At 40.2% G+C, this 72089-nt stretch overlaps 1 protein-coding gene across 2 annotated transcripts; it reads left to right on the forward strand.

The window, feature by feature from the left end:
• The first annotated feature begins 14331 nt into the window (after positions 1 to 14331).
• LOC148848808 (SUN domain-containing protein 2-like) lies at positions 14332 to 54683 on the forward strand. 2 transcript variants are annotated; one of them, XM_088948199.1, is made up of 3 exons: positions 14332 to 14546; positions 14646 to 15753; positions 54125 to 54683. In XM_088948199.1, exons 2-3 carry the CDS (start codon positions 14689 to 14691, stop codon positions 54425 to 54427), a joined length of 1368 nt encoding a protein of 455 aa, XP_088804325.1. In that variant the 5' UTR covers positions 14332 to 14546; positions 14646 to 14688; the 3' UTR covers positions 54428 to 54683. The 2 variants fall into 2 exon arrangements, with proteins under 2 accessions (XP_088804325.1, XP_088804327.1); XM_088948201.1 differs by having other exon boundaries at positions 54142 to 54683.
• The last annotated feature ends 17406 nt before the right edge of the window (positions 54684 to 72089 follow it).

A 72089-nucleotide genomic window follows, 5' to 3' on the forward strand; every position in this document is an offset into this window, starting at 1 on the left:
GGGGTTGTTAGGGCATATAGCATCGCTCTTGGGGTTTCCAGGGTATAAGATGATCTCCTGGGGTTGTTAGGGTATAAGATGAGCTCATGGGGTTGCCAAGGCTTTATTACAACCAGGGTGCCAACCCGAAGGCGGTGCCCAGGTCTAGTAGACCAGGCCTGTGACAAATAAGTTGCATTGGTGATTAGCACTTGTTGTTCGAGACTTCTATGTGATGCTGCAAGAAGCACGTTAGGGAACTATAGGGAATATGATGAATGGATAAATGCTTGTTTAAAATTCATTTAAAAATTCATAAGTTGATTCAAAGCCATATCTCCATTGTGGAGTAAAAAGATTATATTTAAAAGCATGTTCTTGATAAATAGAGATGAAACCTAATTTCTAAACCAATTAATAATATACTTTAGGAAGAGATATTGAAAGTATGTTTTTGAGAATAACTATTTGATTGGAAGTTCCATGCCACATTTCGTTCAATATAAGAACTTCAATTGTGCTTGGGCAATCTGCAACAATGAATACAAGATATTTCCTCCAATAAAGTATAAATCTAGAGGAGCTGTTTTTTTTTTTAATTAGTTTGGTCTACTTTGTATGCCATAATAGCTAAATTGTCCTCAATAACAATAAATTTATATTAATTCGGAACAACCCTATATATAGAATCTTTAATTCAAGGGACTGTACAAGAAGCATTAAGTTGACAATTCAATGAATCTATTAGTATTAACTCAGATTTACATTAGTGACGAGAGTCGTTACGTATTAAAATCAGTCTTAAGCCAAAACATCAGATATCGAGGTAGCCGATCAAGGTGTCAATCTCAACAAATAGCTCAGATTGGATCAAGGGCTTCTTTGATAAGCTTTTGAAGAATCCAGGGACCTGGATTCTTGTCCTCTAGCCAGATTAAAACCACCTTACGGTCCCCTTATTCATCAGATTGGATTGTCCTAGTGATTAGGCTAACTTAACAACCATGTTAAATATAAGTCAATACAAATCTATAAAAAGCTTGAAATAGTGATGACCTACCTGAAAATCTGGTGAATAAGAGTCTATAGAATCGCACAAGGCTCATAATAACAATTTAATTAGATATCTGTATAGTCATAAAAGCACTCCTCTCTAATATCACTATCTGTATAGCCCCTTCTGCATCCTACATAATCTACAACAGACCCACTATACCCTAGTGAATGAGTTCAGGGGTAGACCAAAGATACAATTAGAGGGCACGAACAAAGAGATACTCGGATAATATCCAATCTTACCACCAAATTTACTATATATATATATATATATATATATATATATATATATATATATATATATATATAAGTGATTGTTATTGCTTGGAATTAAATTGGAAAGAAAAAACTCCAAAACCTCTAACCATCCTAAAAAAAAAAAAAAAAAAACCTAGTCCACCTTATGAATTAGGCATATAGCTGTAATTTGTCCATCTAAAACCAGCAAATTCATCCAAAAATAGTGTAAATAACAAGCAAGCCATCTCAAAAATCCAACTCTAATGTTAAGATTGCTCAATCCAAGTAAATATCAAAACAGCTTGCAGATGCTTAGTCCAAGTGATTCAGAATCGATTGTATTGGTGGGGTAAGGGGGTATACAAGGGAGCTATGGGTGGGCAGCAAGTGCTTCCTTAAATCAAAGGGATGCTAGGCACATTTTCATTGTATTTATTCAAACTAATAAGAAGTGTACACGCGTTGTACGTGGCAATATCAAATGATGATGATCATGATGATGAAAATAGTCAGCAATTAAATGACCTTACTAATTGAACCATTAACCTATTTAATCAGGAAAATGGACTATCATTAAGACATTAATTCATTTTTTCTTTATATTTTAGCCATTTGTATCTTTACTAACAATAATTCTTATTTTTTAAACATATTTTTGTTTAACATGAAAAATATATAATATAAATGCATGTTCAAATTTTTTATAAAATTTATAAAAAAAATTATATATTTTTATTATTTATTATTTAATTTATAAGATAATAAAAATTACTTATTTACCAAGAGGAAATGCAATTCCAATATATTGTTTGAATATTGGTTTTTAATACTGTGGTCAAATCAATTATTTATATATAATATATATGTTATTTATTATTTATTTATAAATATGTTATTTATATTGCATTTTTTGTAAATTTCTTATTTAATGAAAATAGTTGAAAAAATACTTATATTTTTTATTTTTCTTTATTTCAACTATTATATTTTCTTTTCCTTTTAATAATTTATTTTTTTTTTAAATTAAATTGGATTGTATCAGATTCGAGTATCCAACATCTTGACCAGATTCATATTTGAAGCAATATTTATGAGATCTAATCAGATCTTTGGATCGAATCGAATTCGAATATACCCTAATTCAAACCCAACCCGGTCTATTTGTGTAGGTACATAGTGATCGTTCAAACCATCAAAATACAGAGGATACCAAACCGATACCACATGGATGCTTGCGATGAGTTCACAACTCATCATTGTTTGCAATGAGCTTATAACTCATCGAATGTCTACAATGAATATACGACTGATCGCACGATCGTGACAAACTCGTACTGGAGAAGAGTCGTGATAAACTTCGACTAACGTGAACCCATGATGAACTTTAGATGCATGCGATTTTGCATTGAACTTCGGATGCGCGCAATTTTGCGATGAACTTCGGACGTACAAGGAGTTACAATGAATTCAAGACCATTACAGAACTGCGAGACCACTGTAGACCGGGAATAAATATTGGTTACACGTGCGTCTTTAAGTTATGCACATGATAAGGCGCCATGTGGGTCTAATAAAAGTGTGCCCACTAAATGATGATGTCACCAGTGCCACATCGGTTAAATGGGTCATGATAAGAACTAGCACACACGGATTATGAGAATCCTCAGACGAAAGAAAAGCACATCCTTGAGAGATCTCATAAGTCATGTGGCGAAACCCTAGTAGTGATCCTTAATAACTGACAGTGAATCTAATATTCCCTTTCCTAATGGGAATCAAACACTTTTGACTCCTTCCTTTCATGACCTTGGGATCACTCCTTGTAAATGAGAGACCATCTCATAACAAAATCATTCATTCAATCATTCGATCATCCCACCTTATCACCTTATCATTCTCATTTGCCCTAGCCTTCAACATACATCCTACCTCCAGTCTTCCTTTGTCTTTCAAGGAGACCACTCCTACGTAGCCTAACCACAACACTTACATTAGAATTTTTGGTTACATCCTTGATCACAAAGGATGGCCGCTCGTAGAATCAATCTCTCACCCATTCCCGAGGAGCACGACAACATCCTAGAGAATACCAACCTAGAGATGGGGAACTAGTATGAGATAGAGACAGCTGACCAGGTTGACATTAAAATTCTATCGACTAAAGTTTACAAGTTCGAAGCTCAGTTTGAAGCTCAATTTGATTGAATTGAACAGATGCAAGTCGAGACAAGGGCCGCCCTACAAATCCTTCTCCAGCAGTCCATCCGGACTGAACAATCCCCTTTCACCTCGGCCGCTACTCCTACATCTATCCCTACCAGCCATCATGCCTCCAATCCAAATCCCACCATGTTGGAGCAGCCTACCAGGGTTAATCTAGTACCCATGCAGGCCAGCCAACCCACCGTAGGGTAGTCCCGAGTCCTCCCTCAAGCAGACTTGGTGACAGAAGCCCCACTCAGCCGGGATGAACTAAAAGAGTATGTTCAGGGGCTGGTAGTGGAAAGCCAGAACCAGGCCCAAGCTTTGGTTGTCTTGCAAAAGCCTTACTCTGACTGAATCTTATATAAGCCTTACCCTACCGGCTATACCCCTCCCCAACAATGGCCATAGTACGATGGTTAAAAGGGGAGCCCCCAAGAGCACATGAGTAAGTTTGAGGATGTCTTGGGGTCTTTCACCCTTAATGGAGATCTAAAGGTTAGAAAATTCTCCAAATCTCTGATTGGGCTAGCGTACACTAGGTTTGTCAACCTTACCACCGGTAGCATCAACTCATGGGTGGAATTAGCTAAGAAATTTCTGTCCAAATGGTTCACCCTGGAAAGAAGACTGATGATGGCCGATTTGTGCAATACAGAGCAGTGTGCAGGGGAAGACCTCCTGACCTACGTCATGAGGTTTTAGAAGTTAACCCATTCCGTTTTCAATGAGCATGCCATGGAGAAGAGCTTCGTCAAATAGTGCATATAGGGGATGCAATCTGCCTATAGACTAGGCATCGAAAATGTGGAGATTGACACTTCAGCCAGTTGTGGAGGTGCGTAGAGAGGCCGATGCACACTGTTAAGAGTACTCCGCCCAGTCTCGTGCCATCCTTGGGGCAGTATGGGAGAAGCAAAGCCTATGTCGTTGATAGAAAGCCTCACAACAACGAAGGGCCTAGGCAGGGGCCCTATTACCGCAACAATCCCCAAGGTAAAAGAAACAACCTACCGATACCTCCTCCTTTCCCCTACACCAAGGAGGAGGTAGTTATGATCATGAACAAGATGATCGAGGATAGAGTAATTAACTTACCACCACCACCGCTGGGAGTTGACCCAAAAAAGGAAAGGCATGGAGGAAGATGGTGCAATTTCCACCAATCACCGCACCATGATTTGATGGACTATTTTTCTTTAAGGAGATTATTTGTACAGAAAGTGAAACTTGATGATTTTGTTAAAAGGAATCCCGCGCAAGTAGAGACAAACCCCCTCCCAGCTCACACTCAGGGAGGGAGTATTAACATAGTCAAAGCACTGGGCCAGTATCATCCGGATATGTTGATAGAAAGGTTTGAACAAAGCCTAGAGCTCCAACAATTTTTCAGCAAATAGGGAGCTAGTGCCTCAACGAGGAGGTTGACCATCAGAGCATTTGCAGAAACGTTCAGAAGGCCATTGGAACCACACCAGTCCGACCGGACCAGCGTGGAATTTACACAGAATGACATGTTGGCCACTGACCCCCACCAAAACCAGCCTCTGTACATTACAACAAAAGGTGGGAAGTTTCGAGATGAAAAGGTCCATGGTTGACCCAGGGAGCTCTATAAACCTGATATCCATCCACATGCTAAAGTTGATGAATATTTAGAAGGAGATGATTAAAGGTTTACCCATGGAAGTGATAGACTTCAATGGCAAAGCGCCTCTCACAGAAGCATCCACCGAGCCGCAAGTCGCGATAGTACCGTTTTCCATCATGTAGGAATTTCAAGTTATCTCAGGGGGGGACCGCTTATCACACTTTGCTAGGGCGGCCACTAATACATGGTCTGGCTCTAGTTCCATCAAAGTACCACCAATGTATAAAATCCAAGCACAAGGGGCGTCTGAGGCCCACCTGCAAGATGTGATTTACTATACCGAGCTAGCTAATGAAGGAGAGACAAGGATAGCCATGGTGGAGAGAGTGAAGTTGGCGAACCTTACGAATGAACCCTTGACCATGCTAGAGAGGAAGAAAAGGACTAGGTGTGTGCGGGTGATTGACGACAATGGAAAAAGCTACTACACCATCGTCACGAATTACGAAGATGGCGAATTGTCGGCAACCAAAAAGGCCATACCTGAGGTATGACTTTATGTTTAATTGCAAGTTATAATTCATCCTCTGACATTTGTGCTGTGTTTCCTAGAATAAAAATTATTATCACCAAAAGGCTTAGTCTATATATATATATATATATATATATATATATATTGCCATATGAGTGTATCTAAGATCATCTTCAAATCATGTACTTTGAATAGAACATTTGCAACTTTCTCTTAATGAAACTATGTCTACAAAACAATATTTCAACCAAAACTATTTCACCGGACCATCTCCACAAAGGGACATTGCGATGATCTCATCGTAGAAGGACACTTTACAACCTCAACAAGTACCACAAATACCAAAGGTACGATACTAAAAATATACTAAGCACATAAATAAGGATCAAAATTAGGAACGCTAAAATTCACTTGCGATAACAAGAGAAGAAAGAAGAAACCATAAAGTATTGCATGAGGTTCAAGCACCTCCTAGGCATATGCGAGATTCCATCGATGCAGTGGAAGAACCATTAGAGGAAATCAACATGGTCGCAGAAGGGACAAAAAAAGGCCATGGTATATATCAACCAAAATAGGACTGGAAGACATAGAGAAGTTGATCGCATTACTGAAAGGTAAAAACCTTTCCTTATCGCAATAACATTAGGACTTGTTTAAAGGAAAATAGACTAATCTATGTGCCATCTCACAGAATTCCAAGATGTCTTCACTTGGTCGTATGACCAAATGCCAGGCTTAGACATGGCCCTTGTCAGATACTCCCTGTGCATAGATCCAAAGTTTAGACCTATGAAGCAACCTAAAAATCAAGGAAGAGGTAAAATGACTTCTAAAAGTGGGGTTCATCAAACCCATAGCGCACCCGCAATGGCTGGCCAATATAGTCCCAATCAAGAAGAAGAATGGGCAACTTAGGTTAGTATCTAAAGTCTAGCTACCTAGTTAAGTTCTAAGAATAATATTGTGAACTAACTCCTTTCACCCCTGCCATAGGTGTTGCATTGACTTTAGGGACTTACATAGAGCCTACCCCATGGACGAGTTTCCCCTACCAAACATGGATATCCTGATAGACTCAATAGTAGGGAACCACCTCTTCTCCTTCTTAGATGCCTACAGTGGATATAACCAAATCATTATGGACCTTACAAATGCACCTCATACAGCCTTTAGGACAGCTATTGGGAACTTCTACTACAAGATGATGCCTTTTGGCCTGAAGAATGTTGGGGCCACATATCAGAGAGCGATGACAAGCATCTTCCATGACATGATGCATAAGGAAATTGAATGTTATGTGGATGACATATTAGTCAAGGTGAAGAAACAGGAAGATCACCCTGAGGTATTGAGGAAAGTGTTTAACCGGTGCAGAACTTTCAACCTGAGGCGTAACCCCTTAAAGTGTGCATTCGGAGTGCAATTTGGAAAGTTTCTAAGGTACAGAGTGGACCAAACCGGAATTCACCAGGATGAAGACAAGGTAAAAGTAGTCTTAGGATTACCACCTCCAAGCAATGAGTCCCAATTGAAGACCTTCCTAGAAAAAGTTTCATACCTTGGGAGGTTCATCTCTAGTCTTGTGTATGCGGCAACACCTCTGATGAAGTTAACCAAGAAGTCTACAGAGTTTAAATGGACAACAGAGCACTAGAAGGTGTTCAAATAGTTGAAAGACACCCTAGCTAAGGCCCCAACCATATCACCACCCAAAAATGGCCAAGAGTTTAAGGTGTACATCACATCAAACTCTAAAGCTGTAGGATGTTCGTTGGCCCAAGATAACGATGAAGGTGGTGAATGCCCAATTTACTATTCCAGTAGGACCCTGAAGCCAACTGAAAGGAACTATTCCCATATGGAGTAGTAGTGTTTGGCACTGGTATTTGCTGTGCAAAAGTTTAGGCACTACATCCTAGGTCAGAAGGTGAAGTTAATCGCACCTCATAAATAGGCCTCCTCTTTCTGGGAGACTGGTTAAGTGGATGATGCAACTTAGTGAGTACACAACTGAGTATACCCAATCACGAGCCATAAAGTGGTAAGAAGTAGCGGATCTCTTAGCCGCCTTCCCCACCGACAATAGTTTCCCTATTTCCAAAGAAGTGCCCGGAGAACTGCCTATTATCATAGTAGTCGAAGATGGGGAGTGGACATTGACCTCTTATGGAAGTAGCACTAACACCTCTGTTGGGGCTGGAATCACATTGACCTCGCTCATCTACGACACCTCAGCCTATTTGTTCAAATTACAGTTCCCTTGCTTCCACAATATAGCAAAATATGAAGCCTTGGTACTAGGATTGCGGAATAAGGGGTGAATTTCAAAAAAAATTCTTCTCCCTTCAACTGGGAATCACATTCCCTATTAAGAAAATCATATTTTCAAGGATAAATCTTGAACCTTAAATTGAACTAGATATGAACCAAAAGGAATGGAAGAGAATAATACCTGATACGGAGAAGTAATATCTCCCAACGAAGGTGTTCACGCCCAAGGAAGGATCCAAAGACTGCTCCCACTGAAGATGGCACAGTGTAGGATGGAGCAGAATCAGCAGTGTTCTTCCCCAAGAACTCTGTCCTTCGCAAGAAACAGTAGAATGGAACATGAGCACAGCTTCCTTTTCAATCCTTTCTCAAAGAACTGATGTCAAGATCCAATCTTGACTTCTCCCACAGCTGGAGATCGAACTAGCAAACAGGGCGACAAGAGCAGGGAGGCGGCAAGAGAGTATTCGCAGGCTGCAGAATTCTCTCTTCTTAATTTCAGCACTAAAGAGGATCTGATGTGTTTCTTGTTGGTCTCTCTCAAGGCTGCTACACCCTCCTTCTTTTTGTTAACTTAAAAGATCAGCTCCTAATCCCATTAGGAGGTGCTTATCCAAATCATATTTGGATCAACCTTCTCTTCTAGTGATAAGGATAAACCCTTATCTTATCTACAGATTAGATTAGCTTTATCCTAATCTCATTAGGAGGTTTCTAGATCTGAATCACATTCAGATCTGGACTCTCAGAGTGGATAGGATTAAGACCCTATCCTATTTGCTAATCCATCTCAGAATTCGCCCCTTTAATTAACTAAATAAATAGCCCAGTTCGAAATGGGCTTTAGGCCCATTAAGCTTATGTGCTCACTTAACCTTCCTATCTGCTGCCTAGTTGGGCTTCCTTGTATGGCGTGGGACCCAAGCATTGATCTACACATCAGCCACATGGGTTCGGCCCAGCCTTTGTTACAAGGCCTGGTCGAATACACTGTTAAAGACAGTGCACCCCCTAAAACCCATCAAATGGGCTCTATGGGCCTAACACTTACCCTAAGTGGTCCCTGGGCCAAGCCACCTTGTAACACCCAGGGACTATGGGCAGATGCAAGATTAGCCCATCAGGTATTATCCTCAATGGTCTTACACTTAACCTCTCAGCCCTTAATGATCATACACTGCCCGACAAGAAAGGACCTCTCCCTCGGCTGCAAGGAACAGTGTTGCACTCTCCACTTATATGGATCCCGGGAATTAAAACCTTTTGCAAACATTTTAGAAACCATAATATATATACTTTTATATCTCATATAAAATATATTTTGCAAAACAAATTTCAACGGTTTAAATCGGCTGCCGGCAGTCTTGGTTTCCAACAGTGAGAGCGCATCCCCGATCATTACCTTTGTCCGACAAAGGGGCTGATCCTGTCACTATGATCACCCACTCAGATGAATTCTCGGATTGTCCCAACATACCCAGGTTTTGACCCTCGCTAAGGATCTCACTGATTGGTACATCAAAGACACCCCGATCCGACACCTAGTGCAGTATCATAATCGAGTCTAGGGGTCGGGTGTAACTTTCCAGTTTTGCCCATCAATCTCCAAGGTCCAGGGCAATACTAGAAATCTGGTCCAGTTCAAAGATTCAATTAATCCCACACTGTATGTGCCTGGGGTCTCACCCCGGTAGTTAAGACAAGCCACCTCAACCGACTTGATGGCACCACAGTGTCAGCCTTGTCAGGATAGATCTCCCTAGACCGACCCACTGACTGTGAACTTTCTAAACTAACACGAGTCTCAATAAGTGTCCAATTTAAGGGTATTACACAGAAACATACCAAGGGAACATGAATCAAATATGCACTTTTATTCATTTACAATAAACTCATAAAGTACATCAATTTTGATTGAAGCTAAGGGCATACAAAACTGTCTAACACTGCCTATTATCATAGTAGTCAAAGATGGGGAGTGGACGCTGACCTCTTATGGAAGTAGCACTAACACCTCTGTTGGGGCTGGAATCACATTGACCTCGCTCATCTACGACACCTCGGCCTATTTGTTCAACTTACAGTTCCCTTGCTTCCACAATATAGCAAAATATGAAGCCTTGGTACTAGGATTGACCGAGGCGAGAGACTCTAGGGATTAGAAGGTTAAATTGGTAGGAGACTCGAAGCTGGTGATCGGATAGATGGATGGTAGTACTATAGTCAAGGAATTGGCAATCTTGTCGTATAGGACCTTAATCCAAAGGCTAACAAGAGACATAGAGGTAACATATGAACACCAGAATAGGGCCAAGAACAAATATGCTGACGCACTAGCCACCTTGGGGTCGAAAATCCAACTCAGTGAGAACCCTATTAGTATTACCATTCAAACACATTGTGAACCCTCAACCAATAAACTGGGATACTAGGTAGAGAAGAAGGACGAAATCGCAACAGATGATTAGAGACATGCCATAATACAGAAGCTGAACAACACAACAATGGCAATGTAGGATAGCAAGATAGTTTTAATGTTTCAATTGGTGAATGGGGTACTATACCATAGGCTAGTAGACGGGGTTAGGACAAGGTGTTTAGGGCCTAAGGAAGCAGAAGTGGTCCTGGACAAAGCTCACAAGGCTTATTGTGGAGATACAACAAGCACACTGTATAGGAGATTGCAGAGGTTGGTGTATTCCAGAAGCATATATGGGAGAGTGCCTTGTGATAGGTGAAGTAGACTAAGAAACATGCATGCTGATTACTTGGAGAGTAAAACCATACCAGTCGACCCAACAATGAGGAGAAAACTCCTAGCAAGTGCCAAGAGATTCTACCTTCAGGACGGAGTGTTATACAGGAAGTCTCATATTGGGACACCTTTGCGATGCCTAGTCAGTAGAGAGATAGAGGAGATCTTAGAGGCTACCCACAACTCTGAACCAGCCCCACACCAAGGACAAATGGCCTTGTACAACCACATCCTACACCTAGGTTTCTATTGGCCTACCATGGTAGAGGACACCTAGAAGCATGTGCGAAGGTGCCATAAGTGCCGAGTGCATACTGAGAAGATATGTGCTAATGACTTCTACCCTATCATCACACCTTGGCCTTTCCACACTTGGGGAGTAAACTTAATAGGCAAAATTCATTCACCGTCCCCGGGATATTGCTTTATCATAGTGGCCACAAATTATTTCACTAAGTGGGCGGAGGCCATACCCTTATGAAGGATATGTGCAGAAAACATTGCAAACTTTCTCAAGCAACACATAGTCCATCGGTTTGGGGTCCCAATGAGATTTTTGATAGACAATGGCCTATCCATAAAGAATCAAGAGGTCTGAGACTTGTTGGGACAACGCTGGGTGAGACTGGGCATGTCTATGACTTATTACCCACAGGGGAACGAGTAGGCAGAGGCAACAATCAAAATGTTGTTAAGAATGTTGAGCAAGATGGTGGTAGACAACCAAAAGGACTGGTTAGAAAAATTGTTAGAGACTCTTTGGACTTATTGCACGATGATTAGAAAAAGTACACAAGCAACACCTTGCTCCCTGGTATATGGTCAAGAAGTAGTGCTACTGGCAGAAATACAGATAATCTCCGCCTGGTAGCCTTTGCAATGGGAAAATGGTTCCAAATAGAGGACATGGATCAGTTGCTCAACGATAGGCTAGAATATATCGATGAAGAAAGAGAAAAGGCATTACAGAGACAAATCAAGTACAAACAAGCCTTGGCCGCAATAACAAATTAGTGAAGCCCAGAAAATTTAGAGAGGGAGACATAAAACAATGTTCCATGTTAGACAAGGAAAATCTACCGAAAAATTTGCTTCTAATTGGTCGAACCATATGTAACCCAGGAAGCTCACTCATCGGGCTATTATGTATTGAAAACCGTAGACACTAGGGAAGAAGATGAAACCGTGAATGGCCACTAGTTGAAACCGTACTTTGAGTAGCACTGTAAAAAGATATGTAATGTTGCTTTGTGTAAATAAACATGTTACATATTTTGGAAAGACAATTGTCGTATAAAAGATGTGTTGTATTTAGAACACAATGTATCTTATATTCGTTGTATGCATATTTAACCCTGAAAATCTTATGTGATGAGTTTCAACTGTGACTTTAGAGTCTTTGTAATAGTTGATATCTTGTAAAGTATTTGGAGTCTTGTGATGAAGTTATGATATATTGATATATTTTGAATAGTATGATGTAACAGTGATCTATTATTAATGGATATATTTTGATTAAAATTTGTGCAATGAATCTTGACCATGCTTACTATATATTTATATATAGTACTATTGAGCTATAGCTCAAGCTTAAGCCAAGCTTTATTTAGAAAAGCACGAGCCTCGCTTGAAAACTAATCAGACATGATGTTTAGAGCTCAAGTGCGAACTCGTGGACTTGAAACTTTGTCCAAACTTGATGTAGAACGGGCTATGCTGGGGCAGCCCATGAACAAGTCTGATACATCCCTAGAATTTAAGCCATTTTCATGCTCTTCTACATCTATATATTAAAATGGAATGTGCCAAGCTAGCACTTCCCTGCTTTGTGGTTTTTAACACTTATTAATACACCATTAACTCTCTCTTTCTCTCCCCTCTTTGTCACTCTTTTAATAATCTCTCCTTATTAATTATGCCATTAACTCTCTCCTTCAATAACTCATTCCACTAATTCTTTCTCATCTCTATTACTCCATTAAATTGTATATAAATACATTAACTTTATTTATATATATCCATTTCAATTTAACCCTAATTATATTAGATATATTTGCATTAAACTATAATTATTAGTAAACATTAATTATATTGAAATTAAGATATTCAATGATAGATACATTATTGCGCTAAATAATCTACTTCCATTTAAAATTATATCCATTTATATTCCATTTAAAAATAATAAAAATTAATTAACCGTAATAAAAATAATTTAGTAAGTTACTTAAATTAAAAAGTAATTATTAATTATTGTTATTGATAAAAATATTTTATTAATATAATAAAAAGAACAAGATAAAGTAAAAATTAATATCAACTTAAAATTAATATAAAACTAATACAAAATTATCAAACAAGTATTAGTTTTATAATTGAATTTTATTAATTTAAAACCATCTTAAGTTCCACTAAAAAATAAAAATTTATATAGTTAATTAAATTTCATAAGAAATTTAAATTTAATAAAAACATAATATACTTAAATAAATTCAACTTTTACTAATTTAAAAGATTAATAAAAAACATTAATGTTAAATATAGTTTAATTATTTTAAAATCAATTTAAATTCCATTTAAAAATAAGATAAATTATAAAAACCTCGTTGGGTTTTCTAAGAATCCTATGAATCTCCCCAATGTTTCGACTTTAACAAAAACCTCCCTTATTGTTTTGAAAAAATGTGCAAATAAATTAAAAAATGTTAATGTAATGCATTAATTTTACTTCACTTTAGCCTTTTTACCTTACTTTGTCCAAGAAGAGTATGGAGAATTATTCTTTGAAAGTTGTTTGGCAAAATAAATCACTGAGAGTAAACTTGAAACTTTAAATTATGTATGATAGTGCATTAATAATGATAAGGGTATTTTGGTAATTTCAATGTCTTTGTTACTGAAAGGCCAAGTGAAAAGGAGGTATTTACACTTTTTTTTTTCTCATAACTATAGGGGAGGCCTTTGCTATAGTCAAAACTTAAAGGTGGTTTATAGAATTGTCATAATAGGATGCTTTTTTATAGTCTTACTTAAAAATAATATAAACCAAAAAAATTAATAAAAATTCCTTTCAAAAAAATTAATAAAAATTAACATTAAGATACAAAAAAATAATACAAATTTATCTAGAGAATTAGAGATTGGCCACTCTCAATAAAGCACAACTTAGATTGTGATTGATTAAACTAGACATAACCCCAAAAAATAATTCTTGAATTGAACTTAGATGGATACCATTTAATTGAAAATGTTATAGAGCTATATCTTCAATTTTGCTTATAAATAAAACCCGTGCATCACATGGTTCTTGACTAGTATATATATGTCCGGTTGAGAGTGGACCCTTAGCAAATTTTAAAATCTATTATCTATATATTAAAGGAAGGTAGTGAGGCTGAAGCCTCTTCCATTCTGACACGTGCAGCTCTAATTTTTCAGAAAACAATATTTTAAAATTAGTTAGTTACATTTTCGAATAAAATTCAAAATTCGAAACATTTTTTCAAAATATTTAAATTAATACATCCATGCCCAACGGAATAAGAATATTTTAAAACTATCACAAATATGGTTCGAAATTTTTAGTATAAAATATATTTAAAAAAAATGAAATAATTCAGATCATTAGTACGGGGTCATGCCTATAGTTGAAATAAAAAAGGGGTTTGCAATTTAAGTGACATGTTGTCCGAGTTCACATCTGTCCCCGGCCGGCCGGCCCCCCGACGGGGTGCGCCCCATATGCACATCTCCCGCATTTGTTACACGGTTGGGATGTAACGTAGGGCTGTTTTTGGGGCGCGCTATGCGAATTCATGTTCTCCGTTCTTCTTCTTCGTTGCTAAATCCAAATAGCCAAACATATACGAAAATTTACAAGCTTTGCCATCGTACCAGAATCTCAGATATTCTCTCTGGTACTTCTCCCTTTATTCTCTACACCATTCTTTAGATCGCTTTATTGAGTTCTCTTATTTTCTTGATTTTCATTTTTGGGTTTTCAATTTTCTGCTTAGGATTTTCAAATCTGGTCTTGTAAGGCAAGATTAAGGTTGAAGAATGTCTGCTTCGACTGTTGCGATTGCTGCAAATCCAGCGGTCAGCAACAGCCCTTCTCTGGCTTTGGCTTCTAAGCCAAATGCAAGGAGGAGAGCAGTTGTTGTCACCGAGAAGAAATCCGGCATTGAAATGGTCGCAGAAGGGGCAGTTTCTGAAACGGGTGATGAGAAGGGTGGGAATGGAAAGGATTTGAGTCATTCCATTAGGGGAGAGACGGTTCTTGAGAAGCCGAAGGATCTGTTGCAGTCGAAGAGGAATTTGGTGAATTCAACGGTTTCACCAAGGCGTACTAGGAAGGTTGTTTTGAAACCTGAGAAGCCCAGATGGATGACTGTAGTTAGTATTTTCACGAAGAATTTCGTGCTTCTGCTTGTTCTATTGGGGTTGGTTCAGATGATTAGGAAATTGGCTCTTAAAAATGAAAATAGTGGTATACCTCAGGCGGGAGCATTGGATTTTGAAGGGCGGGTAGCAGAAGTTGAAGAATTTGTGAAGACAACGACAAATATGATGCAGGTTCAGGTGGATGTGTTGGATAAGAAGATAAGTAAGGTTGAAGAGAAGGGCAGTTTGCTTGAAGGGGAGGTGAAGAAATTGGAGGATAGAACTGATAGATTGGATTCATCTTTGCAAGAGTTGAGGGGTACTGATTTCTTTCCAAAGGAGGATTTCCATAAATTTGCTGATGAGTTGAAGAAGAGTAATAGCCTTAAGGAAAGTGATAGGCAATGGAGCTTGGATGAGATTAAGGCTATTGCAAGGGAGATAGTCAGGAAAGAGGTTGAAAAGCATGCAGCGGATGGACTTGCCAGAGTGGATTATGCATTGGCTTCTGGTGGGGGAATGGTGGTCAGGCATTCGGAGCCTTACATCCCTGGCAGTGGTAGAAGTTGGTTTTTGGCTACAGGACGAAATAGGGTTCATAGTGATGCACAAAAAATGTTGCAACCCAGTTTCGGAGAGCCTGGTCATTGTTTTCCTTTGGCAGGAAGCAAGGGTTTTGTTGAGATCAAGCTGAGGACAGTGATTGTACCAGAGGCAGTTACTTTGGAGCATGTTACTAAGGTGATACTTATGTTCTCACTAGGTTTATGTACTGTTTATTTCTTTTGCATACATTTCACAATTTCTGGATTACATGTATACTCAACAAAATTGTGTATGAAGCATTTTCAACATTGGTCATGATGTGGGAAGTAAAATAATCTATTGGTCATGATTATTGATATTTTAGATGACCCTTTGCCTCCCACTCTTCTGTCTTTCTGTTATAACATAGATGTTCCCTAATTGTAGTAGTTCCTATTAAGAGTAGTCAACAATTGTTTTGAAGTGAAATAACATGAATTCCCAATGGACAATCAAGTTTCATGCATCCAGTAACTGATGTTATTACTAAACAATGAAACTCAATATGTGGTTGCTTCCTAAGAATGGTAGTCATCCCACCAGATTGATTGCTTGTCATAAGCATAGTTATCAAGGCGACAAGGTCTGACTACGTGATGGGATACCACCTTGTTACCTGAGTGCTTAAATCTACACCTTGGTGCTGGTTAGGGTGTGGTTCTTTTAGAAATATGAAGTATAATTTATTGGGTATGGTCCATGTTGTCTTGTGCCATATTTTCAATTTCTTATTATTTTGTAATGGCAAGTACTAGACGGAAGTCAATATAATAAGTTTTGCATATAAAGACACACTGAATCATTAATTTCATAAGGCAATATCAGTATACACTTTTAATCAGAAGTCTCAATATTCCATTTAATATAATCAAATAATCAATTCCATCTTTAAAGTAGGATAACATTTAAATTGTGCATTTTCATGTAGCAAGAATCTGAACAAATAAGCAAAGCAACAAGTCAATGGCATGGTACATCCAAGAAATCCAGTATTACGGCACATTGAATCTATGCAAATAAGACAGACTAACTGTACATTGAATCTAAGCAAGGGGCCATTGCAGCAAGAATCCAAGAAAATAAATAATTAACACCATACTATTACATATTCCATATGATATTATATATCCTAAAGGACAAATAAAAATAACATGCCATACAACATATGGTTGTTTTTCCCTTTTCCTTAAGAAGGTGCTGAACATATATGCAAAAAATAAGGTGTGATGTAAAGGTGTCCTCTTGAAAACAACTTGTCACCTAGGCATCACATAGTTGCCCATCTAGGCGTTGCCTTGAGTTATTGACACCCATAGCCTGGCTAATGGTTGGGGTAAGAGAACATTGCAAAACCATCTGTTTTCTCTTATACCTATAATGCTCTGGGAAAGGGTTCTGATGATTCTTCAAGGAATGCTTCTATGCTCCAGAGAAGGCAAATGGTTTGAAGTTTGAACCAAGCTTTAGGAAATGTGTTTTGATGGTGGCAATAGAGTATGGCTTCATGTGGAGAAGAGATTGAAAGAGGCTTTTGGGTTTCCTCGAACTAACCCTGTCTACTTCTTTTCCCTTTCTCTATGCAAGATAGGTAAAAAAGGGCATCAACAGATTAGTTTTCCTTGTTGAATCATTCTCTCACAAGCTTTTCCTTAAAAGATCATTCTATTCCTTTCTTTCCATAGTTCCAAATAAACAGCAAAAGGAATACAATTCCAGAAGATTTTAGCTTTGTTACTTCCTTGCAAAGTAGGCCAGCACGTGTAGATTTCTCTAGGTGATCTTGGAGACCAGATGGATTTATCAAAGAGACGAAGAGGAAACCCCAAACAGAGTCTGAGAATTTACATCCATAACAAAGATGAAGAGCATCCTCTTCCTTTGACTCACAAAGCACACATTTGCTGGCTAGTTGGAGGCCTTTTCTCTTGATGTGATTTTGTGTTAGGATGTTATCTAGAGAAATCAGCCAAGGCCTCTACTCTTGGAGGGACTGGGTTTCCCCAAACACCTTTAATCTCTGACCTTTCAACATGATTTCTCGATGATGTCTTGTAAAATGATTTCACTGTAAATCTTCCATTCCTACACTCTTTACACCATCTCTCATCTGAACTGTTAACATTAATCTCTGCGTCTTGTAACCTGGACAGCAGTTGAATGCATTCTTGCACCTTTCTATCTAGCAATGGTCTTCTAAACTTTGGAGCCCAAACCACAATACACTGTCTTAATTCATAACATTGTGTATTGCAATATTCCTTTCACTTAGATTATAAAGTCTTGGACATATCACATAGTTTTCCAATTCCCAACCAATCATCCTTCCAAAATTGAATGGTGTTGCTGAACCCTACTCTTCATTCTGTTATGTTAGCCACTAAAAAGTGAAACTTCTTCATAATGCTCTTCCAAATCCACATGCCATGCAGACTTTCCCCAAGTCTTTATGTTATTCTCTTTTTTCTTGGTTTCCTCAGTTGACTTAGCCTCTTTTGTAGTAACTTCTCTGCCTTGTGACCCACATAAACAAGCCTGTTCTGTCCCTTTGTCTTCCTCCCTTCGCCTCTCCTTCCATAGCTGGGCTTCAATGAAAGTAGCAGGCCAAACAGGGTATACTATCTGAAACAACCTCTATCTTCCTTGGAATGTCACTGGGTTTAACTCTGCCTAGCTTCAATGCAACTGAATGGAGATCAAAATCAAATACACCATCTAATCTTGCATCATAGATTATAGCTATTGACTGTAATACTTCCTCCTTCCAGAGATTGAAAGGTAACCCAAGCAATCTGACTATTACGATGTCCTCTACCTCAAAAACTTTTGGTGTTAGAGAGAGGACTCCATTTCAAGACTGTGGCAGCACCAGCCTATAAATGAATATTTAAAGCTGAGATCTCTACTTCAGCTTCACCAGATCTATCAGATCTTTACAAGATTCATAAGCTGTAATCACCATCGGCTTTGGCAGGTTTAATTCTCTGAGTATTGCCTGCGCAATACCCCTCCAATCCTTTGGTGGGCTTGAAGTTCCCACCACAAATTTCTTCCCCCAATCCTCCTTTCCTGCTGTTTCTACCAGTTTACAGTTTCTTTTTCCTTTTTCTGCAATCATCCATTTCCTATCAATGGATTCTTCCTCTCTTTTGTTTACCCACTTTCTTTTCCTTTGCCATAGTCTCTATTTGTTCTGTTTTCAGCTGTTGAGTAAAATCACTCAGTACCTCTGCCACTACCTTCCATCCATTACCCCTTCTACCTTCTGGGAAGCAAACTAACTGCTTCTTTCTTCCTCCAAAGAATTCCTGCAGAGTTATGTAGCATCCTTTTGCATTCTTTCTACATTCCAGCTCATATCTCTTTCTTCCATCTAAGTTGAATTCCTTAAAGTTCACTTGTTTACCTTTAGGCTATGTTTGGCTTGAAGGAAAAGATAGGGAAAGGTAGGGAAACCTATACAAGGTTTGTAAAGGTTTCCCTACCTTTCCCTTCCTTTCCCTACTTTTTCCTTCAAACCAAACGCAACCTTAGAACTTGCTTCTGAAACAAACTTTTGCATCCACTCGATCACTTCAATACCTTCTTTCTTTGCCTCCCTAATCTTCAAGCTCTGCAGGCCTCTGATCCTTATCTCTTCAAAGATGAAATCTTTTCCTTCAATCTTCATCGCTTTCCTCCATCGTGCAAGGTTATTTTTGTTTATTCTCTTAACAATTGCCAGTAGTTAAGCAACTGTAAGATACATGTGTTATTGCCATGATGGATAAAACGATGCAGCTGCTCCAAACCTTCATATGAAACAATGGCTCATGACCCTCTTTACAGGTATTTGATATGTCCCGGAGATTTCACACACAATTCTCAGTCACACGGCAAAAAATTACACAACTCAAATGAAAGAAACTGGTATTCATTCAGAGGAAAGCATTAACAGTTGGTCGGTTCTTCGAGAGACCGCCGACTCTCCCAAACACTCAAGATATTCTTCACTCAAAAAAACCTGCCCTCTCCCCATCCCCCAAAGACCCTTCTTATACCCTTTTGACAGCATAATTGACTCCCTCTATAAATGCCCAGCTGGCCTAGTTATAAATGCCCAAAACTCTTCTTATTCATAATTGACATAGCTATAAATGTCCCAAGACTCTTCTTATTCCCTTCTGACTTCCTCTATAAATGCCCAGCTGGCGAGCCCCATGTGTTTAATCATTTCCCCCCTTAACCGATTGTTGACCTGGCTTACGCTGCCCTTTCTTTCTCCTAGCATATGTAAGGTTAATTGGGGGCCTATCATTACCCGCCACCCAAAGTCTAACCTCGTCCTCAAGGTTAAAATGAGGAAATCGGTCTCGAAGCAAGTCAAAAGGCTCCCAAGAATCTTCAAAATCAGGCATGTCTTGCCAAGAATAAGCACTTCCAAACCAGTCGCTCTAGGCATAATGGATGGACGCACACCGCACACGATAGCAGGTTCCACTAGCATCTCCATATCAACAGACAGAGTGGAAGGAATCACAGGAGAAGAGGTATGGTTTCCAATCGCCTTTTTGAGTTGCGAGACATGAAAAACTGGGTGAATTCGTGCATCTGGAGGAAGTTGAAGTTTATAAGCGACAACGCCAATTCTTTCCACAATAACAAATGGTCCATAAAAACGAGGGGCAAGTTTTTCATTGACTTGGCGAGCTAGAGACTGCTGGCGATAAGGTCACACTCTCATAGACACCAATTCCCCGACATCAAAATTCACATCACGTCGGTTTGCATCAGCCAAGTCTTTCATCTTTTGTTGTGCACGATGTAGATGAGCACGTAGCTCTCTAAGTATAGCGTCACGCTGAAGGAGAACAACTTTAACATTAGCATTAGCCGTAGAGCCAAGCTCATAGCGGATTAATGGAGGAGGATCGCGCCCATAAACCACCTTGAAAGGTGTCATGCCAGCAGCAGTGTGAAAAGAGGTATTATAGCTGTATTCTGCCCAAGATAACCAAGAAGACCAGCAGGAGGGAGAATCAGCCGCAAAGCAGTGCAAATAAGTTTCTAAACAGCGATTAACCACCTCCGATTGACCATCCGTCTGAGGATGGTAAGCTGAACTACGACGCAATTCTGAACCTTGCAAAGTGAAAAGCTCGCCCCAAAAGAAACTCATAAAAACTTTATCACGAACTATGTTGTGTAAGAAAGCCTGAGCAACCGTGAGAGCTGAGAAATGATGACTAAGAGGGATGAAATGGGCATACTTGGAGGGACGATCGACCACCACCATAATTGTATCAAATCCCTTCGACTTAGGAAGAGCCTCAATAAAGTCCATAGCAATATCCACCCAGATCTATTCAGGAACGGGTAAAGGTTGCAAAAGGCCAACAGGAGACATGGCTTCATATTTACTGCATTGACACACATCACAGGTCTGCACAAACTCCTGAACAGAACGTTTTATCCCCTGCCAATAAAATTCAGCTGCTATACGTTGATATGTCCGACGAATACCGGCGTGACCCCCCACAACACCAGAATGAAACTCTTTAAGTAAGAGGGGAATAAATGGAGAAGAAGTAGGCAGAACCAATTTACCATGATAACGAAGGTGATCCCCAACTAAAGAGTAGGCAGGATAGGCAGCCAGATCATGCTGTATGACATTTTTAATGTTTGCCAGAAAAGAATCAACATCAACTTGCTCCTTAAGGTCATCAAAGTCGAGCAAAATGGGGACTGTAAGAGAATTTAAGTGCATTTCAGCCGGAACTTTGGAGAGAGTGTCAGCCACGACATTTTCAATACCAGGTTTGTACTGAATCTCAAAATCATAATTCATAAGTTTAAGGAGCCACTTATGATGCTCACCTTCGACAACCCGTTGCTCCAATAGATACTTAAGACTACGCTGGTCGGTACGAACGATAAAGCGTCTACCAAGAAGATAGGGGCGCCACTTTTTAATGGCAAAGACAATAGCCATTAATTCACGCTCGTAAACAGATTTAGACTGTGCAGACGGATTAAGCTTGTGGCTGTAAAAAGCTATAGGACGATTATTCTGCATTAATTCCGCACCGAGACCACACCAGATGCATCTGTCTCGATCAAGAAGGGCTGGGAAAAATCCGGAAGGGCCAACACAGGTACGGTCGTCATAGTCCGTTTCAAGTTCTGAAAGGCATTCTTAGTTTCCACATTCCATGAGAAGGCATCCTTTTTAAGCTGTTGTGTCAATGGCCATGCTATTTTACTGTAGTTACGCACAAAACGACGATAATAGCCCATAAGTCCCAGAAAAATCGCGAAAGTGAAGATGGTTGGGGCCAATTAACCATGGCCTGGATTTTAGAAGGATTGGCAGAAACACCAGTCGCACTGATAATATGACCTAGGTATTCAATGCTAGGCTAAGCAAAGATACATTTCTTTGAGTTAGCAAAGAGACGATGGGCACGCAACACAGAAAAGATCTGTTGAGTTAGCAAAGAGACCACACCAAATGCATCTGTCTCGATCAAGAAGGGCTGGGAAAAATCCGGAAGGGCCAACATAGGTACGGTTGTCATAGCCCGTTTCAAGTTCTGAAAGGCATTCTTAGTTTCCACATTCCATGAGAAGGCATCCTTTTTAAGCTGTTGTGTCAATGGCCATGCTATTTTACTGTAGTTACGCACAAAGCGACGATAATAGCCCATAAGTCCCAGAAAACCGCGAAAGTGAAGATGGTTGGGGCCAATTAACCATGGCCTGGATTTTAGAAGGATCGGCAGAAACACCAGTCGCACTGATAATATGACCTAGGTATTCAATGCTAGGCTAAGCAAAGATACATTTCTTTGAGTTAGCAAAGAGACGATGGGCACGCAACACAGAAAAGACCTGTTGAAGGTGATCCAAATGGGCAGCTTTAGAAGCACTATAAACTAGAATATCATCAAAAAACACCAGCATAAAGCGACAGAGGAAATCATGGAAAACAATATTCATTAACGACTGAAAAGTCGATGGCGCATTGGTAAGACCGAAGGGCATGGCAAGGAACTCATAATGGCCCTTGTGGGTGTGAAATGCGGTCTTGGGAATATCCTCCCTGCGGACACGAATTTGATGGTAGCCCGATTTAAGATCAATTTTGCTGAAAATAGAAGCACCATGAAGCTCATCGAGAAGTTCTTTAATAACCGGAATGGGAAACTTATCCGGAACCGTGGCACAGTTAAGAGATCGGTAATCAACACAGAAATGCCAGCTTCCGTCTTTTTTCTTGACTAAAAGGACCAGGCTCGAGTAGGGGCTTGTACTTGGCTGAATAATACCCCGCGCAGTCAACATCTCAGAGACAAGGCGTTCAATTTCATCTTTCTAGAACCGAGGGTATCTGTAAGGACGAACAGAGATGGGAGAAGTGCCCTCATGCAAGACAATAGCATGCTCTGTAACCCGAGTAGGGGGTAAACCCGTAGGCATATCAAAAACATCTTTAAACTTATTCAGTAAAGCGGAAATTGGCAGAGACAGGGGTGTAGGCAAGGCAGAGTTCAACGAAGAATTCACCACCTACAACTGTTTTAGTTCCAACAAAACCCCTTGTCCCTCATGTTGTAAGTTACACATCATAGCATGCAAAGACACCTAAGAAGAACAGAGAGAAGGGTCGCCCTGCAATTTCACACGGACACCCCCCAAATTGAGCTTCATAGACATGTTACCCCAATTCATCACTGAGACCCCGAGGGATGCTAACCAATGAAAACCAAGAATGACATCCGTAGAGACCAATTTTAAAGGGAAGAAATCAGCAATGACATCCAATTCAGGTAAGTTGAGGCAAACCTGACGGCAGACTCCAGAAGTTCTCACCTCATCGCCATTACCCATCTGAACTGCAAACTTGTGTGTAGGAGTGCGGGGTAATTTCAATTCCTCCACTAAAGTTTCGGAGATAAAATTGTGGGATGCACCCGAGTCTATCAATACGACCACCTCACGCAACAAAATGCGTCCACGCACCTTAAGGGAATTAGCCGCACACAAGCCCACAAGAGACGAAACACAAAGCACAACTAAATCTGGAGCCGGAGCAATTTCAGTGTCCACTGAAGTGCTGTCCAAATTAGACACATCAGAAGCAACTTCCTCCACATCATCTTGAACCCATAAAACCTGAAGTGATTTCTGAGCACAACGATGACCAGGACTATATTTCTCGTCGCAACGGAAACATAGACCCTTTGCACGCTTCTGCTGCATCTCTTTATCTGTCGTTTTTTTGAAAGCAGGTGGCGGGGGATTAATAATAGGGACCGATGAAGAAGAAGGAATCGCGGCACGTGTAGGTCGGGTGATAGCAGAAGTAGTCACCTGCGAAACCCGTGAATTAAAATGAGCTCCAGAGGGGGATGTTGTGGGCCAACGAGGAAATAAACCTGATTGATAAGCCCAAAGGGCCTGATTCTTATCCTCAATCTTCTGGGCCGCAACTATTTTCTTGATAAACCCAACGGGTTCCATCTGTCGGAGTTCGGCCTGGATATCTGGGCGCAACCCATTAACAAATGCTGCCTCAAGGACTAATTCCGGCAGATTACGTAAGGGAGCGGAGAGCACCTCGAATTGGCGACGATATTCCTTAACAGTAGAAGACTGATGTAACGAGAAGAGCCGCTCCTATAAATTACCCTCCTAAGTCGATCGAAAACGTTCAAGGAGGAGCTCTTTGAATTTTGCCCAACCTCAAAAAGGTCGCCGACCATCTTCCCAGTAATACCACGCCAATGCGTCGCCTTCTAAACAGACAATGGTAGCTCGCAGACGCTCCGCCGGAAGCAATCCATTAATCTCAAAATAGCGCTCCGCACGAAAAAGCCAGCCGTCTGGTTTTTCCCCATCAAAAATAGGTAACTCCAACTTCTGAGGAAGTGGATCAGAAGTATGTTCCGACACCGGCGTCGAAGAAGACGTCGAAAATGCTGCACTCTTCCCTTTGTCAGAAGCACGACTCGATGCGATAAATGGAGGAGCGATGTCAGTAGTAGACGAAGGAGCAGAAGAGACTTGTTGATGAAGCAACAAATCAAAACGTCTCACCAGATCCTGAACGCCTCCTTCCAGAGATTGTATCGAGCTCTCCGGAGACGAGATCTTCGAAAGTCCAGCTGCTACCTTATCTGGATTGAGAGGCTGAAAATCATTACATAAGCCATCAATCTCCAAACGAAAATCAGAATGCAGAGAAGACAAGCGTTCTTCAAACCCCTCCACCTGCGATGCCACTTCCTTAACTGTCACCATGGCCGAGGAAAGACGGGCTCTGATACCACTAATATGTCCTGGAGATTTCACACACAATTCTCAGTCACACAGCAAAAAATTACACAACTCAAATGAAAGAAACTGGTATTCATTCAGAGGAAAGCATTAACAGTTGGTCGGTTCTTCGAGAGACCGCCGGCACTCCCAAACACTCAAGATATTCTTCACTCAAAAAAACCTGCCCTCTCCCCATCCCCCAAAGACCCTTCTTATACCCTTCTGACAGCATAACTGACTCCCTCTATAAATGCCCAGCTGGCCTAGTTAGAAATGCCCAAAACTCTTCTTATTCATAACTGACATAGCTATAAATGTCCCAAGACTCTTCTTATTCCCTTCTGACTTCCTCTATAAATGCCCAGCTGGCAAGCCCCATGTGTTTAATCATTTCCCCCCTTAACTGATTGTTGACCTGGCTTACGCTGCCCTTTCTTTCTCCTAGCATATGCAAGGTTAATTGGGGGCCTATCAGTATTCTGGTTCAAACCACTCAATATCCTCCTAAACGAACGATGAATAACATAACTCATCAATAGTTTACGGTCAGAAAGAAACTATTATGGAGAAATTGTCCTAGTACAAGTTATTCCTCCCAACAACTATAGCAAGGTTGTTACCATATGACACTTTATGTTTAATTCTTGTCCCCCATCTCATCTTCATCTTCATCTTCAACTATATTTTCAAAATCATCTAAATTTGGAATTCTGCTCTCTTGACCTCCAATCATGTCTTCTTTCATTGATTTTTTTTTCTTTGCATGTATGCTAAATCTCTTCTTTCACCTCTTTCAAGCATTTAGGACAAACTTTTACATTTCTTCTTCCACAAATTAATGGTCTTTTGCTCAATAGATCCCTCCATTTGTCTCTTTGCTATATAATTTTCAAGTGACATAATTTGTCTTCTTTGGATCTTGCAAATAACAATAATTCCAGTCTGAGTCTTTCCTATTGCAATTAGTGTGGTCAGTTAGTACTAGTGTTTAGAGAACCGGACCAGATAGTCCAGTTAGATCGGTTGAACTGTGATTTGAGACCTTGGCTAGTTCGGTCTTACCCTAATAACTGTACTAAAAATCCGATGAGAATTGGCCGACCGACCGATTTAACCAGAAAACCAGTGAACCAATCCCGATTTCATAAAACCGCCTGAATCCTTAACCAATTGAAATTTTAAAATGCATTTAATAAGATTTGAACCAATGACTTCTTATTTTCATATATTACCTAATTACCATTTGTTGATCTCTTAACTTGTGTTAATTAACGACTCTTTATTGTACATGTATTTTAATTGAACCCTAGTCATTTTCTTTAAACATTAACGAACTTGCCATCCATACACTATCTTAAGTATATTAAAAGTTGTAAAATATTATATATATATATGTATGTATGTATGTATATGTCACATCATCATGGTTCAACCTAATTATCATTTGTTGACCTCTTAACTTGTGTTAATTAACGACTCTTTATTGTACATGTATTTTAATTGAACCCTAGTCATTTGCTTTAAACATTAATGAACTTGCCATCCATACACTATCTTAAGTATATGTCACATCATCATGGTTCAACCTCCAATTTGACCCTAGTTGAACCTCTAACCCTTGAACCTCTCCATTCTTTGGTTCTATGTCTGGTCCAGTTCTCTAAACATTGATTAGTACATGCATGCCCCACGAGTTTAACATTGGAAAGCCATTGACGTGATTCTTTCTTATCTGAAAGGACATCCGGGCAAACGGATATTGTTTACTGACCATTGGCATTTGTAGTTGGAAGCTTGCACAGATGCTAATTGGGCAGGGTGCCTAGATGACAGGAGATCTACATCACAAGTCTGCACTCTTGTTGGAGGTAATTTGATTTCATAGAAGAGTAAGAAGCAAACAATTGTAGCCAGGTCAAGTGTAGAAACTGAATGTAGAGCTATGACTCATGGTGTTTTAGAGGTTCTCTTGGTTCGGTCCTTATTAGGAGAGATTGGAGTTGATGCAGAAGAACCTATGATGTTGTATTGTGATAATCAAGTAGCAATTAACATTGCTCATAACCCAGTTCAGCATGATAGAACAAAACATTTAGAGGTGGACAGACATTTCATAAGAGAAAGGGTGACATTTGGAGAAGTGTGCCTACCATATGTTGCATTTGATTTATAGTTAGCTGATTTTCTCATTAAAGGAGTTGCAAGAAATAGGCTTGAACATGATCTACGCAAGTTGGGAATGTGACATCTATTTTCAACAGCCTTTTGTGATTTTCTTTCTATAATCATTAGTTAGTGTTATTGGGTCATTAGTTAATGTTATTGGGCTCAAGGCCCATTAGTTTATGTTATTTTTTTGGAGTTGTTTTAATGTTATGAACATTAGCCACCCCATTAAGGGCATTTTAGTCTTTGTAATCAATCTTTTTTATGAGTATGTAAGATAACGAGTGGGGTGACCAGATTATTATTGGATTATCCCCATCTCTTCTTCTCTTCTTTCTCACTATTATCAAATCAGATTATGTTTTTTCCTTTTCTACTTCTTCCTTGCACCACCTTTTTATTTGCACCACCACCCTTGGAAAAGAGAGCAACTTGCTGTTCTCCCTCGGGAGGATTCATGGCTATCCTCCTCTCCTTAGACTGAACTAATGAGCACACTTCTTGGAAGGATGTGAGTTCCTTGCTCCTTAAAATCTGAACCCGAATGGGATCATAACTAGGATTAAGACTTCCTAAGAAGGCAAATACTTGCTACTGATTCAGTCAACACATTGATAATGGTCAAGTTCCCTTCACATGGAGGTAAGAGATGAATAGTAACCTGACAGGCTTTTCTCCCCTTGTTTACAATTGGAGGACTCAACCTGGCAATTGGTTTCCTAGTAATTTTGAAATATGAAAATTTTGGATTGATTTTGCACTAAACCGAACCAGATTTGAAACCCAAATTAATTTTTGACCATAAATTCCACAAATGCAGCAGTGTCAGCCTTCTTAGGACTGATGTTTTTCTCCAAAAGCATAGTTAGGAACTGAAGGAAAAATGTCCCTACTAGGGCTGGAACAAACTAGGGTTTTATGGGAGCAAGGGAGGTGTGAGTGTGTGTATGTGAGAGAGAGAGAGAGAGAGCTGGAGAGAGTTTAGGATAGAATGGTTTGCCCATCCTTCTCTTCCCTTATATAGAGCACTCTCTTAGTCCTACTAGGATTTGAATTCAAATTAGATTTGGATTAAGGTTTATCCTTATTAGAATAATGGCTGCACCATACCCATATCCATGGCCCAAATTCACCCCAAGTCAAGTTGTCATTGCTTACTTAACTAATCATTATTAGTAATGGGCCTTAGGCCCAATTTCTTTAATTGCTCACTTTTCTATGCATTGCAAGGCCATGTAAGCCTGAAGATTGTGCTCAGATGGGCCCAACATTTACATGTAAATGATCATTGGATTCAACCACCCTATGAAGACCCAACGTCAATGGACTCAGATGAAGCCCATCAGGTAATCGACTCTGTAATGGTCTCTTACATCTAACCTCTTGGCCTATAATCATCAAAACATTGCTCATAGGGAAGGACCTCTTCTTTAATTGCAAAATGTAGTGGCACTCTCTGTTGAGATGGATCCCGAGATTAAAGTCTTTTCCAAACAATTTCCATAAAATAGTAATATAGTATATAAATACGTTTTGCAAATCAGATTTCAAATATAGTTGAAATTCACTGTTGATAGTTTTAGGTTTCCATTAGAGGGAGTTTAAACTCTGGTATTCACTTTATTTGAAAACGGGGCCTATCCTATCACTATGATCACCCACTCAGGTAATTTCCTAAATTGCCCCAACATGCCCAAATATTTGACCCTTAGCGGATCTCACTAGTTGGCACATTAAAGACAGTTCAGTCCAAAACCTAGTGTAGTATCATAATCAAGTTTGGGTTAAGTGCAGCTTTTCAATTTTGCCCATCTATCTCCAAGGTCCAGGGCATAATTGGAAATTGGTCCGAATTCAGTGCTTCTTCCAAACACTCACTGGCTGTGCTTGGGGTTTAACCAATTGAGACAAGCTGCTCCACCAATTTGGCAGCACACCATTGTTAGCCTTATGAGATAAACTCCCCGAGTCTATCCAATGGCGGAGAATATTCTAAACTAACACGAGTTCTCATAAATGTCTAGTTTGAGTAATTCACAAAAACCTTACAAAATGTGATCATGAAACAATAATGTACTTATAAATACCTAATTGCTTAGAGAAAGTAGCCTTAGCTTGTAGCTGATAAATATGAGCATAGTGCCTTTGCTTAGAGAAAGTAGCCTTAGCCTGGTCCCCAATCTCCCTTCCGGTGAATAGAAGTTACAAGCCAAGACATGATCAAATAATTCTGTACCAGCCTCTTTGGGGTTGAGGGATGTCACAGGACAAGTATCCAAGCCTTCCTCTAGACCCAATATACAGTTTAACACTTTTCGATGACTCCAAATAGTTAAGTCCATCAAAGACTGTAATAGCAACAGGGAAATCCCAGCTTTCAGCCCCTGGGCCTGGACTGACCATATTCTGACCTCCAGTGATTACAAATATGGCTTAATCATCAGCTAGCATTGTCTAAGTGTAGCAAGTAACAATTCCACAAATACCTTGAACCCAACAAACAATAATAGCACCAACAAGAGAGTGACCAGGTCTGTTTATTTTTTTTTCTTCTCAAATTAACAGTACCATTGCAAGCAACCAAATACACTACACACTGCACCTTCCACAAGAAGTAAATAGCAGTACAGGAAACCTCCAAGCACTACCAAGTCAAAACTAAACAGTGAGGAAGAACCTTACAGTCGAACTTCACAGGATAAACATTGCAACAGTCTTGAATCTTGCAAGAAGAGGAAGGCACTTCCAGTGCAAGCAAACCAGCACAATAAAAACCAATAGGCCTGGACACTAGAGATCTAAAAACAAGGCTTACAGCACAGCCGACTGGATCTCAGAGCACAACCATACGGAATACTGAGAGTCACCTCTCTAAACACTCAGAAATCCATCAAAGGATACAAGTGAAACACCCAAACAATCACCCTTTTGGTTCCACAACCAAAAAGGAAAAAAACAATTAGCACAGAAAACCTTACCCAATCAGGTCCTTCTCAGATTTGAAAGACCACAATCTTTTCCAGAGAAACCTGAGAGAGAGAGAGAGAGAGAGGAGAGAAAAGATGTACTTGAGCTATACTTGTAGTCAGACCTGCTTGCTTTGATACCATCTGGAATGAAAAAGGAAGAAGAAAAGAGAGGAAGAAAGCAGAAAAGAGAAAGGATTGCGAAAAACGTGTTAGGGGTGGCACCCTCATCTTAGATATTAGGATGTTCAAAACAAGGGGATTATCACAAGAATAACCCTGATTACTACATAATAGAAATATAGATCTAACAGCCCATCAGCAGTCCTAACAACAAAACCCTAATAAATAAGAAAATAATAAAAGGAAACTAGTTGAGTTTTTGTTGAGTAGTTGTAAATGAGCTTACATGTGGTTAGTAAGTGCTGAGTTAATGTCGGTGTAGTCTGTTTTTTTTGTGAAATCAGTAGTGGTGTGGATAAGAACAAAGGCGTGTGCATCTATCATTGTGTTTAGGGACTGCTGTAGGTTCTAGAACATCAAACTCTTGACAGTAGCATTTAGTTGGTGATTGGGAATTCAGATTAGAGGCAGCATTGAAAGAGTATCATGGCAGCAATGGGAGATGACTGTAGTGATCAGAAACCTAGTGTGGTGGTTCCTCTGACTATCTAGGTGTACAGATGACCTCAATTAAACTGAATGGTGAGAACTATGTTCCATGGGCCAAGTCGGTGGAAGTTTTTCTCAAGGCAAAGAGAAAAGTGAAGCATGTGAAAGAAGATAAACCACCGGCTGACTCTCCAGGGTTTGATGATTGGGAACAAGAGGATGCTCAAATCATGACATGGCTATGGAACAATATGGAACCCAAAATAAGTGCCAACTTCATGTTCTTAGATACAGCTAAGGACATATGAGAACATGCCAAGAAGCTGTATTCTGGGCAAGATAATACTACAAGGGTATATCAGCTCTATCAGGAGTACTTTGGTCTGCAACAAGGAAATAAAACCCTAGAAGAGTACTATGCCAGTATGAAGAACCTCAGAAATGAACTCAATGCCTATCATCCTCTCACTCCAGATGTTAAAGTTCAGCAACAACAGAGGGAACAACTAGATGTCACAAGGTTCTTAGTGGGGTTGAAATCAGAGTATGAACCAGTTAGAGCCCAAATATTGGGGGGCTCTACCCTTCCTACACTTGAGGAAGTGTTTGCTCGGCTCCGTAGGATTTCTTTGGGACAGATAGAGAATCCCACACAGTCTGATAGATCAGCTTTTGTAACAGCCAGAGGAGGTGGACATGGTACGAAAGGGGGAGCACATGCCTCCCGAGGAGGTCGTGGTGGTTCCGTATTTGGTCGTGGTGGTGGTCGTGACTCAAGGGGAGGCCGTGGAAAAGAAAAAGGCAGCTCTACAAGGAAGTGTACCCATTGTGGCAGGGAAGGACATTCCGTAAATTTCTGTTATGATCTTCATGGTCGTCCTCCCTCTAAATGGGCCAATCATGCTATTGCTGGTGGGGTTGATGTCAGTGATAATCAACAGGCAGACCTAACTCCTTCCACATCTACATCTGTTTCCGGAAGGGAGATGGTGAGTGTACCGCGTGATGAGTCTGAGCGGTTCCTTCAGTCCACTTCACAACACACTACTGCTACTCTTGCCCACTCAGGTATAGCTTGCCTGTCATCTAAAACCTCTCATTGGATTATTGACTCTGGAGCCTCTGATCACATGACCGGGACTCCAGGTGTGTTCTCTTCTCTCTCTGAAACTTCCACATCTCAAACTGTTACCCTTGCCAATGGTTCCTCCTCTCCCATCTGTGGTGTTGGCAATGTTGACATGGCATCTCTTTCTTTATCATCTATTCTATATGTTCCTAAGTTTCCATTCAATCTTATGTCTGTTAGTAAATTAACCAAGACTCTTAACTGCTCTGTTACTTTTTTCCCTTCCTCTTGTGTTTTTCAAGATCTCAAGACGGGGAAGAAGATTGGTGGGGGGCATGAAGCTGGTGGATTGTATTACCTTGACGGTGGTGGATCGTCAGTTGCACTTCAGACTTCACTCACTCCTCTACAGTGGCATTGTCGACTGGGACATCCTTCTCTCAAGGCACTCAAGATACTAGTTCCGTCTTTGAGTCATTTGTCAGTGTTACAATGTGAGTCGTGTCAGTTTGGGAAACATTGTTGTGTTTCCTTCAGTCCTAGAGTTGAAAGTCGTATGTTGAGTCCTTTTGCTTTGGTTCATTGAGATGTTTGGGGCCCGATCAAAATAGAGTCTTATAATGGTTACAAGTATTTTGTCACTTTTATTGATGATTGTTCAAGAATGACATGGATTTATTTAATGAAAGAAAGGAGTGAATTATTTTCCATTTTTCAAAAATTCCATGCTGAAATACGTACACAATTTGGTGTTCCAATCAAAGTTCTTCGTTCAGATAATGGTCGTGAATATTTTCTAACTTCCTTTCAACAGTATTTAGAACAGCATGGCATCATTCATCAAACTTCTTGTGCATTCACTCCTCAACAAAATGGGGTGGCCGAACGGAAGAACTGTCATCTCCTTGAAACAACTCGGTCTATTCTTCATCATATGAGTGTTCCTAAACGATTTTGGAGTGATGCTGTACTTACTGCGTGTTTCCTCATTCATCGGATGCCCTCCTTTATTCTTCATGGTCGGTCTCCCTTCTCTATCTTGTTTCCCACCTTGTCTCCCTTTCCATTAACACCTCATATCTTTGGCTGTGTGTGCTTTGTTCACAATCTGAGTCCTGGAATAGACAAGTTGGATGCACGCTCCATTAAGTGTGTCTTTCTTGGCTAATCTCGGACTCAAAAATGGTACAAGTGTTACAATCCCATTACTCAGAAGTGCTATGTCTGTCCTGATGTCACATTTTTTGAGTTTGTTCCCTTCTTCTTAGGAACTGAAGCATCTTCGTCTCCACCTTTACTTCCTCTTCCTCTTCCTCTTCCGGTCAGTGGTCCCGTTCTGGGTGTTCCTGTTGGAGTTGACTCGTCATCTCATCCAGTGCAGATCCCTATTGAACGACCACCAATTCGGCAAGTGTATACACGTCGAATGACATCGGCCCCTCCTCTAGCTTCTACCTTGTCCGTGGATCCTATTGTTGCTCCTGTTGCTGAACCTTCAAGACTTGACCTACCCATTGCCTTACGGAAAGGTAAACGTAGTTCTACTCTCCATCCCATTTCCAATTTTGTTTCAGTATCTCGCCTTTCCGCCTCACATCGCCAGTTTGTTTCACTATTGTCATCTATTTTCATACCTAACAATGTCCAAGAGGCTCTTAGTTCACCTGGGTGGAGGCAAGCAATGGAGGAGGAACTCTCTGCTCTTCAACATACTCACACGTGGGAGCTCACTACTCTTCCCCCTGGTAAGCATGTTGTGGGTTGTAAATGGGTGTATACTGTTAAATACTTGCCAAATGGTAGTGTGGAGCGTCTGAAAGCCAGACTTGTTGCTAAAGGGTATTCACAATTGTATGGAGTGGACTATATGGAGACCTTCTCTCTAGTGGCTAAGATTAGCTCTGTCCGTGTGTTAATTTCCTTGGTAGTTATGTATGATTGGCCCTTATTTCAACTTGACATAAAAAATGCCTTCCTTCATGGTGACCTTATAGAGGAGGTATATATGGAGCAACCACCTGGGTTTGTTGCTCAGGGGGAGGCTGGTAAGGTGTGCAGACTGAAAAAGTCAATTTATGGGTTGAAACAATCGCCTCGTGCTTGGTTCGGGAAGTTAAGTGAAGTGGTGAAGAATTTTGGAATGAAACAATGCCAGGTTGATCACTCAGTGTTCAGCTATGACTCATAAGCTGGAAAGATTTTATTAGTGGTCTATGTGGATGATATAGTCATAACTGGCAGTGACAAATTGGGGATCGACAAACTCAAGGTCTTTCTGCAAAATCATTTTCAAACAAAAGACCTTGGGACATTGAAGTATTTCTTGGGTATAGAAGTTGCTAGATCAAGACAAGGTGTAAACCTGTGCCAAAGAAAATATGTTCTCGATCTATTGGACGAAACAGGACTGTTAGGTGCATAAACCGGCTGAGACTCCTATGGAACCAAATGTTAAGTTGAGCGGTGATACAAGGGGAATATTTGATGATCCTGGAAGGTATAGATGACTAGTGGGGAAGCTGAACTATTTGACTATCACGATACCAGACATCTCCTTTGCAGTCAGTGTGGTGAGCCAATTTATGCAGAACCCTCGTATATCTCACTGGGATGCAGTTCTTAGAATTGTAAGATATTTGAAGGGAGCTCCAGGTCGTGGGCTATTGTATAAACCAGGAGGAAAACTTGAAGTAGTTGGGTACACGGATGCAGATTGGGCGGGCTCTGTGTCTGATAGAAGATCTACTACAGGTTATTGCACATTTCTTGGAGGAAATCTTGTGACGTGGAAGAGTAAAAAGCAGACGGTTGTGGTTAGAAGCAATGCTGAAGCCGAGTACAGAGCCATGGCACACACTACATGTGAATTAGTGTGGCTGAGGAATCTCCTACAAGAAATCGGGTTCCACATGGATAAACCTATGAAGTTGTACTGTGACAATCAAGCTGCACTCCATATCTCATCCAACCCTGTTTTTCATGAGAGAACAAAGCACATAGAGATTGATTTGCCACTTTGTGAGGGAGAAGGTTCTTACTAGAGAGATAAGCACAGAACATGTAAGCTCAGGTGATCAGTGGGCAGATTTGTTTACAAAAGCCTTAAGCTCAGGGAGAGTGAACTATATATGTAACAAGCTGGGATTATATGATATATATTCTCCAACTTGAGGGGGAGTGCTAGAGTTGGCCGAATAAGGGTAGATTAGTCATCTCACCTTGGTTAAGTTATGAGCTTATGTGGCAGTCTTATTAGAGGTTCTCTGTCCCATACTTAAGTAGGGGCAGTTTAGTCCTTGTACATTTAATTAGAAGCCTAATCACTATTAAGAGGTCGACTGATAGGGTTTAGCTATCAAGTTCGTAAAACGCACAACATGATTATTTTAGTTTAATAATGTCTATTTTATAATTATAATATCAAAAAATTAAGAATATGATAGTATTTTATAATATAGTATACAAAATTGCTTCGCGATTAGTCAAGGTGAGCCTCCAAGGGCACCTTGTTGCCCTGCCGTCACCTTGGCAAATATGCCATTTACCAACACGAAGAATGAGACTGATAATACACATGCAAAAATCCAGCTCCTCCACTTTTTCCCAAAACCCATCCTTGTAGGCACTTCCTCCAAAAAGCCTGACTCTATATGATCATATGTCTTCTCCATATTAATTTTATGCACCACTCCTTCCATCCCACTTCTAATTCTGTAATCAATGCAATCACTTGCAACCAACACCCCATCCAATATTTGTCTACCTTCTCCAAAATCCGTTTGAGTGGGACCCACCACTAAATGCAACACTTTCGTCAATCTTGCCAAAAAAACCTTTGCAATTGCTTTGTAAGGGCTTGAAATTAGACTTTTAGGTCTGTAATCTCTCACTCTGCATGCCCCTTTCACAACTCTTTGAACATCTCTATCATGTTCCCTTTTACCATATTTCAACAATGCTTGTAAAGAGTTTAGATAAAACTGTTTGGCCTTAGTGCCTTATCACCCTTCATTGCTTTCATCGAACTCCCTCTCCAGCCACCTACTTAAGTTTTCATCAATTGTTTTAAACTCCAATTTCCCAAGAAAACAACTTCTTTTACATTCTTATTTTGCTCATCCATTCTTCTATCTTCAGACTCCAACCATGAAATCTTGTTCCTTCTTCTTCCCCTTACTGGAGCTTGAAAGTATGCAGTATTTTTTATTGCCTTCTCTTAACCACAACTCCCTTGATTTTTTGCCTCCACCTCACCTTCTGTTAAAACCATTATCATTATAATTCATATAGTTAGTGGGTGGGGGTAGTGGCAAACACGTAATAAAGTGGGCGCTTGGGTCCCCCAAAACATGAAAGCCCTATTAAAATGTTAAGGACTTCTTTCTAATTCTCTTAAACCCGCCCATTTAACTCCCAAAATAAAAAGAAGGCTTACTTTTTCTTTCAAAAAAAGCTATAATAGACCCAAACCCTCTCACTCTATTTCTCTCCAAACCTTACCTCCTGTACTCCCATCTTATTGTCTTGTTTTTGCCAAGAAGGCAGACCAAGGGGAAAAGTAATCCCATGAGTGCGTCTGTCCCACCCTCACTCGCGTTGTTTATGTTGCAAATCTCTATAATATAATTAACTTAATATAACATTTTCATTACTGTAAGTGAAAAAATGTTATATAACTTGGCCCCCTCCCCCCCAAATGAAAATTCCTGGCTCTACCACTGGACTGCACCATTTACTTGATAATTGTTCCATTTTCTTTCTACGAACTCCAAGAGTTGAAGAAGCCCAAGCCACATGTTCTCAAATCTGAATGGCCTTGGACCCTCACCTTTGCCAAACACCTCTACAGTATTGCTTTGTGGTCTGAAATTGAAAAGGCAAGTGGTTCTTGATTAGCTTTGGAAATATCTCCTATTTCTCATTGAAGGGAAATCTATCCAACCTTTCTAAGGATTGAAGGCTCTTGTCCATTCGACCACGTAAGCTCTCTTGGCTCCACCAATTAATTTCTTTTATAACTTCTCCAAAAACTCTCTTAGTCCATGTTCTTCTATCCCTTCCCCCCTTTATTTTCTCTAATCTTCTAGTAACATTAAAATCTCCTACTCCCAAACATCCATGGTTGAACCCTGCCTTGTGAAACCTTTCTAGCTCTTCCCAAAGCTCCTCCCTATCTCCATCTATTTTGGGCCATAGATTTTAGAAACCATTAAACTCTCTTAGCTCTTCCAAAACCTTTCTAGCTACATGTTCAAACAACACTATCAATGAAAAGGACCTTTGTAAATTCTCAATGTTCTATCCCAAATTGTCAACATTGTCAATGGAGCAATTTGTTCTTACGCTTAGACACGGATGCTTGTGATGAACCACAACTCCCTTGATACTCTGAATCTCTAAATAGGGACTTGCTTATATGAAATCATGTATTTTTTTTTTCCATTGTGTGGCTCATGATGCATGTCTTCCCATATTATATGCTCATTGTTCTACATTGTCATCGCCATAGTTGTGAAGGCGTCGCCTAGGCGACTAGGTGCCTCACCCAAATGCCTTGACTTTAGCAACTAGGCACTCATCTTTGCTATCAGTCTTAGAGAGGAGTCTACTAAACACATCTGCCACTAAAGTAAATTGTAGCGTAATTGATACTGTGATATCGGTAGCATATTGGTTGATATGCCACTGAAATGAGCCGAAATGGTATGATACGGTTGTGAAATGGGTTCGACATGATGAAAACGGATGATATTAGTGATTTGGTACCATTTCCCATGTTGACCTCTCCCAGATTTGATATGTATCAACTGATATGGGCTGATACGTTGCGATTTTTTGAACCTTGGGGCTTCCTTTACCAACACAAATAACAAAGGAGAAATAGGTTCTCCCTACCTCAAACCCTTGGAGGCTTGAAAAGAATCTGAAGAGACTCCATTCACTAGAATTGAAAATGAGACCAAGGACACATACACATATATCCAACTTCTCCACTTTTCCCCAAACCTCATCGATCTTTGGATCTCCTCAAAAAGGCCCCACTCCACATGGTCATAAGCCTTATCAATATCAATTTTACAAACCATACCCCGCCTCCCAGACCTAATTCTTGAGTCTATACATTCACTTGCAACAAGAACACCATTCAAGATTTGTCAACCTTCCACAAGTGCCATTTGAGTCTCTCCCACCACTTCATGGATCAATCCTCTCAACTGTTTCGACAAAACTTTTGCAACCAGTTTATAAGAGCTACAAATCAAACTTATAGGACAAAAGTCCTTGATGTCATGAGACCCATCCTTTTTAGGGACTAGAGAGATAAATGGGGCATTTGCTAGTTTATCTAGAAACTTTGAATCAAAGAGTTCTTTGAACACTAACATGAAGTCATCCTCTAGCATATTCCAACAATGTTTAATAAAAGAGAAATTAAACTCATACCACCCCAATGCTTTATCTCCTAAGATTCCTTTTATAGCCTCTTTATACTTTGGCCACCTCAAATTTACTCTCAAGTTTCTTGGGCTCTAACCTCCCAAGTGCCACTGAACTCCATTGTCTAGCTGAATACAAGCCTTTTTAAAATTCCACTACTTTCTCTTGTACTAGGCCTATTGTCCATCACTTCATTACCTGGGAAATTGTGTTCCTCCTACGTCTAGCATTTGCAAAAGCTTGGAAAAAGGCTGTATTCTTGTCACCATCCTTGAACCAAATTGCCCTAGATTTTTGCCTCCAACTCACCTCTTCCCTCTGGATTATTCTCTCCAAATCACTTTTCAACCTTTCTCTTTCCACCCAAGTAGCCACAAGGATATTCTCCTCTTCCTATAATTTGTCCAGTCCATTTTTTGAAGCACTTCCTTTTTCTTGCTCTCCAAATTTCCAAAAGCCTCCTTATTCCATCCTTTTATGGTCCGTTTGGTTGTTGAGAAAGGATGAGGTGAGATGGGATGGGATGAGAAGGAAATTTTTTTTCCACAATCCTGTCACCTGTGTTTGGTTGCTGAGACCAATTTGTTCAAGGGAGAAGAAATGAATGTTATTGGTTAATTTGATCTTATGGTGAGATTACGGGCTCTGATACGAGCTGCGACCTTGATAGCAGCAAGGAGGTGATCCTCCTCCTCCATGCGCTTCTGCCTCCAAAATTTGGCAATCTCCTGCTTCATCACACTCTGAACAATATTCTTTGCTTGTCTAATCGGGGCCTAGTACCTCGGTAGTGCTTGTGGTGGCAACGGCGGTGGAAGAACGATGCCAGATCTGGAAGAGGCAGACGCCGGAAGCCGTTTTCTAGGAATGAAAACCGTTGGACGCCAGAAGTTGGAAGCTGTTTTTTGGAAGAGGTAGACGTCGGAAGCCGGAAGTCATTTTCCGGCAATGAAAACCGGAGATGGCGCCAGTGAGTAAACCGTTGGACGGCGTCTGAGAAGAAGACTACGTGCAGTTGCCTCCCTCGATGAAATTTTCTCACTCAACTTCCTTTCTCAATGGGGTCTGCTATTTGGTGAGATTAGACCCCACGTCCTAGAAATTGAGACATGTGTTCTCGTCACATCTCACCCTTTCGCCCAAAACAAACCTAGGAAAATAGGAATCTTTGAAGAGTATTCCTATTTTCCCATCCCAGTTGCACAAACCAAACGGACCATTAAGTCCTTGAGAAATTAAAGCTTTTTCATTAGTCTGAAGCCCATTGACCCTACTGCTTGCAAGCTACTTCACTTCTCCACCCACTCTTGAAAATTTGGGTGATCCAGCCACATATTTTCAAAACGGAATGGTTGGATTCCAACCACCTTGATAAATTTCCTCAAAAGGATTGGTTTATGGTCTGAAAGAATGTAAGGCCTCCTGAATCACTTCTCCAATTTCATCCATCCAATCTCAGAGAACAAGAAACTATCCATCCTTCTTAGAATTGTCGGATGCTGGCAATTTGTCCTAGTGAACCCCTCCCTATTGTACCCACACTGATCTGGTTACAATAGTCACCGCTTATTGAGAGAGCTGTTTTATGTCAAGTCTTGGGAGGCAGGGTAATCTGCTAATTTCTAGAAGAAAATTAGGGTGCTCTAGTCAAATTATTATACTGAAGTGATTCAGCCCAGCAAAGTTAAAGATGCAGGTATAAAAGTGTGCAGGGAACTTCTTAATATTCACAGTCGGTGAATTTGTGATTTCCTATAATTATTTCAGAATTGAATTGTGATTGATTTCACAATTTTTGTGTTGAGTGAAGGCCCTCATTGGGTTTCCCATCTGTTATTGTGAAAGATATGGATTCAAAAAAATCTATACTTGTTACACCAGACAGAAAGATATGTCTGTTCAGCTGAGCAGTATTAAGCTCAATGGAAGTGGTAACTATCCAATTTGGGTAAATCTGTACAAGTATACCTTACGGATAGAAAAGAAACCTGCGGATGACAGTGCCAACTACTCTAATTGGATTCAAGAAGATGCCCAAATAAAAACTTGGTTGTGGAATTTAATGGAACCTAAAATTAGCAGTCGACCGATATTTTTGGATACAAATTTGGGACCAACCAAAAGGAATGTATTCAGGTAGTGATTCAATTGGAATGCAATGGTAGTAATTCATCCATTGTGTTGGTTCGGCTGTTTTTAGTGTTTGTGTTAGTCATATTTGTGTCTTAAGTTCTTAGTTATTGGGCCTAAACTTGTTTAATGTTTTATTTGTTTTATTTGTCTAGGTGTCCCATCACTAATCAGGGGCATGCTAGTCCATTCATGTAACATTATTTTATAATCATCTATATAAGATTGTAGGGCCTGCTGAAGTGAGTATGCTGCCTTTCTCAAAACTTCTTCTCTTCTTCTTCTTCTTCTTCTTCTTCTTCTTCTTCTTCTTCGGCTTCTTCGGCTGCTGTGTTCCAGCAAACATGGTATCAGAGCACTAATTCGTCTGTCTGGTTACAGCCGCCACCTTTCTCTGCTCTTCTCTATTCCTTTTTTCCTTTCTCTCTTATCTTGGTCACTGTGAAGAAACCCTAGGGCTGACCTTAGAACACAACAAGGTCTGTATCTAGGGTTTCCCTTGGTTGTAGGGCCCAAGGGGAGTTTGTTCTAGAAACCGATGCCCTACTAGACACCTTGCAGCAGGTAGTAGCCATTCAGCTGCTAAGAGAGATCTGTGTGGAACAGATCTAGGTGGAAGGATTGACTTCGACAGTCCTAGTACAGATCGTAAGGGTGATCCCAGTCTACGATAGCAGAAATCAAAGCCCAGTCTAGTCCAGAAGAGTTCAGCACAGTACAGAGGCGGATTGTTCTTGGTTTCAGACCTGTTACAAGGGGTTCTCTGACCTGCAACAGCTTCGGTAAGTCTGAAATAGTGTTCTTTGTACTGAGTTTTCAATTGTGATCACTGTAAGAGGAAGGATATGTCTTCAATATCGGGAGAAGTGTCTTCTAGGGATAATAGAACTGGTGGGGGATCTCCTAATCTGGAAAATCCAGATCTGCACAGCTTGCAGATCACCAGTGTATTGTTGGATGAATATAACTTTAGAGAATGGTCTGTTTCAGCCATGCTCTTCATTACTTCCCGGGAACTTATAGGTTATTTAGATGGACAGAAGAAGGAACCTGTAGTGGGTAGTGTGGAGTATGTAGTATGGCGCAAGGAAAATGCTACTTTATGTCCTGGCTGCTTGCTTCGATGATTCCAAGAGTGGTCAGGACTGTTCAACACCTTCCTACTGTTGCTAAGATTTGGGAGAAAGTCTCTAAAACTTATGGACAGAGAAAGAACAATGTCAGAATTTATAGGCTGAACCAAGACATTGCTGCATTGAGACAAGGAGATATGACAGTTGCAACGTATTTTGCAACCCTTGAAGGACTATGGGAAGAACTTGATCATCATCTTATTCTTGATTGGGAGAATGCAAAAGACAAGGAGAGGCATGACAAACAAATTGAAGAGGGTAGAACCTTTAAGTTCTTGGCTGGTTTAGACCCAATGTATGAGAGCATAAGGTCTCAAATTCTGGGAAGTGATGAAATGCCAGATTTACATCATATCTATTGTCTAGTAAGGAATGAAGAGGTTAGGAGGAAAGAGATGCAAGTTGACACTCAAATACAGCCAACTGAACAGCCTGTTGAACATTCAGCCCTGATTTCTTCAAACCAAAAGGGGAGCAAGCATTCAAACAAGAGGCATCTTAAGTGCTTTCATTGTGGTGGTGAAAGGCATGTAAAAGAGACTTGTTGGGTTCTTTATCCTCATCTGAAACCAGCTGTGTTAAGGAAAGACAAGAAGCCTCAGAAGAATCAAACAGCAATTGGGAACCATGTTACTAGTCACAGTGGTGATAGCTCGAAGAATACATCTATAGTTGCATCTTCTCCCATGGGACAGACTGCTAATTCCTCCACATCCGGGTCCTTAGGTTTCACTGCTATGAGGTAGAGGTCCTTAGCCGGGCCCTAACCCGTCTAAGGACTAATTCCCTTGCTTCCACCTCTCTTGCCAGATCAGGTGTTGTCTCTTCTTACAGCACAACTAGTTCTATAGACTCTACTTCTTGGATTATTGATTCCGATGCAACTAACCACATGACACACATGTCCACTTTATTTTCTTCTTACCAATTGATGTCTGGCCAAGATAAGATGAGAGTTGCTGACGGTTCCCTCTCCACCATTTCTGGGAAGGGGGGGGGGTTGACGCAAGAACTTCTCTCTTAAATCTATTCTACATGTTCCAAACCTTACTTCCAATCTCTTATTTGTTTCGAAGATTACCAAGAATTTAAATTGTAGCGTAACTTTCTTTCCTACTCATTGTGTCTTTCAGGACAGATTGACGAAGAGAACGATTGGGAGCGGTCATGAGTGTGGAGGTCTCTACTATTTTGATGCAGACATAAGTTCGGCTTTACAATCATCTGCTACCGGTAGTTAGAATAATGAGGAGTCAATAGCTAGATTACACTTGTGGCATGCTAGGTTAGGTCATTTACCTTTTTCATCATTGCAAGGGTTGTTTCCTGAATTATTCAATGCTCGGGGTAAAGGTCGAGTGTCCACTCAGGCTGTACTGTGACAACATGGCTGCTATCAACGTTGCAAATAACCTAGTGCAACATGATAGGACGAAGCACATTGAGATTGATCGACACTTCATTAGAAAAAGAATCGTTTCAGGAGAACTTTGCATTCCTTATACTCCTTTCGAGATGCAGATTGCAGATGTGTTAACTAAAGGACTAGCTTCAACGAAGCTCTCAGACTTACTTGGCAAGCTAAACATGACTGACATCCATGCTTAGCTTGAGGGGGAGTGTTGGTTCGGCTGTTTTTAGTGTTTATGTTAGACATATTTGCGTCTTAAGTTCTTAGTTATTGGGCCTAAACTTGTTTAGTGTTTTATTTGTCTAGGTGTCCCATCACTAATCAGGGGCGTTCTAGTCCATTCGTGTAACATTGTTTTATAATCATCTATATAAGATTGTAGGGCCGGCTGAAGTGAGTATGCCGCCTTTCTCAAAACTTCTTCTTCTTCTTCTTCTTCTTCTTCTTCTTCTTCTTCTTCTTCGGCTGTTGTGTTCCGGCAAACACATTGGACCTGTTGCTCTCTCCACAATGTTTGTCTTGCCATTGCACTCCTTGGCTTATTGACTAAGTTTCATTAGATCATATGATGGGTATGTCTTCCTGCTTTAATTCATATAACCTCTACATTGAAAGAGATAAAATTACTATTGCTGATAAATCCTGTACACATATCTCTGGTTTGGGTGAACTTAGAGTTAGTAAGGATCTCTCCCTTTAGTTTGTTCTCCTTGTTTTGAAACTTTATACTGGTTCTCTTGTTTGTTTGTTCTTCCACCAATAATTTGAATTCTTGTGTTGTGTACCATTTTATCATAATTGTTGTGTCTTTTAAGACTTCAGCACTAGGAGGATGATTGGTAGTGGTTGTGAGACAAATGGAGTGTACCTTCTAGACTAGTCTTCTTACAAGCCTTGGCATATTGATCATAGTGTCTTAGTGTGCCCTTATGCATTAATTAAAATTTTGGCATTGTAGCCTTGGTCATTTCTTTTTCTTCTTTGATGTCCATGTTTCCTAGTCCTTTCGATTGTCTATTTTAGTTTACATTGTGAAGTTTGTCAATTATCCAAACATTGTAAAGATGTTTAACGTGCTAATAATAAAAGATGCTATTTTTGAATTTGGGTATTTTATTCTCTTTGTTAATAATTTTACTAGATATACATGGTTGTATCTTCGTAGGAGCAGGGAACAAGTTTCTTCAATTATCAAAAAGCTTCTATAATATGGTATAGACCTGGTATGGTAAGAGGACAAAAATGTTTAGATCAGGCAATGTAAAGGAGTATTTGGAGAAGGGATTTAAGGACAAATATCCTACATTAATGCTCATGTGCCTCTTGTGAGAGAGTGGATAAGTGTAGCGAGATCAAGATACTATTTTATGAGTATAGAGTATAGAATGCAAGCGATCTCGCTAGACCTAGCGAGTTCTTCATGGGGATCATGCTACGACTATCAAAGATTGCGGTATTTTATTGACAAGATAAGGCAAACACGATCTTGCTAAGATAAAACAAGTGTGGTCTCATTAAAACTAGTGAGACATGAAGGTCTTGCGATGCTATGATGCGATCTCGCATGAGGAATACCTTGTCTTGGTACACCCTAAAAAAGCTTGCCTAGCATGAGATCCATGTTGTGGGGTGCTTGGTTTGAGATACATGGTGGAGGTCATAATGGTACTTGGTACCTTTCGAGACTCATGTTGCTTTTCAAATGAGTTTCAGTAACATGGTATAATCGACTTGTGGTCCCTAGGAAATACATCCCACCTGAGAGAAATGTAGGATTTGCCTCCTGCTTGTTCGTTAATGCCGAGGAAGTTTTTGGAAAGGTGGGATCTTATAAATAGGGAACCAAACTCTTTGCCAAGGACCTTTTTTCTTCTTTATCTAATCCTTAGCTTTTAAAGTAAATCCCCTTCTGCTTCCCTTAATCCTTAGTGTTTTAATCCCGACTTTAGAACTTTCAAACTAACCTTATCCCATCAGCTTACATGTCTACACTTCAACAAAATGGTGTAACAGAGAGAAATAATCAACATGTAGTGGAGGTGGCAAGAGGATTGTTGTTCCAAATAAAGGTTCCTACTTGGTTTTGGGATATGTTTAAATAGAAATTTCCTAATCAATAAATTGCTTAGGTTCTTCATTATAGATCTCTATTTCAGCTTCTATGCCTTGATACTATGTTAAGTCTTCCCTTAATGGTCTGTGGTGATTCATGTTTTGTTCATGATCCAAGTCAAGCAATCATTAAGTTTGAGCCTAGAACTCTTAAATGCATCATTTTGGGATTTTTACTACTAAAAAGGGGTATCATCATTATGAACCCAATTTTAGTAGGCATTGTGCTGAAGGATGTCATTTTCTATGAATTTGAACCTTATTTTTCTTCTTAAACCCTTCTTCATGGGGAGAATAATGGTGAGAGAGTCGACCTTCTCTTCCTTGACTTGTTCCCGTTCATGACTCCTTAGATCCTACTTTTCCTATGATTCCCACCATTGATTCTATGCTAGGGAGAGATCTTCAAGTATACACCAGGCCAAAGAAGGTAGCTTAAGAAGCTAATTATCTTTTCCAATCTTAGATCCTAAAATCATGTAACTTTAGTAATTGCTTTATCATTCCTACTATTCTAGGGAACTAATGTAGATTAAAGAAGTTGATTTATGGCTTTGAAGCAATTTCCTAGTGTTGATAACATGGACTCCCGTTGGTGGATGGTCGAGTCTCTAAAGGTCTAGAGAAGGCGACAAGGAAGAGGGAGAATGCAGGGAAGAGAGGAGAGAGAAGAGAAGAGGGATAGTCTCCTTCTGGAATACCCTAGGTTGAGGTCATATCCTCTCCTTCTGACGTGGGGGAGAGCTATCCCTTTTTATAGAGATGACCCCAAGGTTATAAGGAGAAGGATCTAAAAGGAGACATTTCCTATTAGGAAAGGGGATCTTTATCTTTATGTTGGCTATTAAGGAAGCACCATTGGAGTTTCGCCACGTGTCCAGCGAGATCCTTCAAAGACAAAGTTTCCTTTCTCTTAAGGGTGCTCACGTGGCACGTGTAGGCTATGTCCCCTTATGGGTTTCCTAGTGGCCACGTGTTAAAGGACAAGATCGGCGATGTTAGATCGGCGATGTTATCTTGTTGTGGTGTTTTATGGGTTCCAAGTGTTGTTTTATGCTCATCGCAAGTTTGCGATGACTACTAAGCTCATCGCAAGTCTGCAATGGTTTTGTTAAGCTCATCGCAAGTCTTTACGGGTTCTGAGATCATTGCGGATGTGGGCCGAGTTATGGACTCGCCGCGGGTGTTCTTGTGGTATCGGTTTAACACTTTCTGTGCCTCTGCAATCATGGTGATCAACATATACTTACATTAGCCCCCCTACTAATTGCTAAGTGGGAGCTTACCGATAAGCATTCTTGTTTTATTATATCTTGGTGTTATTTGGGTGAGGACCGGGAGCGGTTGATTTGAGTTATTTTCTCGTTCTCTTGGGTTGATTGCGCTGATGTGTTCAGCCACCTGTCTTTTGATAGGGTGTTATTTGTCATATTGGCTCGTACTTGTTTTCTAGGTTGTTTGAGTCATGTACAAAGTGTTTGAAGACGTAAGTGATGGTACAATCATAGGAGCATTTTGCATAGCTCAATACTTCCTCTACTTTAGCCCATGTTTCTTGATAGAAGGCATTATATCAAGAAACAAGTGAAGTATTGGGTAGAGCATCTGTCAAGAAGTATGGATCGGGAGCCTGTCAAATTGAATTCATAGCCCCCTGCTTCATGGTAGAATGATTTCTGTCAAGAAGCACGAAAGAAATTAGGTCGAATTGTCAGCCCCCCTATCAAGAAACGATCGAGAGAGGAAAAGACCAGGCCAAGTCTGCAGCCCCCCATTTGAATTCTTTTGGGATTGGGTTAAGCATTTTTTGTCAAAAGGTGTATATAGGACCTCAAGCATACTGATACATGTTAAATATTGCTGGAACGTCCAGATGATCGCATAGTTCTGTTAATAAACATATTGTTACGATTCGTGGGATTCTAAAAGAATAGGAAAGGTCTGAAGATAGTTTTACAACTCTACATTTTGGTAAGTGAAGTATCAGGTAAGGGTAAATATTGCACAAAGGGGGTAGGAAGCCCCTCATTAAGTGTGCAAGATTATGGACCATGCTAACAAAGGGGGTAAATTTGTTGAGATTGCTTTGCAGCCTATTGATATTCTTGTGATAATATTGCGGATCATTTATTTGAACTACGTACGGTGATACGAAGTACCTTTGGACTTGGTCATGTCATTGCAACTCGGAGCATTGAGTGTTTGTGGTATTCCATCTCCCTTGGGTTTTCCGAGGGCTTTTTTGTGCTAAGGTCCGTTAGTGTGGTTGAGATTGTCGAAGCTTTCCTAGTCTTTCCAGTATATGTCATCGCACTTGATTATGCTAAGTGCTGAGATTGATTGCCATGCTTGTTGTTATCACGACTTTTTTGTTTGCTAATGTCTTCCATTGTCCTCGGGATTTCCAAGGCCTTTTGGGTTTGCCAAGACATTCCATCGCATTTAAGCAGGTTAAGAGTTATCGCTCTTGGGAAAATTAAATGTCATCGCATATGCGAAGGTTGAGTGATATCGCAACTGAGGGTTAATTGACATTGTATTTGAGAGAGATAAATGTCATCACATGTAAGAGGTAAATTTCATCGCATATAAGAAAACTAAATTTCATCGCTCCTGGTGTTGCAAGGATAGTTTGTTGTACTTCGGAAAACTAAGTGTCAGCATATCTCATCACACCCGGTGTTTCCACGGTAACTCATTGCATTTCAGGATGCTATGTATTTTGCTTATTGTTGCTCCTGGGGTTGTTAGGGAATGTAAGGGCGTGCCTGGGGTTGCCAATGTATGTGAGATCATGCTTGGGGTTACCAGGGTATGTAAAATCGCACCTGGGGTTGCTAGGGTATGTAAGAGTGCGCCTAGGGTTGCTAGAGTATGTGAGATTGCACCTAGGGTTGACAGGGCATCTAAGAGTGCGCCTGGGGTTGCCAGGGTATGTGAGATCTCACCTGGGGTTGCCAGGGTATGTGAGATCTCACCTGGGGTTGCCAGGGCCTTACTGGGGTTTCTAGGGTATGTAAAATCACACTTGGGGTTGCTAGGTTCTTCCTGGGGTTGATAGGGTATGTAAGAGCGCACTTGGTGTTGCCAGGGTATGTAAGAGTACACCTGGGGTTGCCAGGGTATGTGAGATTGCACCTGGGGTTTTCAGGGCCTTCTTGGGGTTGCCAGGGTATGTAAGATCACACTTGGGGTTGCCAGGGCCTTCCTGGGGTTGCCAGGGTATGTAAGAGTGCGCCTGGGGTTGTCAGGGCCTTCCTGGGGTTGCTAGGGTATATGTGACGAGCTCTTGGGGTTGCTAGAGCTTATTTACAATCGGGGTGTCAGCTCGGAGGAGGTGCCCGGGCCTGGTAAACCAGGTCTGTAATGAATGGGCTATGCTGTTGACCAGGACTTTTATGTAAATATTGTAATAAACATGTTAGCGAACAACACGAAATGCGATGAATGGGTAAACACTTGTTTAAAATTCATAAATCAATTCAAAGACATATCTTTACTGCGAAGTAAAAAAAAAAGACTATTTAAAAACATTTTCCTAGTAAACAATGGCTAAGCATGATTTCGAAACAAAAAGTGGGGTTGAAACATGTTCCTGATCAACAACATAGCCCATTCATTATAGGCCTGGGCACCGCCTCCGGGCTGACACCCCTAGTTGTAAATAAGCCCTAGCAAGCAAAGGAGCTCGTCACATATACCCTGGCATCCCCAAGTGCGCTCTTACATACCCTGGCAACCCCAGACGCGATCTTACATACCTTGGCAACCCCAAGAAGGCCCTGACAACCATAGGTGTGATCTCACGTACCCTAGCAAGGTCCTAGCAACCCTAGGCACGCTCTTACATACCTTGGCAACTCCAGGAAGGCCCTAGAAACACCAAGTGCTATCTTACATACCCTGGCAACTCCAGGTGTGATCTCACATACCCTGGCAACCTAGGAAGGCCCTAGCAACCCTAGGCACGCTCTTACATACCCTGGCAACCCTAGGAAGGCCCTGACAACCCCAAGCGCGATCTTACATAACCTGGCAACCCTAGGAATGCCCTGGCAACCCCAGGCATGCTCTTACATACCTTGGCAACCCCAGACGCGATCTTGCATACCCTGGCAACCCCAGGAAGGCGTTGGCAACCCCAGACGCGATCTCACATACCCTGGCAACCCCAGGCGCGATCTTACATACCCTGGGGGTGCTAATGTAAGTATGTGTTGATCGCCATGATTGTGGGGGCACATAAGGTGATAAATCAGTACCACAATAACACCCCCGACGAGTCCATGACTTGGCCCACATCTGCAATGATCTCAGAGCCCGTACAGACTTGCGATGAGCTTAACAAAGCAAACGTAGACTTGCGATGAGCTTAGTATCCATCACAGACTTGTGATGAACATAAAATACCACTTGAGACCCACAGTGAACAATGGGCGTCACCTAAGACTAACACGTGGCCACTAGGAAACCCATAAGGGGACGTAGCCTACACATGCCACATGAGCACCTTAAGAGAAAGGAAACTTTGTCTTTGAAGGATCTTGTTGGAATGTGGCGAAACCCCAATGGTACTCCCTTAATAGCCAACATAAAGATAAATATCCCCTTTCCTAATAGGAAAGGTCTCCTTTTAGATCCTTCTCTTTATAACCTTGGGGTCCTCTCTATAAAAAGGGATATCTCTCCCCCACGTTGGAGGAGAGGATATGACCTTGACCTAGGGTTTTGCAAAAAGAGACTCTCCCTCTTCTCTTCTCTCTCCTCTCCTCCCCACATTCTCCCTCTTCCTTGTCGCCTTCTCCAAACCTTTGGAGACTTGACCATCTGCCAACAGGAGTCCATGTTATCAACACCTAGAGCTTGGGGTTTGATAGGTTTAGGAGTGTTGTTTTGAAGGTGGATTTCAAACAATTCCAAGTGGATCATACACTACTAATCAAGAGGAGAGACAACAAAGTAACTACAATGATAATTTATATTATGATATTGTAGTTTTTGGGATTTAGTTAATACATGTATTGTCAGGGAAATTTATAATTATTCTTCAGAGAGAATACATTTTTTATCTGTATAAGGACATTGGAAAGTTAGAGATCAAACCAGCTGATGGTTATGACCATCTCACAAGATTTGTGCTATTGAGGGTGATCTAGTAACAGATAAGGGTATGTACCAAAGCCTTGTTGGAAGACTGTTTTTATTTGATTAACTACACCATATGAGAAAGTTGACGACAATGCGTGTATTCATTTACTACACTGACAGCATAATCAATATCAAGACGAAATAGACAAACTTAAAGGGTACTTGGGGAAGATGCCCTTACCTATTCTTCTCATTGACTTTATCTATTCTTCTTATGGACACTTCAAAAAGCCTATACCAATGTTTTTTTTTTTGATAATTGAAGTGATTTTATAAATCAGCAATAAAATAGTACAAAGTCCTCATGGAAAGGTACGAGTTGCAACCTCTCCAGGCTAAGTACAAATTTCCGAATTAATAATAACTTACATAGGAGCACAAAAAAGATCTTCCCTATATACCCCCTGTATGGCTAGAGCATCGGCCAAAGAATTAGCAGACCTACTAACCCATTTTACCTCCACTCTCATATTGCTGGTTAACCACTTTACTTTTTTTATGAGATCTTTGTAGCCCCAAATGGTGGTATCCAAGTTTAGGATTCACCTGGTTACCTCCTGAGAGTCCCCTTCAACTAGGAGATGCTCCACCCCAAGCTGGTTGGCATCTGAATTCCTTGTACTGCAGCAAGTATTTCTGCCCTTGTGGAATCCCCCACTCCCACCGGTCCTGAGAATAGGGAAATTATGTTACTGTCCTTATTTCTCAGGATACCCCGTATACCTGAAGGCCCGGGATTGCCTTGGCTGCTTCCATCAAAGTTCAGCTTAATGACACTTTCCAAAGGCGGAACCCATTCTGACAGAATTCTATCATTCTTTGTTGAAGTATTGGCTATTACTAGCCAATTTCTCCACAAATCATCAAAGGAGAAGTCATCAAAGATATCCACAGTTTTCAGCCAATGGAATATTGTCAGTTGGTGATAAATGATCTATCTCTAGCTACTGTGTTTTAGTTGGAGCTAATCTTATTTCTTGGAAGAGTAAGAAGCAATTTGTAGATTTTTTTTTTTTTTTTTATCAATAACAGAACAATTTCATTACTATAGAAAAGAGGTACAATAGAACACCATAGAGAGAGGTAAACTCTCTTAACTCTCCCCAAGATGACAGCTGATTACACAATTACAGCTTTGTATTACCCGCTATATTGGTTGGTTTATCTATATTACTCACTATGGCTTAACTTCTATGCCTTGTATCATCCGCTTAAACTTCTTTCATTAAAACCAACCAATATCCTCCTTTTGCAGCCAGCTCACTACTATGAATCCCCTTCAACGATCAATCTTCTGATGTTCAATTCCTTTGCTTTTTGAACTCTTTCCATCAAAGCCATGATTTCAGCCCTCAATTAATCACTCATACCTATTGGGCCCGAGTAGAGAGCAATAATTCTTCCCTCATTCCAGAAAATACTTTGTCTGAAGCACCTCGGTTCCCTTCACTACTACCATCAAAATTCAACTTGATAAACGTGGAAGTAGGCAGGGACCATGTCAGCCTAGTGACAACAGACAACTTTAAAGAGAGGAGTTAACCACCTCCTTCCACTTTCTAAACGGGTCATCAGTAGAAATACCTTCAAAACTACTCAAAGATTTTGTCCACTGAACCACTTTGATGGTAATGGTTTCAATTAGTGCTTCTCTGCTCTTCTCTTCATCTGAAAAAAACTCTTTGGTTCCTTTCCTCCTAGATCGTCCAACAAACAACCACCCACCTACACAAAATTCTCCTCCTTGTCATTTTCCATTTGACAAAGGTAGAACTGAACAAGTTTTGTACATTTGGCGGGGGGTCCCACCTACACCCAATCAAAGAGAGAAACCATTCCCAAATACCATAAACAAAAGGACATGAGATTAATAAGTTGTAGCAAGTATCACCGTTGGCATTACACATGATACACCAATTAGGAGAAAGACACCTATTTTGTCTCTTTTTGAAGGAGATCGCAAGTATTGATTCTTTCCAGGATCCTAGCAAAAATCACCAACCCTAGGAGGAATAGGCTTGTCCCAGATCTCCTTAATAGGAAAAGGCACCAAAGAGCTGTTTGGGGGTTGGGTCAAGGCATCAAGAACACCCCATCCAAAAGATGAAGTATGAAACATCCTAAACCCCAAATTCCTGGAAAAGTCAGAACTAGAGCTAGAAGGCATCAAGAAAGAAGACACAGGCTCATCCCTAAGGTTGGACAAATTAAAAAGAGATGGAAATTGTTTCTTCAATGGTGAGTCACCCAACCACACATGTTCCCAGAATTTAACAAGGTTTCCAGAACACAAGTTATATTTGATAAAGGCCAAGAATACATGTAGAATATTATGGATAGATTTCCAGGCTGAATCTCTTGTTACTCTAGCCCAAAGTCCATCCCATCCCTTGGTCACAAGCCCATGAATGCTTATTATCACCTTTGCCCACAATTTATCCTTTTTTGTGGCAGTCTCCAAAACTACTTACCCAATAGAGCTATATTCCTTCTTTGGATATTCTCTACACCTAGACTACTGAATGTCTTGCACCATCTCCCAATGAATTCTATTATATTTCTTCTCTCATGGATCTATAAAAATCCCTAATCAATTTTTCCAATCTTCTTCTCACCCCTTCTAGAGTTTTGAACACAATCAAATGGTACACCGGCAAGTTGGTCAACGTCGACCTAATCAATGTAATCCTACCCCCAAATACAGGTAACTTTTCTTCCAAGAGGCCATTTAGTGAATATCTCAATTACTAGGTTCCAAAATCTAGCATTCTGTGGTTGCAAGGTCAGGTATAAAAATTGAATATAGAGCTATGGCTCGTATAGTTTTAGAAATACTATGGTTGCGTAATTTGTTAAGAAAGATGGGTGTTGACCATGAATGCATAATGATGCTGTATTGAGATAATTAGGAGGCAATAAATATTGCAAATAATCCTGTACAGCCTGACTGCATCAAGCACATTGAGGTTGACACTTTATCAAGGAAGACATTGCTTGTGGTGAAGTTTTTCTTTTTGTTTTGTCAAGTATGAAGCTTAATCGGTATACTGCCTCACCAAAGTTCTATGATCCAACTTGGATCCAAATCTATGCGAGCTGGACATGTACCATTATCTATGCTCAATTTGAGGGTGAGTGTTGATAGCTGCTTGTTACCATTGGGGTAGTTTAGTTCTTGTGTTGGTGTAACTTTGTGTACTAAGTATAAATGATAATGAGGAGGGGCATTTCTAACACTTTTGGGCATCCTCAACTTTCCTTAACTTCATTTTCTTTCTCATACCTTGTTCACACTAGAAATCACTAAATATATAGAATACTTGAAGTAATTCTTATCTGACTGGTTTTGAAGCGGTTTCTAGTTCTTTTCCACTTAATTGGACATTTAGTTGCAGAGTGAAACTGTTTGTCAATTTGGCACACTTTTGGATCTTTGTTGTGTAGGTCATTCTGTTTCTTGTTCTAAAATAGAACGATGCCATTGATTCGGTGGATGATATAGTGATGTGAACAGGATTTAGAATTCCAATTCTACAAAGTATGCATTATTTGGTAACTAATTTGAAAAACAAATGACTGAAAATCTGTGCTATACATAAATTAGTTAATTCCGTATGGATGTGTAAATTAAATTTAGTTGCATTTTCTATAAGAAATGTATTTCAAAAGCAACATGGGGCAGATCTCACAGTATTTATGTGGATTACAGTAGTGTCCATTCAGACCATCATCTAGGTATACGGGCTGGCAATTCAGTATTAAAAGGAACGGGGCATTGTTGGATTGATTTAATCACATGCATGAGTCCTCGAACTGACTCATGCTATTGACACTATCTGTGTAGTTCCGACTGAATGAGTATGGATATCATCTGTTTCTTGTTGGAAAAATACGTTTTCCTTAGCCTTCTTAAAGGCGCTTTGCTTAGTGGTCTATTTTGCTGTTTGAAGATATAGTGAAGTTCATAAGTTATTCTTCTAATAATATCATGATGAAGCCTTGTCAATGTATTAATATAACAGTTTTCCTTGTTAATGCTCAGAGTGTTGCCTATGACAGAGCAAGTGCTCCAAGGGATTGTCGGATCTCCGGATGGTTACAAAAACGTGATATTGATCCATCCAGCCAGGAAGAGAAGATGTTTTTATTGACAGAGTTTACTTATGACCTTGATAAGAGCAATGCACAGACCTTCAATGTGGACCCAACAAATTCAGGTGCTATCAACTTTGTTAGGCTCGACTTCACTTCCAACCATGGAAGCCTCACTCACACTTGCATCTATCGCTTGAGGGTACATGGTTATGAACCTGATACAATTGCAGCCTTGGCAATGCAATCGTGATTTAAAAAGCATCATCCCTTTTCTCTACCGTACTGCTGATATTCAAGTTATTTTTGTAGTTTATCTTTTGTTGTACTTCCTCTTTCTTCCGATGTCCATCAACTATCTTCTTGTGACAATGTAAATTTTTCGGACTCTATGTTTTAGTTCTTTCTCTGTACTGGTTGTTCTAAGATACTATCTTAACTGGGCATATATGAGACCCGAAACTGATTGAAAATAGATTATGATGTGAACACAGTTATTTTCCAGAGAATTTTGTGCAAAACAGGAAAAAGGAAAGAGGGAGAGGAGATTCACTAGAGAAACCAGGAGCTTCAATTCAGTGTGACATGTGTCCCTTCACTTGTGTTCTTATATGAATAGGGATTATACGTGTAAGGGGACACCCCTCGTAAATTTCATGTAGGAGAAAGTTGAGGAAAAGTCCGGACGCCACAACCTGGCTCATGCTATAACTTTTCATCAAGTAGCCCATCTATGCAGTTTCTCCCTAATCGGGTCAGCCAGATTGAAGTTTGTGAATCGGACTCTTTTCTGATAGCTCAGCCACTTAAAGAAGCAACAATTGTGCCCGTTGAAGCATTTATACAAGTTCCACCCATGCATGGAAAAAAACAGAAAAACTCGTATTCTTAACCTTTTAGGTTGAAGTCATTCAGCTATATTGTAAAGCTAGATATCTGCTTTATCGCGGCCAAACTAATAGAGTTTCTTAAACGCCTTATTCAGATTCTCTTAAGTGAGGAAATATCGTCGTCATCATCCAAGCCTTAACCCAATCATATGGGGTTGGTTATATAAATTTTGTTTCATCATTTGCTATATCCATTGTTAAATTATTGGAACTTAAATCATTTCTTATTATTACCCATGTCTTTATTGGTCAATCTATCCCTAACCCTTCTAGCTCCTTCAACCAGCAAGAAATCACTTTTTATGGGTGTTGTTGATGGTTTATTATGCATGTGATCAGAGCATCGAAATCCACAATAGAAATATTGGGATGGATGGGCCATGGTTATTTCAGTTTTACATTTATTGTTTATTTTTTTGTGTTAATGGATGGACCTTTGTACTTGTGGGCATATTGGTCTCTTTTCCTAAAGTTTGTAGCAAGGTTCAAAATATTGATATGTCTGATACACCGGTAGGGGTGTATCGGGCGATATCGATACTTTTTTTAAGTTTTTTTTTTTTTCAAAACCGGTTCAGGGGGGGTGGTTTAAGGCTCCACCCCCTGAACTGGTCAGAACCCCGATAAACCCATTGTAGGGACGTATCGGGGAACTCCCAGAACGATACATATCAGTCGATACGGGCCGATATGTATCGATACTTTGAACCTTGGTTTATAGGCAGTGACCATATTAAGGGTATTCATGTAACGTAATTACCCCATTGTTTCTAATCAGAATTAATAAAATTAATTAGGGGTTGGAGATAGGAGTACAATTTGACTCTTCTCCTTTTCCATCTTCTCTTCTCCATTTAATCTTCTCTATTTTCTTTTGTTGGTTTTCTTGGTTAAACACAACACATACTGCTAGTTTAGTTTTCTTCTTGTTATCAAAGCCTATTTAACCAAGTGATTTAGTGTTTGATCCTTTTTGTCCTATTATAATTAATTAAATTTTAGTATAAGGTATGGTGGATTTGTGCTTGGCTACAGTTCAAGCTTGATGGACTTTTGTATGAGAATGTTTGTTATGTCATCATAGGTGTAGGCAGGGAGGGTAAGACAATAAAATGGTCTATTTGAAAGATAGTAGTCTCTTAGAGGAGGAAGAGGGAAAGTAGTTTTTGGCTTGAGGGAGGTTAGGGTTTCAGTTGAGAATAATTTATGCAGGAGATCTAGAAGACTAAAGTCATAAGAGCCTCAAGGCTCAAACCTTTTTTGTATTTATAGACGCAAGGTGTGTAAAGGAGAGAAACTTTTGCGAGTGGGAAAGTTTGTTATTTTGTTAGATCCAAAACGAGCAAGCCGAGTGGGGTGTCGCAACGTGTCTATGCAAAGATCCAGGGGTTTGGATTATCACCCTTATTCTTGGGATCTGTATGTGAGAATTACAAGTCCATTGGTTGTTATTAATAGAAGTAATTTTTTCAATAAGCATGACCTATTCTTGTGTTGGAAAAAATAAGTCTGGTCAATTTATAGATTACCTATCCTAATGTAGCCGCTACTCACCGATAGAAGTAAACAGACCATTGCAGTTATACCGTGGGGGGTGTTATACGCTGTGTTTGATTTGCGATGAGAAGGTAACGAAACTTCTAATGTAATGAAATGATTGAATGTTATTGCATGAGGATTAAATGCTTGTCAATGTTATCATGTAAAGTAGGGGATCTCTTTTGAAATTTAACAAAACTGGAAACCCCATAATCCGAAGTCATAGGTGCGGTTATTGTGTCAAGGTGACACGTGGTGCTATACGGCTGATTAAACAATTTGGGGGTTAAGAAAATCACCCATCTATTTGAAAAAGTTGTTAGCCTTTTCATCTTCTTCATCTCCATTATTGTTTCTAGTTCTTTATCTGCAACGACCTTCATTTTTGGCTTTTAGTAACAAGAAAAGATAGAATGGTTGAGATTGAGACTAAGTTAACCTCAATTGCTGCTACCATGGTTTTCAAAATAGGGTCGGACTGGAAAGGAAAAACCAGGAACCGGTTAGAAATCTCAAAAAACTGTTGATTTTGATCAAGAAACCATTGACCCGAGTGATTAATCATTCGAACGGATTAGACCGTCTTTTTTAATCTTTTTATTTCTTTTGTTAGAACAGACTGACCATTTGGGTCAAACGGTCCGATCATTTGACGAGTCCGGATCTGCTCCTCACCGCCTGGCGCCTTGCAAGTTCTCATCATTCCGTTAGCGCCCCCACCCCCGCCACCGAGTATTCTTCCTCAGCAAGTCTTATTTCTAATTTTCTGTTATTTTCCCTAAATTCCTGCTAAATTCTAGTGCCTTCACCGATTGAGTAGTGCTTTCTCCGGTGGACAGCGATTTCACTGGCGACAATACAAAGTCTTTCTGCGATCACAGACGAAACGAGACTGACAACTCTAACCAGAAGAAAAGAGAAATTACAGAGTTGGGAAATATTTTGGCAAAAACTACTGGAATATGACGAAACAATAAAGCAAAAGCATGGAATGTTTATCACCGCACTTATAACTTTAGGATTTTTGTAAAGAGAAGATGCAGAGTTTAAGCATAAGAAGCAAACAAATAGAGGCACAGACCGAGAGTGAAACCTGGCACTGGGGAACCCTAGAAGGACATCAGTCTTGAACTCAACGGGCAAACCGAGAAAGCCATTGTAGTGATCGAAAATTAGGTGGGAGACATGCCTGACATTGGTAGGTCATCTAATAATATCCATGGCACAAATATCCTCCCTCTCCATGCTACATGTCACCAACGACTTCTTTAATGCCGCTAGCAAAATTTCCAGAATTGGGAAATGATGACTCTCATCTCTGGCACCTCCCTCTCCCCCCGCAGGAATTATCAACGGAGTGGATGATATTGGATTGGAAAAGTAATCGTCACCGTCATCATCTTCCTCTCCTTCTTCGTCTTCGTTCTTAGTTAGATATAATGATGGAGTCGGAGGGGACAACTCCAACACCGATATCCGTCCAGGTCCACAACACCTGGATTTGAAGAGCTGAGCCATAGAATTACAAGACAAGTAGGAAGAGTTTCAGAAGGAAAATTAGGGCTGGTGCTCCGAGAAAACGTTGAATTTGGCGAAGCAATCGAGAAGTAGTAGTAGTAGTAGAAAGCTTGGTCAAGTTGGGACTTTGGGATTGTAAATGATTGGTTCGATGCGGGGAGGAAGGAAATGATGAGCTTTAGGAGAGAAGAGATATGGGATTTATTTTTTATTTTTTATTTAAAAAGAAAATCCGCCGTTGTTAGCTTTCCTATCTATCAGTACATAAATCTCGATCGAACAGACGATGGAATAGACAGAGAACTGAGCAAGTTGGAATCGTAGGCTTGTGACACGGTGGAGACAAGAGACAATGACGACGAGGAATCGTAGGTTTGCTATCTATTAGTTTGGGTCCTTCGTGAAAAAGGAAAAGGGATGAGAGTTTAGGCGGGAAAAAAGAAATCGACAGAGTTGTCAGTCTCGTTTCGTCTCTGATTGAAAGGAGACTTCGTATTGTTGTCGGTGAAATCACCGTCCGCCGGAGAAAACACTACAACTGGTGGAGGGCGCTAGGGTTTACCAGGGGCTTAGTAGGATAGAACCGGAAATCAGAAATAAGCGGAGGAATACTCGATAGGGTTTACCAGCAGTGAGGAGCAGATCTGGACTCCCACTTGACCCGGTAACCGGACTCCTGACCGGTTCGGCCTCCGGGTTGGTTTTAAAAACCATGGTTGCTACTAATGTTGTTCACCCTTTTGAGGTATCTCTAGGGCATGTAGATGTTGATTATCTCTTGAGGAAGGCGTTGGTGTTAAAGAGTAAAGAGATTAAGAAGGGATTTCCCCCTCCTGTTCTAGTTTCAATGGGGTAGGAAAATGGGTAGTATTATGCAATAGAAGGGACTAGTTTACTGTACTTCTATGACATATTTGAGAAGAAAATAATTTTTCATTGTGGGGAGTCTAATGTCTAGTTTATAAAGTGGGAAGGCTAGATTCTTAGCAATCCCATGTTTTGTAAGTTTCTCCATGTTTGCTTATTGTTGTAGATTGCTCTAGGGGAATGGCAGAAAAGAGCAGATTTGAGCACATGGAGCCTCTTCTTGCTCATTGGTGTTCATGGACACACTTTTCTAGGGGCATTCGGGGAGTTTGGGATCCCGTTGGAGGATGTGTCCTCCCTCTTGGCGCTATGATCATAAGGGGACTTGTAAACTCTAAGTGCTTGCTTGAGCTGATAGCCTCGATTCACAAAGAAATGCAAAAGGGGCTTAACTTTGGCTGTTGGTCTCAATTTTTGGGTTGGGCATGTTTTGAGCAATTCACCAGTTCACGCCCATGCTTTGGTTTTAGTCAAAAAAAAAATTAAGATGTAATTACTAATTTATCCATTCTCATGGTAATGTGGTATTTCCAGAAATTTTCTCAATAGCATTGGCCATTGGCCCGCAACAGCTAAAGTTTTTTCATGCAAAAGAAGATTAGGACATTTATAGCTTTCTTAGCGAAAACCTGTTAGAGGGAGATTCAAATTTTCAAGAATCTCTCTCCTTCCTCTTGTTTTTGTCTTTTCCTCTTCCCACCCTTGAGTGCATGGTAAGACTCATTGTCCCACATTGCTTGGGAAATGAGTGACATTGAGTATATTTGTGTAGGGACCCATAGGAGAGCACTATAGATATTCCATGCATGTGAGGGGGGGTTGGGAGTGCTTTTCACACGCGTGCGTCGAGCAGAGCCTGGTTGAGGTGTGGGCGAGGGTGCAAGCGTGGGTGCGGGTGCGTGTACGTGCGATGCACTAGATCATTTTGGTTTAGCCGAATTACAACCTTTTAATTTAAAATGTCTCTTCAATTTTTTCAATTTAATTTTAAATTAAAACGTTTTCTTTTTTGTGTCTAGTGTGTCTGGAAGCGTGTCGTTAATCACTTCGGAATACCAATTTCAATATTTATAAATTTTCCAATTCTCAAAATAACTACAAAATGCAGTTAGTGGTGAGAAAGGGATCGTATCCACAGGGAAGTGAGGGAAAACTTGTTATGTACTTCAATCCAGACAAAATAACAAGATTTGAGATTGCAAAAACACAATTTAATTAACTGAACTGGAATCCATTAAAATAAAATTCTAACAATGCTGAAAGTAAAAATCGTAGAAAAATAAATAAATAACAGAAATAAAAAACTAAATAAAAAAATTTGCAATTCAGTCAAAGGTAGTAGTCTCCGGATCTATCTTTTGATCCTCGAGCTGGGCCTTCCGTCTTACCTGGCCATTTCAGATCTGCAGAAAGGAAGACAAAAATTAAATTTGATAAAAATAAATTGCAAAAATAAAATATAAACTGGAAATTAAAGAACGAAAAATAAAAACACGCGTAAAAAGTAAATCAAAAACTATGGGAAACTGGTTGGGATCCGGGTCCAAAGGTGGTAGTAGTGGCTAGGCGAACTACAAGCAGGAACCCATACTCTTGCATGGGCGTTCTCTTCTTCTTCTACCCTTGAACTTCTTAAGAACAACCTTTCGTCTTACTTGGGGGGCAGAGTACAACCCCTTTTCAGGACCCCTTGGGTCCTTTTTATAGAGAAGGAATGATAGGTTTGGGATTAGAGAGAAAGAGAGGGGCGACAACTGGGCTTTTGTAGAAATATGAGCACCCTAGGGTTGAGAATGGAGGGTTAGGATTGTTCTAAGCTGATCTTAAGGCTGAGAAGAGAAGGAAACGGTTCCCAATATTATGTAGGGCTGAGATTTGAGTGCCTAGAGCTGGAGAAATGTGATTGGTTGGTGTGATGTAGCGCCCTAAGGTGATTGGTTGAGGTTTAAAGAGTGAGGTGTAAGGCTAGGATGCTGTCTAGGGAGAGATCTAAGGGTATGAGAGGTTGCTAAGGATTGGATGGTTGAGATTAGATGTTAGGGAGGAGTGGAAGGTGAACATTTAGAAGTTAGGGGTGGCTAGGGTTTGTTAGAGGTGAAAAGAATGAGTGGGGAGGCGTCCTAGGGTTTTCTAAGGAGAGGTGAGTATGCTAATACAGTAGGAGGGGTGTCTTTCTGGGTTTAGCAGATAAGAGACACCCTCCTGTGCACAAGTTTTCACAGAAACACCCCCTCTCTCAACTGGAATTCTCACAAGCTTCCCAAAATCTATAGAAAACTCTATAAATTTCCCGGTTTTTACCTAGAATTTGCACAGCAGAAGTCACAACATTGAATTTAACCAGAAAAATGGTACAGATTAGTCAATCAAGGTCTAAAATACCCCTAAAATGATACCCTTAAGGCATCAAAATACAGAGTTATCACACCCCCTAACTTAACCAATGCTAGTCCCTTAGCAACGCAATCTTAAAATTACATTGAGTAAAGAGATCATTCCCATTGCAAGATCATCCCTGACAAAATTAGCTAAGTATCCTAATTCCAGAATTCTCAAACTTTGTATAAATCAGTATTGGGTTTAAGGGGTAAAACCATCATGCTTTGAACATTACAGAAACTTGGGCTTAAAAATCTTATATACCCTTCCAGTTGCAGACTGTCTCAATAAGTTGAGATTGATTTTTAAAATTAGGCGGGTATTCTTCTTATCATTTCTGGTAGTGGATTTCTACCCTTGAACTTGATACGCACACACATTTTTATTGCTACATTCCATCATTTGACGTGAATCTCGACACTTGACTTAGGTGAAGAGACCCGGTTATTAAGTGTTAGGTGATTGTCTTTGGCATTCCCTTTTCCGTTTAATGTGAATCTCGACACTTGACTTAGGTGAAGAGACTCGGTTACTAAGTCCAAGGTGTCCATTGACCTTTTATTCTTTTTTTTTTAAACACTGTTCAGGGTAGTCCACTGTCTCTAATGACTTGAAGAAATTTTGTCTAATTTCTCAATCTTTCTCTTCTTATCCTACCAAGGAAAACTTGGGAATATTCTACAAAATTCAATATTCTTCTGTCAGTTTCCTCAACTTTTTATGTTTGTGAATATCTTTTTATGGAAAAACTTAAAAATTTCTTAGTAAAATTTTTAGTTCTACATTTCTAAAAGCTGAGCTCTTATTATTATTATTATTATTTTTTTTTCAAAATTTCTCTCTCTTTCTTCACCCCCAACTTAAATTCCGTTGTCCCCAATGGCATGACTAGAATGATACAAAGGGACTTCGGCCAAAGGGAACAATCAAGAAGGTTTTTCCCAAGGGGTTCAAGGTCTGCCAACTGGTCTCGAATCATGAAAACAAAAACTCTAATCCTAAAAGCAAAAGCAACTAAAAACTACGTTGGGTTGCCTCCCAACCAGTGCTAAATTTAGCGTCTTCAACCAGACGCATTCACTCACTTCTCTCATCTACACTTCTAGACTCGCTTTCTTCTTTACACAGACAAGGCTCAGATTGAGCTAACCAAAAGGTAGACAGGGCATCTACAAGGTCGTCCACTACATCTACTTTGAATTCATCTTCCCCTATGTTTGGATACTTAGCGGCACTAAATACATTTAATCGGACTTTCTGCTCCCCAAATGTAATGTTCATTTCTCTCGATTTAAGGTGATTTTTGCATTGGTAGTTTCTAGAAACGGACATCCTAAGATTATTGGGTTATTGTTCAGTTCCTCGGTTGGGGTCATGTTTAGGACGATAAAATCCATTGGGAAGTAACAATCCTCTACTCTGACAATGACTTCCTCAATAACACCTTGAGGAGTCTTGACTGACCGATCAGCGAGTTGCAAAATTACCGAAGCACTAAGGTCTTTCATTTTTTATGGACCAATCGAAAGTGATTCAAGAGATGACACAACTTATTAGAGGAGCACTAAGGTCTTTCATTTTCTAGGGGAGTTGGTTTAGGAGAACTGCACTAACATCTACCGAGAGCATCACTTTTTGCGGGGCCGGTTGTGGTTCCCTCTTTTGAGTACACAACTCTTTCAAGAACTTGGCATAGGCTGAGACATGTTGTATCGCATCGAGGAGAGGGATGTTAATATGGAATTGCTTGAATAACTCCCTGATCTCCTCGTTGCGAGTCTGTTTCGTCTTTCACAACGGCTTGGCTATGAGTGCGGTCGGAAAGGGAACTACAGGTCAGTTTACTATAGGTTCTTCTTCTAAATTTTCCTTTCCTTTGTCTTCCCCCTCCAATGTATGGTCTTCTTGCTCCTTTTCTTCTTCACTAATGTTTTCAATTTTTTTTTTCTCATACGGGTCCTCTAAAATCCTCCCACTCCTTAAGGTCATAATAGCCTTGACATTTTCAAACTGAGGGTTCTTAGGAGGTGGTTGAATCTGTAGTGGAGGAAAACTCGGTGGCTGATTTCTAGGATTCGCAACCAGTTGACTCGGTAGTTGTCCTACATCTCTCCTCGCATTGGCTTCAACTAGCTGTCCTATTTGGCTTTTTAATCTAGCAATGGACTACTGCCGAGTTAGAATCAACTACTGAACTTGCATGCATTTGTCATCAACTGTACTGGTCTAAGGAGGTTGTGGAAACCTGGTAAGGTTAGACCGACTGGTTCCTATAGGGTAAGTCTACTGGAATTGGCTCTACACTTGTGGCCTCTAAAATTGCTGGGCCATTGAGTTAGATGGATGGTACTGTTGAGACTGTGTGTTAGGTTGATGTGTCATCCAATAAAAGTTAGGGTAATTTCTCCACCAACGGTTGTAAGTATTTGAAAATGGTTCATTATTAGGCCTCGAGAAATTCTAGGTTGTCTGAACTTGTTCTTGGATAAATGACGAAAACTAGGTCATTGTTGGATAATCATCAACTTGGTGGGCCGAGCTGGCACAATCAAGATAAGGTGTAGATGGGCTTGGTTGCTAGTTATAGGTGAAGAATTGATCAAGCTTTGGGGCTAGAAGATCTACCTTGTCCAATTTTCTAGAGATTGCATTCAGGTCCATTCTTGCCTCGGGCTCTATACTGTTCCTGACTTCGTAGAGCCTTGCCCTCTTTGAAGGTCCCACCGACCTCTCATAGGAATATAATGATGCATTGTTGATGGGATTTTCACTCAATGTTTCGAAAAGACCATATGCTTCATCCTCACTTTTAGTCATAAATGCCCCCCCCCCGCAGGATTCATCTACCATTTGCCTGTATTTATCAGTCAAACCTTCATAGAAGGCTTGGACAATTTGCCATTTGGACAGGCATGGTGTGGGCACCTTCTCAATAACTCTTTCATTCTCTCCCAAGACTCGTGGATTTGTTCACCCGGTGTTTGGGTGAATCCAGTGATGGCTCTTCTCATGGTGTTGGTTTGTCCTATAAAGTAAAACTTTTTAAGGAATTATTGCTACATTTCTGCCCAAGTTCTAATAGGTCTCCATATAGTTCCCAACCAGTGCTTGGCCTTATCTTTCAAGGAGAAGAGGAAAAGAGTTAATCTAAGGGCATCATCATTAAAGTTTTGGATCCTTATAGTGGAACAAATTTCTAGAAACTCATCTATGTGTTTGTATGGGTCCTCACTCGGGTTTACGTAGAAAGAGGGGAGCATCTGGATTGTGCTTGATTTAATCTCATACTGCAAGGCTTGGGTATCTGACTATTGTATGCAGGATGAAGGGTTATATTGGGTTAGAGTGAAATACTCCTTCAGCTTTTTGGGTGGTTCATCATCGATCCCGACCATGTGGTTGCGCTGTTGGTGATGGAGGTATCTCTCTATCTCAGGTATAGGTTCTACTATTTCTCTCCCCAGAGATCTCCTTCCTAACATACAACTCAGAAGTCCCTTTTTCTTCTTTTTTAAAATTTGAATTTAAAATTTTGAATTTTAATTTCAAATTTAGATTTTGAAATTTAAACTCAAACTTGAATTTTTAAATTTCTCTTTTTTTAATTTGAAATTTGAAATTTAAATTCAAATATAGATTTTGAAATTTAAATTCAAATTTGAATTTTTAAATTTTTGAAAATGCAAGCATTTCACACACGGCTTAGGGGACCTAAGGTTTCCAAAACTAGTGGTTCAACCAATGTGAATCCTCTTAGGTTCACTTGGAATTACACCACTTCCTTTGGTTAGCCAGGTAAGAGGTGGGGGATGTGGGAGGCTTCCTTACTCTCGCAAGGACTTAATTAAGTAACCACAAAACTCGCTTAGGCTTAGCCGGTTAACCTCTTTCCTTAGATACTAAACGCTAGTTATGGAAAGTAATTACAAACTTCCCTAAAATTCAGCATACTTTTGAACCAAATGTGTGGAGCCTCCTAAAGGATCTTGCTATCCAAATTTTAAATTATGGTTTAGGGTGAACTGCACATGAAAGGGTGGTGGTTTTTGGGCCAATGAAGGGTGATGAAATCCCCACCTTATCTTATTTAAATAGGATTGCCTTCAAATGGATTAACGAAAAAACACAATAAAAAAATAAATACAACTAATTACAATGCATGAACAATTATCTCTAATATGCAATTCAACAATTTAGCATAAAATAAAAAAACAAACTAATTTAGCAAAGGGAGCAATTAATTACAACAACAATTAATCACAAAAAATAGAAAAATAAATGAACTAATTTTGCAAAAAATAAATACTATAGAAATGAAGATTAAGAAGGAAGTTCACTACTCTAAAGTTTAAATAAAAATAAAAAAAATAAGAGTATGCAGCAATAAAAATTCAAGAAATGAAATGAGTTTCTAATGATTAAACAAAAAACATAACCTAACAATCCAAAAAAAAAGATATAAGAACGAAACAAAAAATAATCCTAAAAAAAATAAATTGGGTCTATCAAGAAATAAAAATAATTAACTAAGAATTCGAAAACACTACTTTACCAAAAAGAATTCAAAAATAAAAACAAAAAAAATGATTAAATTGGAACGACTACATCTGAATCGCAATCCCAATTTCTCTTCTCTTCTCTTTTCTTCAACAGTCCAAAAACGCTCCAGTACCCCACCTTTTGTTATTACGTCCTACAAAATCAAAGAGAAACAAGAATTAAAATGAGATTACAGATCAAGTAATCAAATGAAAATAAAAAAAAATAATGAAACAGATCCAAACATAGCAAATAAAATTTTTTTCTCCGTTGCTTCCCCAGCAATGGCGCCAAAAAATTGGTGTATTAGGAAGTGTGTCGTTAACCACTTTGTAACACCAATTTCAATATTTATAAATTTTCCAGTTCTCAAAATAACTACAAAATGCAGTTAATGGTAACAAAGGAGTCGTATCCACAGGAAAGAGAGGAAAAAATTGTTACGTACTTCAATCCTGACCAAATAACAAGATTTAAGATTGCAGAAACACAAAATTTAATTAATTGAACTGGAATCCATTAAAATAAAATTCTAACAATGCTGAAAGTAAAAATTGTAGAAAAATAAATAAATAACAGAAATAAAAAAAAAACTAAATAAAAAATCTGCAACTCGGTTAGAGGTAGTAGTCTCTGAATCTATCCTTTGACCCTTGAACTCCTCAAGATGGGCCTTCCGTCTTACCTAGCCGAATTTCAGATCTGTAGAAAGGAAGACAAAAATTAAATTTGATAAAAATAAATTGCAAAAATAAAATAAAAACTGGAAATTAAAGAACAGAAAATAAAAACACGCGTAAAAAGTAAATCTAAAACTATGGGATTGGTTGAGACCCAGACCTAGAGGTGGCAGTAATGGCTAGGCGAACTACAAGCAGGAACCCCTCCTCTTGCCTAGGCATTCTCTTCTTCTTCTACCCTTGAACTTCTCAAGAACAACCTTCCGTCTTACCTGGGGGCAAAATCTAACCCCTTCTCAAGGACCCTTTGGGTCCTTTTTATAGAGAATGAATGATAGGTTTGGGATTAGAGAGAAAGAGAGGGGTGGCAGTTGGGTTTTTGCAGAAATATGAACGCCCTAGGGTTGAGAATGGAGGATTAGGATTCTTCTAAGGTGATCCTAAGGCTAAGATGAGATGGAGAGGGTGCCCAATTTTATATAGGGCTGAGATTAGGGTGCCCAGAATGGAGGGAGCAGATTTGGGCGCATAGAACTAGAGAAATGTGATTGGTTAGTGTGACTTAGCACCCTAAGGTGATTGGTTGAGGTTTAAAGAGTGAGGTGTAAGGTTAGGATGTTGTCTAGGGAGAGGTCTATGGCTATGAGAGGTTGCTAAGGATTGGATGGTTGAGATTAGATGTTAGGGAGGAGTGGAAGGTGAAGATTTAGTAGTTAGGGGCAGCTAGGGTTTGTTAGAGGTGAAAAGAATGAGTGGGGAGGTGCCCTAGGGTTTTCTAAGGAGAGGGGAGTATGCTAATACAGTAGGAGGGGTGTCTTTCTAGGTTTAGCAGATAGGAGGCACCCTCCTGTGCTCATTTTTCATAGAAACATCCCCTTTCTCAGTTGAAATTCTCACCAGCTTCCTAAAATCTGTAGAAAACTCTGTAAATTTCCCTGTTTTTACTCAAAATTTGCACAGGGACCCTCAGAGGTCATAACATTGAATTTAACCGAAAATAATGGTACAAATTAGTCAGTCTAAGGTCTAAAATACCCCAAAAAAGATACCCTTAAGGCATCAAAATACAGAGTTATCAATGTCTCTTCTTCCTCGTTGTGCCTCTTTGAATAGGTGCACTATTCTGAAGAGAATCCTGTCTGAAAGGACACATCTGTGTCCATTCGGGTTTGAGAGCACTCTATAAGAAGAGTGCTAGCCGACCTAGTCTACCCACAACATTCTCTTTCAAAAGTCTTCTTCTCTATCTTCTCTGTAATGTGAGCATCATCCTTCCTGTGGTTCACAGAGGTCTGGTAAGTGAGTGGACGCCTACCAGAAGCTTGTAGGTTGTTTTATCTTAGTGACCGATTTGCGATCACCCGGCTACATCGTAGGGGGCAAATGCAGTTTTAAGGAGAGTGACCAAGTGGCACGACTCAACCCTCCTTCTTCCTACAATTTCCAGTTTTGAGATTTTGCATCATCACATCTCTATATGTTTGGTTTGGAAAGCGAATACCGATAAGTTCCATTATGCCTTCTTTACTATTTTTACAACAATCTTTAAACCGCATTTATGGAACCTATCTATGCTAACACCTTGAGGAACCGAATACTATCAACAGTTCCCGATTTCTCTAAGATTGAACCCTTCAATGGAACCAACTACAAGCGTTGGAGAAAATGCCTGTTGTTTGCCTTAGAGCAATTAGGACCCACTAAGAATGGAGGAACTAGCCCATTCTATTGTTGTAGAACACTGGATTACAGTCGACCACCTCTGCACCAACCATATCCTAAATTGCTTATCCAATGAACTATACAATGTTTATTCTTCCTACAATTATGCTTATGAAATCTGGAATGCATTAGACACTAAGTGTGTTCTATAAAATGTCGGAAACAAGAAATATGTCATTTCCAACTTCCTGCACTTCACCATGAAAGAAGACATAGACGTGTCTACCCAAATAGATGAGTTTCAGGTTCTTGTGGGGAAACTAGCAAATGAAGGCATGATACTGCCAGATGAATTCATTGTCGGTTCTCTCATAGAGAAATTGTCACATACATGGAATGATTTCAAGACCAGTATGAAGCATAAAAGGAATGACACTACTTTGGACCAAGTAGTGGTCCAAATTAAGATAGAAGAAAAGAACATAAAGAAAGATGAGGACCAGTTTTCCAAAACCAATCTGGTGGAGGAAAAGACTACAAAATTAAAAAAGAACTTGAATGTGAAAAATGATAAGAAATTCAAGAAGCAACAAAAGAAAGGAAACTACTATGTATGTGGCAAACCCGAACATTACAAGAAGGACTATCAGTTATGAAAGAAGAAGGACTCTGGGAAACCGAAAGTCAATTTGACTGAGGATGTTATCGTAGCAGTGGTAACTGAGGTAAACTTAGTTGATAAGCCGAAGGAGTGGGTACTTGACACTGGTGCTACCAAGCACATATGTGGGGACTCCAATTCCTTCTATGAGTATACAACTCAGTTTAAAGGAGAGCAAGTCTTCATGGGAAACTCACAAACTTCAAAGGTCATTATAAGAAGGACTATCGGTACTGAAAGAAGAAGGACAATGGGAAACCGAAAGTCAATTTGACTGAGGATGTTATCGTAGCAGTGGTAACTGAGGTAAACTTAGTTGATAAGTTAAAGGAGTGGGTACTTGACACTGGTGCTACCAAGCACATATGTGGGGACTACAATTCCTTCTATGAGTATATAACTTAGTCTGAAGGAGAGCAAGTCTTCATGGGAAACTCACAAACTTTAAAGGTCATTGGCAAAGGAAAGGTGCTCCTGAAATTAACTTCAGAGCAAATCCTAATGTTCAATGATATGCTACATGTATTGAAGATCCGACGGAACTTGGTATCAGGAGCACTCTTCAACAAAGTGGAACTAAAGCTCACATTTGAAGAAAACAAGGCTGTGTTAACTAAGAATAATGTATTTATTGGAAAATGATACAATGCTGGAGGATTTCTTGTACTGAATATTTCCGATATTGTTATGAATAAAACCACTTCTTCTTCTGCTTATATTGTTGAATCTTTTGATATTTGGCATGCTAGACTAGGACATCGTAGTGCTCCTTATTTAAAATGATCGTGTAAATTAGGAGTTTGGAATGTTCCTGTTAATTTTACAAATGAAAAATGCCAAGTATGCTTAGAAGCAAAATTTACTAAGAAACCTCATAAAAGTGTATAAAGAAAAACTGAATTACTACAACTTATTCACAGTGATCTAGGAGACCTTAAATGTCATGAAGTTAGAGGAGGAAAAAATACTATATAACTTTTACAGATGACTTCTCTAGATATGCAAAAGTAGTTCTACTTAGATCAAAAGATGAGGTTGATCAAGCTTCCATAAACTACAAAACTGAAGTAGAAAACTAGTTAGGAAAGAAAATAAAAAATTTAGAACAGATAGAGGAACTGAATATGAAGGACAAACCATTAGAAAATTCTTTGAAGGAAATGGAATCATACATGAAACCATAGCACTCTGTTAACCTGAATATAATGGAGTTGCAAAAAGACTAAACAGAACATTAAAGGAAATGATGAATGCAATGCTAATTAGTTCAGGTGCACCTCTAAATTTGTGGGGGGAAACAATCCTAACGGCTTGCCACCTATATAATAGAATACCAGCCAAGAAGAAAGGACAAATACCCTTTGAACTTTGGCATAACAGAAAACCTAGTTTGAACTATCTAAAAGTTTGGGGCTGCCTAGCAAAGGTTGGAATATCTGAACCAAAAAGAAATAAGTTAGGATCGAAAACCTGAATGTGTGTTCATTGGATATGCACAAAATAGTGCAACTTATTAGCTCATTGTAATTAAAACAATTGATAATTGATGTAGCACAATTCGGTCACTCCTAGCTGGCGCGTGGCTCTTGAGATGTACCTGAAATGAGAGGAAGGAGGAAGAACTCCCGGGGGGTTTTCTGATGGGAACGCTCCGATGCTTAAGTTAGTATTGTGTACAGGAAGCAAAGAGAGAACGAAGGCTAAAAGTGTAGGTTGCGCTAGTGATTTCAGATACCCTGTTCCTTAAGGGTAAGTTCCTTATAGCTGAATTCCATTGCTTCTGGCCCTCTGACTTCTAACAGGGTAGGTATAACCGCCACTATCAGTCTACCATAGTCACTACAGGCAGGGCTGAGGTGGCATGCGCGGGGCCGTCATGCAGGGTACGTGTCTATCAGCTGTGGGACACCTTCCTAAAGGTGGCAGGCATAGCGAGGGGACATGCCCGCAATTCGCAGGTTTGTCAGGTACGACGGTCAGGCAGAAAGCCCTCCTATGGTATACCGAGCTATTCTCCTGCGAATTGCCCTGAGTTGGGCCGTCCCTTAAGTGACGGGCTGCCTGCAGCCGGTTATGTTGAGCTAGCCGATCTGAGGTCTTTGTGCCTCGGGGCGTCCAAAGAAGAATCGGTGCGTTCTTGCTTGGGAGTGGCCCGAGGTCCATTGGGAGGAGCTCGGGTCTCAAAAGGGGTCAGGGTGCCCCAAACTCGGGACCCCCCGAAGTCCCTTGACCCCGGGGAGGAGGTGCGGGCGAGGCAGCTTTCGGCGAGTAGTGTACCTGCCGAGTTGCCGTGTTGAACTCGATGGGACTTCCCCACTGAGTCATGCTGAGTCACTATTTGAGCTAGGTCACGCCTACGTGTATCTAAGCTATGAGGTCATGCCAAATCACCCTCCATCAATTGCCCCCCACTCCCTACGCTGGCGGCGGTGACCCAGTGCAATGATGTCATGACGCGTTGGGTGGTTTTGGCGTCGGTGTTTGTGCTGTGTCACCGCGCGTTCTGTCCAGCTGTACTGGTCTAGCGCCTGACTTGACCGAAAAGAGATTCGGGTCACGCCTGGGTTACGTGCGTACTTCACGCGACTTGGACTTCGCAGACATCAAAAACACGCTAAATCATTTTCACCTCGAAGAAGCCGCGGTTGCGGCTATAAATAGGGGGTCCCTTGGCCATTTTCTTCACCACAAAGCCTTCATCGTTAGCGTTTGAGCTCACGCCAGGGGTTTCCTAGCTCGGGTCCTCCAGTTCGTTCTGTTCTTCCAGTCCGGTTGCATTTCTTTGGTGAGTCCTCCCAAGCTTCCTTTTCCCTTCTAGTTTGCTTCTTTCTGTTAGTCCGGTATGTCGTCTAGTGTAGACAATCGACGAGCCCGAGGTAGGTACCTCGGCTTGGGATGTCCCCTCTGCAACCCAGCCATCCGAAGTACGGGTGGCTTCAAGTCATCTAGCGTCTACCTCCCACCGAGGTTAGGAATCAGATCAGTTTGGGCCTTCCATAATGACCTCGAAGAGGCTTCAGGACCTCATATAGAGGTTCCGCCTCCCTAGCGAGTACTCATATAGTCTTCCCACCGGCAACTTCCCATGGGAGCACGGTCCCAACGAGATCATGATCTTCAGGGAGCAACTGATAGCCGGGCTTAGACTTCCACTTCACCCTTTAATCGTTGAGGTGCTGG

Source organism: Nelumbo lutea, chromosome 6 (assembly GCF_056320005.1).
Source record: "Nelumbo lutea isolate HS-2025 chromosome 6, American lotus-T2T, whole genome shotgun sequence".
NCBI classification, from domain to species: domain Eukaryota; kingdom Viridiplantae; phylum Streptophyta; class Magnoliopsida; order Proteales; family Nelumbonaceae; genus Nelumbo; species Nelumbo lutea.

Coding starts and splice junctions, on each gene's coding strand:
- LOC148848808 (XM_088948199.1), top strand. CDS start 14,689: ATGTCTGCTTCGACTGTTGCGATTGCTGCAAATCCAGCGGTCAGCAAC. Junction 15,754..54,124: donor CTTTGGAGCATGTTACTAAG/GTGATACTTATG, acceptor GTTAATGCTCAG/AGTGTTGCCTATGACAGAGC.